Here is a 70,354-nt window from a genome sequence, read left to right as displayed (position 1 = left end):
GTCTGTTTCCATTTCAGATCCTGAGTAGTTCTTTCTAAAAACATTTTTATTTATTTATGGCTAGTCTTGGTCTTCACTGCTGCATGGGCTTTTCTCTAGTTGCGGTGCACTGGTTTCTCATTGCGGTGGCTTCTCTTTTTGTGGAGCACAGACTTTAGGGCAAGTGGGCTTCAGGAGTTGCAGCGCGTGGGCTCAGTAGTTGTAGTTCTTGGGCTCCAGAGCACCGGCTCAGTAGTTGTGGCGTATGGGCTTAGCTGCTCTGCAGCATGTGGGATCTTGCCAGATCAGGGATCAAACCCATGTCTCCTGAATTGGCAGGCAGATTCTTTACACTGAGCCACCAGGGAAGTCCCTGAGTAGTTCTTTGAATGAAGATCTGTCAGTGATAAAAGTCCTTCTCTGAAATTAACCTGTTACCCTTGAATAACGGTTTACTTGAGTATGATTCTTAGTTGGCCATTCATTTACCTCAGTCCTTTGAAAATATATTGCTGATAAGCCAGCTGAGAGTTTAATAATTTTCATTTGTAGATAATTAGTCTTTTCTCTTTGGCTGGTTTTAAGATACTTTGTCTTTGATATTCTGCAGATTCATTATACTGTGTCTTAATTTTATTTGTTTTAATTTAATTTTAATCCTACTCAAGACTCAGGATGCTTCTTATATATGATGATTCAGATCACAACTTTCTTCAATTTTCAAAATTTCTCAGTCATCATCTTTTGAATATTGCCTGTTCTAAAGTGTTTGTGTTACCTGTGCAGAAATCCTAGTAGGAATATATTGGGTCTTCAAACTCTGTTCTTCATGCCTCTTAATATTTATTTATTTTTATTTTATTTATTTTGGCTGCTCTGGGTCTTGGTTGCTGCACGCAGCCTTGCTCTAGGTGCAGAGACTAGGGACTACTCTCTCGTGGTGGTGTGTGGGCTTCTCACTGTAGTGGCTTCTCTTGCTATAAAGCATGGGCTCCAGGGTATGCAGGCTTCAGTTGTTGCGATTCATGGGCTCCAAGAGCACAGGCTCAGTAGTTGTGGCATATGGACTTAGTTGCCCCACGGCATGTGGGATCTCTCTGGATCAGGGATCGAACCCGTATCCCCTGCATTGCAAAATGGATTCTTATCCACTGTACCGCCAAGGAAGTCCAAGAACAAGGTACCTTTTCATCTTTATAAATATACATTATTTTTTTTTAACTCTACATCCAGGTTATGTTGTCAATTATTGGACTGGAGGGAAAAAAAAAAAAAAACAGATGGCTAACTCTTTTCCAAAAGTGCAGATGTCTGTGAAACCCAGCTAGCCCTGGTGGCTCAGACAGTAAAGAATCTGCCTGCAATATGGGAGGCCTGGGTTCAGTCCCTGGGTTGGGAGGATCCCCTGGAGAAGGGAATGGCAACCCACTCTGGTATCTTGCCTGGAGAATTCCATGGACAGAGGAGCCTGGCAGGGTGCAGTTCATGGGATCACAAAGAGTCAGACACAACGGAGTGACTAAGCACACACACGCTATGCAACAGGAAAACAGTGAAGACAAGGAAACAAACAAGTTTTGTGGAAATAATCTGGTTTAAGACACTTCATAGTGTTATCTGACTCTCCTTGTTGTATTATCAAAATATCTGCTTGTCCCACTATTTGATGATGTTAAATATGATCACTTGTTTAAGATAACCCACCAGATTTCTCCCCACTACAAAAGTAAAGTTTAGTGATTGATACATAATCTGTGGGGAAGGCATGTATGTATTCCTTTCCTCAATAATGTTTCATTTAATGGTTTTAGCATTTATTGATGAACCTTGCCTGAATCAAATATTCCCTGAGGGTTGCAAAATAGCAATTTAGAAAAATTACAGTATTCCATTCACATATAGTAGCTGTTTTCTTCTATAAGTAAGAACTTTTAGGGTATTGGGTTTTGAATCCAAAGACCTGAACAAAAATGTTTAACCTGAATCTAATGATGAGGAAGTTAGTTAAATTCATATCATCTTCTCTGGACTCTTCAAAAGAAGTCCGTGTCTGGGCTGGTGAATACTGTTCTTAATGTAAAGAGAATGACAGAGACATAACAACCTGAGGAAGTGTGTCGGATCCTGAATTTTAAAAAAAGACAGAGAGAGAGAAAACAGCTATAAAAGCCATTTGGAGAGAACTGGGAAAACTTGGAATATGTGGTGTACATGAGATGATATTGAAGAATTATGTTAACCTTCATAGTGTGATAGTGGTATTCTGTTTATGTCCAGTGTGCTTATTCTTAGGAGATGTATGTTGAAGTATTTAGTGTGAAGTGTCACTCCGTATACAATTATTTAAAATGGCTCCTAGGGACTTCCCTAGTGGTCCACTGGTTAAGATTTTATGTTTCAATGCAAGGGATGTTGGTTCAATCCCTGGTCAGGGAACTAAAATCCCACATGCCTTGCAGGCAAAAAAATCAAAATATAAAACAGAAGCAATATTGTATCACATTCAATAAAGACTTTAAAAGTGGTTTATATATTTTAAAAAACTTAAAAAATATTGAAATGGGAGGCAGCGGGAGCTTTTCCACCATGGCCACTAGGCCAATCTCTGTCTAAGTGGAACCAAGGATGCCACAAGGAGGGCCTTGATGAGAAGGTTAGTAAACCACTGCTGTGAGAACTCTCTCTCCAGGCAAGGCCAGTAGTCAACATCCACATGCCAAAGGATAGAGTCACTGGTCAGCACCAAGGCTATGGCTTTGTGGAATTCTTAGGTGAGGAAGATGCTGACTCAGCCATAAACATCATGAACATGATCAAACTCTATGGGAAGCCAATACAAGTGAAGAAGGCATCAGCTCACAGCAAAAACTTGGATGTGGGGGCCAACATTTTCATTGGGAACCTGGACCCAGAGATCCATGACAAGTTGCTTTATGATACTTTAAGTGCCTATGGGTTCATCTTGCAAACTCCCAAGGTTATGTGGGACCCTGACACAGGCAACTCCGAAGGTCATGCCTTTATTAGTTCAGTTTCATTCAACGCTTTGGATCCAGCGACTGAGCCATGAATGGGCAGTACCTCTATAACCTCCCCATCACTGTGGGAGGACACAGAAGGACTCCAAGGGCGAGTGCCATGGCTCAGCAGCTGAACGACTTGTGGCAGCACAGAACCACTCTCCCAGGCTGACGACCCTCATCAGCTGTTTGCCGATGCACCACCTCCACCCTCTGCGTCCAATCCTGTGGTATCATCTTTGAGGTCTGGGCTTCCTCCTCCATGCATGCCTCCTTCTGGCTCTGTCCCACCCCCAGTACCGCCTCCTGGAGCCCTTCCACTCAGGATATCCCCAGTCATGCCCCCCCACCTATGCCTCCTGGGGCTGGAGGACATGGTCCCCCATCAGCGGGAACCCCAGGGGCTGGACATCCTGGACATGGACACTCACATCCTCACCCATTCCCACTGGGTGGGATGCTCCATCTAGAGATGTCTCAGATGCAGCTGGTCCACCACAGCCCTCACGGCTTGGGACAGCCCCATGCTGGGCCCCCTGGCTCTGGAGGGCAGCCATCACCCCAACCACCACCTGGGATGCGTCACCCTTGACATCTTCTCATGAGCATGCCCCACCCCCGCCAGGGGCCTCTGTTTGGCTCTACTGTGGGTCTCCCAGTCCTATGCCTCCGCATGGTATGCATGGACCTCCTCTACTGATGCCCCCTAACGGATGGATACACTGGCCCTCCATGACCTCCACCCTATGGCTACCAGTGGGGGCCGTTCCCTCCACCCAGACCCACTTCCTGGTCTCCAGTTCCCCCTCGAGGCCCACTTCGAGGCCTTCTCCCTCGGTGATTTCTCATTGTCTTTCCTCCTATTATAGCCTCCCAATGTCTGTTTACTTCCTTGGACCAATCAGAGTTGCTATAACACTGAGGAGCTAAGGCACTAATCCCTTGCAGGCCTTTCTTTTTTAAGTGTAATTTTTTTCACAAGAGGTTTTATTTATTTACTTTTTTCTATGTTGGCCCTATGTGTTTTGCAAATACACAGAGAAAATAAAATGGTTCCACACACATATGTGTACACCTAACATGTACACATATACAAATACCTGCAACCAAACCAAACATTTTAAAAACTAAAACTATAAAATATCATCAAACAGGGAAGCATGGGTGTGTCTTGCATCTACGTACTGTATTATTCTAGTTTGGCCAGAAAAACAGAAGCCACTCAGTTTTTCAAGTGTGAAAGACTATATTGTAGAAAATTAAAGGTTGATAAAACTGTTGGAAGGGCTGAAGGAGTGACCATCTCAATTAGTTCTAGAAGGAGTGATTCTCAAAAACTCACCTGTAAGTGGCTACAAATGGGAAAGTGAAAGTTGCTCAGTTGTGTCCGACTCTTTGTGATCCCATGGACTATACAGTCCATGGAATTCTTTAGGCCAGAATACTGGAGTGGGTACCTTTTCCCTTATCCAGGGGATCTTCCTAACCCAGGGATCAAACCCAGGTCTCCTGCATTGCAGGTGGATTCATTACCAGCTGAGCCACAAGGGAAGCCCAAGAATACTGGAGAGGGTAGCCTATCCCTTCTCCAGCGGATATTCCCGACCCAGGAATCAAACTGGGGTCTTCTGCATTGCAGGTGGATTCTTTACCAACTGAGCTATCAGGGAAGCCCCTACAAATGGGAAGCTCACCTAACTATCTTAGTTTGCAAAGCCAATGAGAGTGATTCTTAAGAAAGTCACCCAGGGGGCTATCCTGGTGGTCCAGTGGTTAAGAATCTGTCTGCCAATGCAGGAAACACAGGATCGATCCCTGTTCTGGGAACTAAGATGCCTCAAGCCTGTTCGTCACAAATACTGAGCTTGGGCACCTTGGAACCCATAATCTGCAACAAGAGAAGACGCTGCCTTGAGAAACCCGAGCACCGCAACTAGAGAGCAGCCCCTACTCGCTGTTACTAGAGAAAGCCTGTACACAGCAACAAAGGGCCCATGAGCTGCAACAAAGGCTCAGCACAGCTATAAATAAACAAATAAACAAAAAAATTTTTAAAAAGAAGAAAAAGTCATCTGGAAGCTGCTTTAAACTCCAAGTCTGGCTGTGTATCTGCCTGCAACAACCAGTGAAGAATAATGGTCTCTACCCTTGCATCTTACACTGGTGACTCTTATCTAGGCCCACAGAGAGAAGGGAATTCTGGGAAATGTGGTTCCAGGTGTCTCCTCTGCACCACAGAAAAGACCTTGGAAACGGTGGTGATGATGAGGATTCAGACAATCAAGTGTATACTTTATAGCTTCAGTCAGTTCAATCGCTCTGTTGTGTCCAACTCTTTGTCACCCCATAGACTACAGCATGCCAGCCTTCCCTGTCCATCACCAACTCCCAGAGCTTGCTCAGACACATTTCCATTGAGTTGGTCATGCCATCCAACCATCTCATCCTCTGTCATCCGCTTCTCCTCCTGCCTTCAATCTTTCCCAGCATCAGGGTCTTTTTCAATGAGTCCGTTCTTCATATCAGGTGGCCAAAGTACTGGAGCTTCAGCTTCAGCATCAGTCCTTTCAGGGAATATTCAGGACTGATCTCCTTTAGGATGGACTGGTTGGGACTCCTTGCAGTCCAAGGGACTCTCAAGAGTCTTCTCCAACACCATAGTTCAAAAGCATCAATTCTTTGGTGCTCAGCTTTCTTTATGGCCCAACTCTCACATCCATACATGGCTACTGGAAAAACCATAGCTTTGACTAAATGGACCTTTGTCAGCAAAGTAATGTCTCAGCTTTTTAATATGTTATCTAGGTTGGTCATAGCTTTTCTTCCAGGGAGCAAGCATCTTTTGCTTTCTTTCATGGCTGCAGTCACCATCTGTAGTGATTTTGGAGCCCAAGAAAATAGTTTCTTACTGTTTCCTTTGTTTTCCCATCTATTTGCCATGAAGTGATGAGACCGGATGCCATGATCTTCGTTTTCTGAATGTTGAGTTTTAAGCCAACTTTTTCTCTCTCCTCTTTCACTTTCATCAAGAGGCTCATTAGTTCTTTTCTTTCTGCCACAACAGTGGTGTCATCTGCATATCTGATGTTACTGATATTTCTCCTGGCAATCTTGATTCCAGTTTGTGCTTCATCCAGCTAGACATTGTGCATGATGTACTCTGCATAGAAGTGAAATAAGCAGGGTGACAATATACAGCCTTGACAAACTCCTTTTCCTATTTGGAACCAGTCTGTTGTTCCATGTCCAGTTCTAACTGTTGCTTCCGGACCTGCATACAGGTTTCTCAAGGGGCAGGTCAGGTGGTCTGGTATTCCCGTCTCTTTCAGAATGTTCCACAGTTTATTGTGATCCACACAGTCAAAGGCTTTGGCATAGTCAATAAAGCAGAAATAGATGTTTTTCTGGAACTGTCTTGCTTTTTCCATGATCCAGCGGATGTTGACAATTTGGTCTCTGGTTCCTCTGCCTTTTCTAAAACCTGCTTGAACATCAGGAAGTTCATGGTTCACGTATTGCTGAAGCCTGGCTTGGAGAATTTTGAGCGTTACTTTACTAGCATGTGAGATGAGTGCAATTGTGCGGTAGTTTGAACATCCTTTGGCATGGCCTTTCTTTAGGATTGGAATGAAAGCTGACCTTTTCCAGTCCTGTGGCCACTGTTGAGTTTTCCAAATTTGCTGGCATATTGAATGCAGCACTTTCACAGCATCATCTTTCAGGATCTGAAAGAGCTCAACTTTAATTCCAACATGTCCACTTGCTTTGTTCGTAGTGATGCTTTCTAAGGCCCACTTGACTTCACATTCCAGGAGGTCTGGCTCTAGGTGAGTGATCACACCATCATGAGTATCTCAGTCGTGAAGATCTTTTTTGTGCCGTTCTTATGTGTATTCTTGCCACCTCTTCTTAATATCTTCTTCTGTTAGATCCATACCATTTCTTTCCTTTATTGAGCCCATCTTTGCATGAAATGTTCCCTAGGTATCTCTAATTTTCTTAAAGAGATCTCTAGTCTTTCCCATTCTATTGTTTTCCTCTATTTCTTTGCATTAATCGCTGAAGAAGGCTTTCTTATCTCTTCTTGCTATTCTTTGGAACTCTGCATTCAGATGCTTATATCTTTCCTTTTCTCCTTTCTTTTCACTTCTCTTCTTTTCACAGCTATTTGTAAGGCCTCCTCAGACAGCCATTTTACTTTTTTGCATTTCTTCTTCTTGGGGATGGCCTTGATCCCTGTCTCCTACACAATGTCACGAACCTCTGTCCATAGTTCATCAGGCACTCTGTCTATCAGATCTAGTTCCTTAAATCTATTTCTCACTTCTACTGTATAATCATAAGGGATTTGATTTAGGTCATACCTGAATGGTGTAGTGGTTTTCCCTACTTTCTTCAATTTAAGTCTAAATTTGGCAATAAGGACTTCATTATCTGAGTTACAGTCAGTTCTTGGTCTTGTTTTTGCTGACTGTATAGAGCTTCTCCATCTTTGGCTGCAAAAGAATATAATCAATCTGATTTCGGTGTTGACCATCTGGTGATGTCCATGTGTAAAGTCTTCTCTTGTGTTGTTGGAAGAGAGTGTTTGCTATGATCAGTGCGTTCTCTTGGCAAAACTCTATTAGCCTTTGCCCTGCTTCATTGTGTATTCCAAGGCCAAATTTGCCTGTTACTTCAGGTGTTTCTTGACTTCCTACTTTTGCATTCCAGTCCCCTATAATGAAAAGGACATCTTTTTTGGGTGTTAGTTCTAAAAGGTCTTGTAGGTCTTCATAGAACCGTTCAACTTCAGCTTCTTCAGCGTTACTGGTTGGGGCATAGGCTTGGATTACCATAATACTGAATGGTTTGCCTTGGAAATGAACAGAGATCATTCTGTCGTTTTTGAGATTGCATCCAAATACTGCATTTCGGACTCTTTTGTTGATCATGATGGCTACTCCATTTCTTCTAAGGGATTCCTGCCCACAGTAGTAGATATAATGGTCATCTGAGTTAAATTCACGCATTCCAGTCCATTTTAGTTCGCTGATTCCTAGAATGTTGGCGTTCACTCTTGCCATCTCCTGTTTGACCACTTCCAATTTGCCTTGATTCGTGGATGTAACACTCCAGATTCCTATGCAATGTTGCTTTTTACAGCATCAGACCTTGTTTCTATCACAAGTCACATCCACAACTGGGTATTGTTTTTGCTTTGGCTCTATCCCTTCATTCTTTTTGGAGTTATGTCTGCACTGATCTCCAGTAGCATATTGGGCACTTACTGACTTGGGAAGTTCGTCTTTCAGTATCCTATCATTTTGCCTTTTCATACTGTTCATGGGGTTCTCAAGGCAAGAATACTGAAGTGGTTTTCCATTACCTTCTCCAGTGGTCCACATTCAATTTTGAACCAGTCTGTTGTTCTATGTCTGGTTCTAACTGTTGCTTCTTGACCTGCATACAGATTTCTTAGGAGGCAGGAAAGGTGGTCTGGTATTACCATCTCTTTAAGAATTTTCCACAGTTTGTTGTGATCCACAGTCAAAGGCTTTGGCATAGTGAATGAAGCAGATGTTTTTCTGGAATTGTCTTGCTTTTTCTATGCTCCAGTGGATTGTAGCAATTTGATCTCTGGTTCCTCTGCCTTTTCTAAATCCAGTGAAATCTGGAAGTTCACGATTCACATACTGTTGAAGCCTCGCTTGGAGAATTTTCAATATTACTTTGCTAGTGTGTGAGATGAGTGCAATTGTGCGGTAGTTTGAACATTCTTTAGCATTGCCTTTCTATGGGATTGGAATGAAAACTGACCTTTTCCAGTCCTGTGGTCACTGCTGCACTTTCCAAATTTGGTGGCATATTTTTTACAGCATTTTTACAGCATCATATTTTAGGATTTGAAATAGCTCAGCTGGAATTTCATCAGGATCTTTTTTTGTATAGTTCTTTTGTGTATTCTTGCCACCTTTTATAGCATAGCCTCAGCAAAAATCACTCGACTACCAGAAAGGATTTTTAAAAATATTGTGGTAATTGACACATAGACACTGCCATATGTAAAATAGATAACTAATAAAAACCTAGTGTATAGCACAAGGAACTCTACTCGATACTCTGTGATGACCTATATGGGAATAAAATCTAAAGAAGAGTGGTGTATGTGTGTTAATTTCTCCCTCCCCCAGTCCCTGATAACCTCTGATCTACTTTCTGTCTCTGAGTTTGGCTATTCTAGGCACCACGTATAAGTGGGATCACACAAGATTTGTCCTTTTGTCTGGCTTGTTTCACTTAGCATAGTGTTGTCAAGATCCATCCATTTTTGTGGCATGTACCAGAATTCATTCTTTTTTAAGGCTAAATAATATTCCCTTGTATACATGTATATAGCATATTTTGTTTAACTATTCCTGTTCATCTGTTGAATGGACACAAGTTATGCAGTCATCTACCTACTTGCCCAAGAATCTGGGAAACACCTGGATTCCTTCCTCTCCACCTCTTTCATCCAACCAGTCAGCAGGTACTGTCAGTTCACTACTTCAGTTCCTTCAAATATATTATCTCCTACCAATCCTCACTGCCATGCCTGAGTTCAGAGGGTTCATCATCTCTCAGGTTACTCGAAACAGCCTCTAAACAGTCTCCATGCCTTCTGTCCTCCAGGTTTCCAGAGTGATCCTTCCATCACGTAACCTTTAGTGACCGCTTGCACAAGGCCCTTTATAACCAGCTCCTGGTCTCCTTACCCTTTCTGCCCCATCCCGTGCTGTCCTGAGCTATCAGGGATAAACACCTGGGTTTCAATTCTGGCTGCACCTTTTTCTAGGTGATGATGGGCACTCATTTAATATCACTAAACCCTAGCTCCTTAATCAATTGAATAAATGAATTCAATCACCCAGTTTTATGTATTATGTGATGTGCCAAACATAAGAGGAGGACATGGAGATGAATTGGACAAAATCCCTGTACTCAGAGAAATCCCATATATGTTGACAAATCATTGCACTGCAGGATAGTAAGTGCTATGCTGCTGCTACTGCTGCAAAGTCGCTTCAGTCGTGTCCGACTCTGTGTGACCCCATAGATGGCAGCCCACCAGGCTCCCCCGTCCCTGGGATTCTCCAAGCAAGAACACTGGAGTGGGTTGCCGTTTCCTTCTCCAAGTAAGTGCTATACTACAGGAATATACAAAATGTTCCATGGTTAGTATGGAATTGTCCGTCTCCAGAGATGGGTGAGGGCAGAAGAGGGCATTTAGAGTGATATTGGAGCTGTGCAGCAGAACCTACTCTTGTCCTCCTGAAAGCATTTTTCTCTTCTTCCTGAATGATACAACTCTTTCCCAGCTGGAAATACAGCCATCCAGAATAAAGACTACATTTCCCATTCTCCTTTTCAGCTAAGTATAGCCACGTGACTATGTTCTGACCAATGGGATGTCATTAAAAGTGGTAAGAACAATTTCTGGGATGTGTCTTTAAAGGAAGGGAACATGTCCTTCCTGCTGGCTGGGAGGTAGACTTGTTGGCTGGAGCTGAAGCAGCTGAAACTTGGACATGAGCTTTTGTTGAAGACGATAATGCAACAAGACAGAAGGAGGCTTAGTTGGTCTATGTTTCACATGAGAGACAAATAGAAATCCATTTTATTTAAACTATTCATTTTCTCCTTTTTTTTTGGTCATTTGCAGCTGAGCTTAACTAATACAAACTAACTGAAAAAAATGAATATAAGTTCACCAAGGGATATTTCAAACAGAAGGAATGGCAGGTGCAAATGCTTAGTGTCCTAAAAGAGGTGGCATGCTCAGGGAATGCCAAGGGTTTGTGTGGCAGAAGAAAAGGCTGGGTTGGGAACAGCCACAGCAGAGTAGACTGAATCGGTAGGATTGTGGCAGGGAGACCTGCTGGGGACTACGAATGTGGTCCAGGTGAGAGGTGAGTGGGGCAGTGGTAGAAATGGAGGAGAGGAGATCAATTCAAGATACATTTACAGGGCTTCCCCAGTGGCTCAGTGGTAAAGAATCTGCCTGCCAATGCAGTAGACAGGTTTGAACCCTGGTCCGAGAGGATCCCAGATGCTACGGAGCAGCTGAAGTTTGTGCACCTCAGGAAGAGAGTCCACCGCAATGAGAAGCTCATGCGCCACAACCAAAGAGTAGCCCCTGCTCGCTGCAATTAGAGAAAAGCCAGCACACAGCAACAAAGACCCAGCACAACCATAAACAGATGAAAAAAAAAGATACATTTAGAAGCAAAAGTCAGGAGTTTATGAATGTATGTGTTTAAGCACATGGAGGGGGCATTCACCAGAGGAAGTCTGGGCTTTTTGGCTTCTCTTCCTCAGAGGTCCTGTAGGTAGGGTTCAGCCTTTCCCCACAGGGAGAATCCTTTTCTTGCTCCCACTCTTTGGGTCCAATGTCCCCTGGCCCAGATGCCTCTCACTATATCTAACTCCCCCAGCTTGTTTCAGGATTATTTCATAAAGTGGGAGGTGGGTGGGTCTTCAAGCCTACTGATGCTGGCTCTTCCCAGGCTGTCTGAGTAGCTCCTGGTAGGGCTGCTCAGTTTCAGGCTGGCAGCTAGACACTGTCCCTGTCTGTTTGGGGACAGAGTGCTTCTGGGCAGTTGAGTAAGAGCAGTGCCCTCAGCAACAAACAGGCTTGTCTCTATCGGTGGGCCAGCCAGCAGGTCTGCAGGAAGGCTGGAGGTAGTAGGTTTACGGGGATCTTGCGTGAGGAATTCAGGCCCACTCCTTGTAAAACTTTCCAGGAAGCATTTTTCTACTGGGGAAGGATCCAGATACTAGGGCACTTCTTAACCCCCTGCTGCTGCTGCTAAGTCACTTCAGTCATGTCTGACTCTGTGCAGCCCCATAGACGGCAGCCCACCACGCTCCTCTGTCCCTGGGATTCTCCAGGCAAGAACACTGGAGTGGGTTGCCATTTCCTTCTCCAATGCATGAAAGTGAAAAGTGAAAGTGAAGTCACTCAGTCATGTCCAACTCTTTGAGACCCCATGGACTGTAGCCTACCAGGCTCCTCCATCCATGGGACTTTCCAGGCAAGAGTACTGGAGTGGGGTGCCATTGCCTTCTCCTCTTAACCCCCTAGGTGCCAGAAAAGGGAGGTAAGCATGGGGAGGCAGCTGAGGTCATCCCTCTTTGAACCTCCACGTGGTATTTACTCAGAGCGATTGTTGCCAGAGGCCCAGGCCCTGGACTATAAAGCGGAATGTCTGCTCTCTGTGCCCAGAACTGAGCAGGTGAGCAGCCGGAGCAGAGGGATGTGGGTCGGCTTCCTAAGGGAGGAGATTGAGCAGAGCTGGGGGTGGGGACTAAGAACTAAGGACCTCCTCTTGGAGCACTGTGGCAGAATTTCTTCTTCCCTCCACCCCCAATCTCAGTTTTCCCAGCAGTGAAATGGGGGCAGGAATAAGTGAGCAGGGGAATGGGGGCAGAAGTGGCTGACGGAGCTGCTCCTGGGGTCTGGGGGCAGTGGATGGGAGGGAAATTTTATTAAGCAGTTTGAGCTCCACACTCCATATGATCTGATGAGATAAAAAAGGAGCATCCCACCCTATCCCAGGAAGATATCCCTTCCCTTGCAGCCACGTTCAACTAGGTCAGTCCTTTTGAGCCCTGACAGCTTGTGCTCCCTACACCCCAGGGAAGGGTTAACAGATTTGGGGGCAGGCCCCCCTGGGGAAAGTCCCCTGGGAGGTGTCCCTTCTTTGCTTCTTCAATTGCATCAGGCCTCCATTCGCCTTTCTTCTCAGAGAACATCATGGCAAGCGTGGCTGCATTTCTGACCTGGGCTCTGGCCCTCCTCTCACGTGAGTCTCCGACACTGACTTCTCCGTGGAGGTGTGGGTGGACTGTTCTCCCTGGAGGTGTGGGTGGACTGAGGGGTTCCTGACGGAGGAAACCCAGCCCCTGTTCACCTCCTCTTCACAGTGCTTTCACCCACGGAGGCACGGAGAGGCTTCTGGGACTACTTCAGCCAGAGCAGCGGGGACAAAGGCAAGGTGGAGCAGCAGCAGAAGCTGGCAAGGGAGCCCACGTGAGTGGCCAGGGCAAGGGGTGCAGGAGAAGGGAGAAGACACCAGAGGGTGGGATGGCTGCTGCTGCCCGCTTCCTCCACCTCCCAGTACTCCCTGGGAAAAGACCATGCTTGCTGAGTCGCTTCAGTCATCTCTCTTTGCGACCCTATGGACCATAGCCCACCAGGCTCTTCTGTCCATGGGATTCTCCAGGAGAGGGTTACCGTGCCCTCTTCCAGGGGATCTTCCCCATCCAGGGATCGAACCTGCGTCTTTTACATCTACAGTGGCAGGCGGGTTCTTTACCGCTAGCGCCACCTGGGAAGAAACAGAGCAGTGCTAGTTCTGCCGGCTATCCTGGCGGTCCTGGGCTGTTTGGCACCCTCTGCCGGCAGCCGCCTCTGATTTCTCTATATCTGCTGCCTTCATGCCCGCTGGAAAGTGGGACCAAGGAGCAGAGGAGGGGACTCCCGGTTGCAGCTTCCAGAACGAAAAGAATATGTGGGAGTCCAGGTGCCTCTGTGCACAAGGAATTGAGCAGTGTTGATTTGGATGTGTGCTGTTCAGATCATTGTCGATCTTTGCCACATTTGTAATGCCTGCCTTAGGAGTCGCCGTTGGCTTGGGACCACCGCCCTGCATTCCCCAGAGGATCAGTGAGCAATGTCTTTGGAGCAGAGGTGAGTGGGCTAGCAGAATGATGGCTCGATTGTCTCCCCCAGGAGCCTGAAAGAAAGACTTGAGCCAGACCTCAGCGATATGGACAAGTTCCTGGAAAAGCTGGGCCCTCTGAACGGGCAGGGGAGGGAGATTCCCAGGCTCCCACGCGACCCGGTGGGCATGTGGCAGCAGCTGCAGGAGGAGCTGGAGGAGGTGCGGGCCCGTCTGGAGCCCTACATGGCGGAGGTGCACGAGCGCGTGGGCTGGAACCTGGAGGGGCTGCGGCGGCAGCTGCAGCCCTACACGGTGGAGCTGATGGAGCAGGTGGCCCTGCGCGTGCACGAGCTGCAGGAGCAGTTGCGCGTGGTCGGAGAGGGCACCAAGGCCCAGTTTCTGGGGGGCGTGGACGAGGCGCGGGGCCTGCTGCAGGAGCTGCAGAACCGCGTGGCGCACCACACCGGCCGCGTCAAGGCGCTCTTCCACCCCTACGCCGAGCGCCTGGTGTCCGGCATTGGGCACCACGTGCAGGAGCTGCACCGCAGCGTGGCGCCGCACGCCATCGCCAGCCCCGCGCGCCTCAGCCGCTGCGTGCAGATGCTCTCCAGCAAGCTCACGCTCAAGGCCAAGGCCCTGCACGAGCGCATCCAGCAGAACCTAGACCAGCTGCGCGAGGAGCTCAGCGCCTTTGCTGGCGCCCGCGGTGACGATGCGGAGGAAGCAGCTCAACCGGATCCCCAGGTGCTGTCCCAGGAGGTGCGCCAACGACTCCAGGCTTTCCGCCAGGACACCTTCCGGCAGATTGCCGCCTTCACTCACGCCATTGACCGAGAGACTGAGCAAGTCCAGCAGCAGCTGGCGCCGCCTCCGCCAGGCCACAGTGCCTTTGCCCCGGAGTTCCTCCAAGCCGACAGAGGCAAGGCCCGGGGCGAGCTGCAGGCCCGCTTCGACGACCTGTGGGAAGACATCAACTACAGCCTTCGCGACCATAGTCCGGGCTATCGGGGAGAGCCCTGAGTGTCTACTTGTCCACGCGCTCTGGGGAGCCTGCGATCTGAGCCTCTAACAAGATGCTATGTGCGTGTCAGGGGCCATTCGGGCAGAGGGTGGAGGGTTCTGCACAGGATAGCTGAGGCCAACCAAAGGGCTGTCATCCTAGGCCTCAGGGCCTCCTGCAATTCCCCCATCCGGATGCATTACATTCACCAGGCTTTGCAAATCCGGCTTCCCGTGCTCATTTGGGAATCCTCCTGAGTTGCTCCATTCTGCGGTCGCGAGAGAGGGCAGAAAAGAGATACTCTATGTAGGAGCTTATGAACTGTAAGCCTGTTGCCATGGTGCTGAAGGCCTGTGTCCCTTTATCCCAGGGTCTGGTTCTGATCACTTCTGGCCACCTGGTGGCCACGACTACAGCTGGTCCACAGAGAGAACTCTTTTCTCCCCAGCGTTGTCATGACAGCCTCTGCTGGAGGAAGAGAAGGGAGGAAGAGAAGATGATAAGGGGAACCTGTGATGGTGTGTGTGTGTGTGTGTGTATCTCTGCTGGCTGATGCTGGTGGGGCCAAATGGTGTGGGTTGTGATGGGAGGGAGGTGAGCCTAGCCTGGATTTCCTGATATAACACTACATCTAAACAGTCCACTGAGCCCTCCAAATTATGGGGACTTCTTAAACTCTCTGGGGAGCCTACTGTGTGCCCTCCCCATCTCTGGCCCCTCCCTCCTGACTTCCAGGTGGAAGTCTAGACTTCTGACACAAGTGAAATAGATGCTTATTATGATGGAAGCTTATTTGCCTGGTGTGACTCTCATTTGGACTGTGTCTGAAAGCAGTGGCCTCACCATTATCACCAAAGCACCCCATCGCCCCCTCCAGTCCCTCGCTGCACTTTCTCATTGACCCCTCCCAGTCCAGTTCTGTTGGAGGGCTGCCGCTCTGCCTGGGCTGACAGCTATTTGTGCCTGGGCTAGAGACCCTTTGGGCTTCCCAGGTGACGCTAGTGGTAAAGAACCTGCCTGTCAGTGCAGAAGACTCGAGAGACGTGGGTTCGATTCCTGGGTCAGGAAGGTCCCTTGGAGAAGGAAACAGCAACCCGCTCCAGTATTCTTGCCTGGGAAATCCCATGGACAGAGGAACCGAGCGAGTTACAGTCCTTGGTCACACAGAGTCAGACGCAACTGAGCACACTAGAGACCCTTCCTTTGCACCTGCATGGTTCACCCATTATCGCAGGACAGTGTGCATAAAATACAGGCTCCTGAGGTGGCCTGTCTTTGTTGTCCCTGCTGTTCCTGATTTTGAATGGCCTCTTTTTTGACAATGTCTCTTTTTGTGACTGACAATCTTCTCAACTGACAACCCTCAAAATCTTACATCCCCTCACCTCCACCATTCCCTATGTACAGATTCACCACTTGGGAGCAACCCAGCTCCTTATAGCTCCCTGGGAAATCGAGAGAGGGTGAAGTGGAAGGAAGAGGAGAGGGCGAGCACACCCAGTCCTGTACCCTTGGGACGTCCTGGGCAGCATTCTTCCAGCTCAGCCTGCCTGGCACAGGGTTCTCACCACCACACTCCCTCACAGCATGAACCCCACCTCAGTCTGGCCTCATAAGCCTGCAGATTGGACCTCTCCCATGACACCCTCGATTTAGCAACTGAACTGGGGGAAACGTGTCCAGGGAAAGTTTACCCCCCAAAGAAACCAGGCTGTTGGGAAACCAGGAGGGGTGAGTCAGCTGAGGTCCAATGTGGTGGGGATGACCGGGCAGGAGTATTTGAGGCTGGAATTTGGGCAGGGGTTTACCTGGATAGAAATAGGGAGTGAGAAGAACAGATAGGGAGAGAGTGATCAAGGGACTAAGGAAGGGTGATCTAGAGCTGATGCAGCATGTGGCCCAAAGGTGGATCCAAGCAAATCCAGGTCTGAGTGCACCTCCTCGGGGATACCTATGGATGGCCAGGCCCCTGTGGTAAAGGCTCTTGTAGTTAGACTTGTGGACAAATAGTTAGAACCTTGTGCTACGGAGCTATTGCAAAGGATCAATAAAACTGCCCTGGGTCTGAGAGGACGCCCTGGGGGCAGTGACGCCGGAATTGAGGTGGAGGCAAAGCCTGGACCCAGCAGGCTTCGCAAGTCAGGACCGAATAATCCGGCAACTGGAAACCAGGCCAGATACGTCACCGAGAGGAGTCCGAGGCCTCTTTAAGAAGGGGCGGGGGCGGGAGGGTGTGGGCATAGCTGGCGGAAGTGCCGGAGGAAGGGGTGGGGCCAAGAGAGGGAGGCAAAAGCCGGAAGTCGAGGCCTGATCTTCGCGTGGTGATGTCGGCCGGTGGGGCTGTGGAGCCTGGGCTCCCGGCGGCGGCTGCCGCTCCCTCGGCCGCCCCGGCTCGGGATCCCGGGCCGGGGCACTTGTTCCGGCCTATCAGTGCTGAGGACGAGGAGCAGCAGCCCACTGAGATCGAGTCGCTGTGTATGAACTGCTACCGCAATGTGAGACGGGGGTGCGGCCGCGGGCGGCTGGAGGGTTGGGCAGAGGCGGGGAGGAGCGGGGGTCGGCGATCCTGCCAGGCTGGCCCAACTGGGGACCTGGGGGCGAGGCAGAGCTTGGGGCTCAGTAGATGGGGGGTTGGGAGTTTCATTGGTACTCTCCTTAACTGTTTTCTGCTTTCTCAGGGCATGACGCGCCTCCTGCTCACCAAGATCCCCTTCTTCAGAGAAATAATCGTGAGCTCCTTTTCCTGCGAGCACTGTGGCTGGAACAACACGGAGATCCAGTCGGCGGGCAGGATCCAGGACCAGGGAGTGCGCTACACTCTGACTGTCAGGGCTCAGGAGGTGAGAGGGGCCCTGGTGTCCTAGGGAAAGCTTGGGGACTGGAGTCAGAGCTTCGGTCCAGGTGGTCAGACCTCAAATAAATCCACTTAAGTGTCCAAGCCTCAGTTTCCTCCTTTGTAAAATGGCGTTGGTGCCATCATCTGCTCAGGTGCGGTAAGACTTGTGAACATGCTTTGTAAGGTATCAAATGAAGCAGTAGTATCAGAAGGTATCAAATGAGCAGTAGTTTATGAATAGTACTCTAACCAGTTGGGTAGCTAGTTCACATCAAGGTGCTATTCCGCAGGAGCAGTCTGGACTGCCCCTAGTAGGGAGAAGAAAGAAAATAGCTGGGCTGGGGGCTCCTGTATTGTTAACTTCTGTAGACTGAAGGTTTTTCGTTCTGCCCAGGACATGGACAGAGAAGTAGTGAAGACTGACTCTGCCACCACAAGGATTCCAGAGCTGGATTTTGAAATTCCTGCCTTCAGCCAGAAAGGAGGTATATTTAAGAACAGAGTGTTTGTGCTGTTCATGCCTGGCCTGAATCTTACTGTCTTGCAAAAGTCTTGGTGCCAGGTGTAGTGGCTTATGTATGGATTTGGCCACATCCTTGATCTTCATTGGTTTAACCTAAGAGAGCTTAGATAAAGTAGCTTAAGGTAGTATATAGTGATAGTAACACTGTGATGTACTTATTACAAAATTGTCTGTAATAATCACTCTTAACTAGAGGTGAATGGAACTTTGTTCCCTGCCTCCTTGATTTTATAGATGAAGTCAAGGGCCAGACGGTTCAGTGAACTTCCCAGGGTCATACCGGCACTTGATGGCAAAGCGAAGCCTGACCTGTCTTTTGTTCTTACTCACCAGCTCTGACTACTGTTGAAGGATTGATCAGCCGTGCTATCTCTGGCCTGGAGCAGGATCAGCCCACTCGAAGGGTGAGCTGGGGTTTTCTCATTGCAGCAGCTCAGGGAATAATTTTTTCTGTACACTTGTTCACCTTCCCATGTGGCTGAACTGTTTCTGACTGAATGTTGGAGAACTTTGAGGGGAAGTGAATGGTGATGCTATAGCTGCCTGGATGTTACATGTGTTGTACCCCTGTCCTTTCCACTTCCCCTCCTCCACTGTACATTGAGGCCTCTTCTCAGACACTGTACCCTTACCTCTGAAGAGCCTTCCCTAACACCCTTGGGTTTATCTGTGCTTCCTGAGTGCTCCATTGTGTCTTATATTTATTATGACATCATATATATCTATATATATATATATGAAATAATATAATTAAAAATTCAGTCATCTGTCTTCTTAAGTGGACAGATAAGTCTCTAGTTTTCTTAAACAGAGCCCCATGAAAGGGTTCTTGCTTATTTACTGTTGTCGGTTACCTGGCACAAATGCCTGGACTAAATAGCTGAATGAGTGAGAAAAGGAGACTTGTCTGGCACCACCCACAAACTTCAAACTTATTTGCTACTTTATTTATTTTTTAAAATTAATTAATTTTTGGCTGCACTGGGTTTTCACTGCTGCACGTGGGCTCTCTCTAGTTGTGGCAAGTGGGAGCTGCTCTTCGTTGCGGTGCAAGCTTCTCATTGCAATGATTTCTCTTGTTGCGGAGCACAGGCTCTAGGTACGTGGGCTTAGTTGCTCCATAGCATGTGGAATCTTTCCAGGCCAGAGACTGAACCCATGTCCTGTGCATTGGCAGGTGGATTCCTATCCTCTGGACCCCCAGGGACGTCCTTATTTACTACTTCTTGTTGTGAAGCCCAAGTGTGTTCTCAGTTACACTAAGATGAGTTGTGACTTCTTGTTGGACGTGATGGGGGCATAACTTCTATCACCAGGGCTGATCTTCTACTCTCTGTACCTGTCAGGCGAACGAAGAAGCTGTGGCTGAAAGAATTGATGAATTCATTGCCAAACTGAAAGAGCTAAAGCAAGTGGCCTCTCCTTTCACATTAGTGAGTACTGAGGGACTCCAGGTGCCCTAAACTTAGGGGAGGAGAGACCATTAAGACTGTCTGAGATCTTCCCGTGGTGCCTCAGTGTTAGATGGAGGATTGTATGTGATTTCTTGTTGTAACTGCTCGCTCTTTACCCATGTTAGATCATTGATGATCCCTCAGGGAACAGCTTTGTGGAAAACCCACATGCTCCCCGGAAAGATGATGCCCTGGTGATCACACACTATAATCGGACTCTGCAGCAAGAGGAGATGCTGGGGCTCCAGGTGAGTGCATTGAAGAAGCGAAGAATGCTCTGGAATTACCTTGCACTCTGGATTACTTGGCGTCAGCTCTGTACTTCCCTTGACTAGGGCTTTGCTGTCTGACTTCCTTGTTAAAACCCACAAGGTGGTAGGGGACATAAGCAAGCCAGAGCATTTTCTCTCCCCTCCGGGGGAGGCTGAGGTCCGTGTGCCAATATTTGATTTGCTTCTCTTCTGCTTTAGGCAGAGGCACCAGAAGAGAAGCCAGAAGAGGAGGATATCAGAAACGAAGTGAGTCACATTGGCTCTTGTGGAGGAAGCAGTGGTGGGCTGAGACTGATACCATTCAGTATCTCTTCCTGACCAGCAACATGGGTGGCTGCCAGCGTTCCAGTAGAATGCCTGTAGCCTGAGCAGGGTTGCCCTGCCTGGGAGGGCTCACCCTGCATCCCCGTGTTGTGTTCCAGGTGCTCCAGTTCAACACAAATTGCCCAGAATGCAATGCTCCAGCCCAGACTAACATGAAGCTAGTTCGTATCTTTCATCGGGCCGTTGGGTTGCTCTTCATCTGACTCAGGCGTGAACATTATACTCAGTCTGGAAAATATTTCCTTCAAAGAAAGCATATGCTTTATTCTGAGTGATGAGGAGGATGTTGCCTTTGATGAGACTGTGCACTTTGGCTTTTGGGTTCAAAGAGAGAATTAGGCCATGGTCTCTAGGCTCTTGCGTGTGGTCTGAGCCATGTTGTCACACATTGATGAGTGGGGATTGCTGTGGGTGGTGACCTTGGCCTCTTCTGGAGGCTTGTCTGATGTAGGCTTGTGATCTGTTTCCTGCAGTCCTGGGACCAGCATCTGTTTGTGTGGGAGGTTTGGGTTTGTTCTTTCCCAGAGGGTGGTCTTGCTCTCCTGGAAGCAGATTTCCTTAATTCCCTCTTCCAGAAATCCCTCACTTTAAGGAGGTTATCATCATGGCTACCAACTGCGAGAACTGCGGCCATCGGACCAACGAGGTGGGTGGGCTTCGTCATTTGGGAAGAAGCCTAACTTGAGGGTAACCCCTATTGAACTTTCTTCCTTTCTAAAGCTACTTAGGGTGAGGAGCTCTTGAAGCAACTAGAAATTAGCTTAGAGGAGAAAAGTTAGAAATAGCATAACTTGTTGAAGACATTCAAAGTTAGTTATATGGAAGAGAGAGACCTATTTTTTGACTCATCTCTCAGAGGGGTGAAAGTACAGGGAGGCAGATTTTGGCTTAATAATAAAAAGCTTTCTGGGTCTGTCTGAAAATAGAGCGGTCTGCCTTGGAGGGTTGTAAATTCCCTTTTCCTGAGTGTATTCAAGCATACATTTTAAATTCTTAAACCAGAAAAACTATAAAGGGGATCTACCCATTAGATGCAGCTAAAGTCCCTTTCAACCTCGAGTCATTTTTTTCAAGGTGAATTCAGTTTCTTGGCAATCTGGGGTATGTTTTGGCAGGCTGCTGGTGCTAGGCACTCTGCTTCTGGCCAGCTCCCCCTGATTTCATCATGGATGACTGCTGCCCTTGTGGTATAGAAGGCACCGTCCTTGGAAACCAGTAGTGGGCCTGAGTGGAGGTCCAAGCCTTTGTCCCCTCCCCCTCCCCAGACTCCCTGCACTAGGTGAGGATGCGTCTCCTCTGCTGCTGCTGACGCTGCTGACGCTGTTACCATCTGTGCAGGTGAAATCTGGAGGAGCTGTGGAGCCCTTGGGCACCAGGATCACCTTCCACATCACCGATCCCTCAGATATGACCAGAGATCTGCTCAAGGTGACAGCCTGCATGGGGAAGTGACTCTCTTTCACACATGGCTCTGTGTCAAGGGGAAATTTGTCTTCGCCCAATCATGTCCTGGGGTTGTGAGGTACCTCCTTATTCCCTTGGGTCTGAGGATCCCTGAGTAGAGTTAATCGATGGTCGGAAGTGCAGATTCAGAAGGTGACTCAGGAGTGCTTTCTGATGACTTGGCAGCCTTTTGCCTCTAGTGACTGTAAGGGCCCTTGTTTCTGGACTTTTAATGACAGGATGCCTGCCAGCTTGGAGCCATGACTCAGAATGTCCCCTTTTAAAGTTGGCTTCAGGAGTGAGTCTGGCTTTAATCGAAGATTCAGAGAAAACTGGGACAGCTGACTTTGTCCTCAAACTGTTACTGGTAGTATTAATTTGGCAGGAGGACTCTGGTTAGCTTTCTCCAGGGGCTCCTGATTTAAAGCCTAATTTGATCTCTCACCTTGCAGTCTGAGACATGCAGTGTGGAAATCCCAGAGCTGGAATTTGAACTGGGAATGGCTGTCCTCGGGGGCAAGTTCACCACACTGGAGGGGATGCTGAAAGACATCCGGGAACTGGTGAGTGCCCTGAGGACAGCGCATGCAGCTTCACAGTGTGGCTGAGGGGGAACGGGCTCGAAGGCTTCAAAGGTCCTGGGTTTTGGAGCTGATAACCGAGGTTTCTTTTTTTTAAGCTGATTTGAGTTAAACATTATTTTGGATTATGACATTAAGTTTATGGAAAGTTCAGAGTGGAAAATCTCAGGCCTGACTCTGGGCTGATCTAGGTATTTTTTGGTTTTGAGTAAGTCATTTATTTCACTGTAAGATGGGGGGACGAGGGCCCTTTTAGTGCCTGAAACTCCTGAACATACATGTATATGTATGTGTTGACGTAACCCATGTATTTGTTCTCTTAGTGAATCATTTCACTTAATTCTCAGTTGTTAGGTATTTTGTCTTTGTAATTGAGCTTTACTTTGTGCTTCTTCAGACAAGGACTAGAGTTCATATTTAAGAACCTTTCTATAGCTTTTGTTTCATGTTGCCCATTATCACTTTGGCAGATTAATCCACACAGTCTTAGGAGTGGCTGCCTAGGTCAGAAGGTGGTGTAGAATAAACAGACACCAGACCTCCCCAGCGGGCATCCCTGGTCTCTACCCCTCCCCGCCAGCCCCCCGCCTCCATCAGGTTTATGGTTAAACCTAACAAACGGTGAGCCAGTATTCTAGCAATTTGGATGCCATTTCTTACAGGTAACCAAGAACCCTTTCACACTGGGTGACAGCTCCAGTCCTGGCCAGACGGAGAAACTGCAGGAGTTTAGTCAGAAGTTGGACCAGGTGAGAGGACTGGTTGGCCAGTGTTTACGGTCCTGGGGTTCCAGTGAACAAGCAGGAGGCTACACACCCCTTCTTGCCACATATCAACATCTAACATGTTGCGAATTCTCCTGTTTCTGATATCCCGCGCCATCTCCTTTCTTGGTTTTCTCCCTTTTTTTGTTAGAGCATCTTTTCCAGTAGCATCATGAGAAAGTGCATGGGAAGTAGAATTCCTGGGATTTTGCATGTCTGAAACTTTCTTTATTCTACTCTTGTACTAGCTGAATGGCTGGGGATAGAATTCTGGGTGGAAATAATTTTTTATCAGAATTTCTAAAGTCTTCCAATTTCCTGCTAATGTCTTTCAGTTTCTCAGTTTGGCTGTTGAGAGGTTGGAAGGCATTCTGCTTCCTGATCTTTTGTTTGTGACCTATCTTATGATACTTTTCTGTCTCCTGTGATGTGAAATTCCAGAATGTGCTTTGGTGTGGGTCAGTTTTCAACCATTGTTGTTAAGCACTGGGTGGGTTCTTTAAATCTGGAAAGTCATGTGGCTCAGTTCTAGGGAGCTTATAAAAATGCTCTATTGCTTCTTCTCTGTTCTCTCTTTCTGAGATCTCTATCTCAGTGTTTTGGATGTTAGACTGACTTGTCTGGTTGTCTGTAATTTTTTTTTTTTTTGGTCCTATTTTTGTTTTTTTATGTTTGCTTTACTGTCGGAGAATAATTTTCCAGCCCTTTAATTGAGTTTTTCATTTCCACTGACATTTTGATTTTCCAAGTGGCTTTTTTGGGTCTTTTAATACTTTCTGCCGGCTTTTTTTTTTTTTTTTAAATAGCATCCTGTTGTATTAAGGAGGTAGTATTTTTTTCTCTTTGAGAATATTAATATTTTTTTCTTATGTTTAATTTTCCTTGCATTGGTTCCATTTCCTCCCAAGTTTTTTTTTTTTTTTTTTTCCCATTTGATTTCTGTCTTTCAGTGTTAGGGGCTTTGCTCAGATGTCTGGTAATCATTGGTTGTCTGTTTAAAAGTAGAGGACTAAACCACCTGAGTGGGGTGAGTCTTGTTGACATTGGGTCATTGGAGGGGATTCAGCTTAGCCATTTTGTTGAGGTGACTCCAATGCTTGAGTTGTTAAGTGTTTCCTCTTGGGCTGGTCAGATTCCCAGCAGTGCGTGTTCCATTTCCTGGCCTGAGGGTGAAGGCTTGGCTGGCAGTGTTCTGAGAGCCCAGTGTGGGAACAGGACTGGGGTTGTGTATGTTTCCAGTAAGGCTACCTTCACTTAACTTCCTGTTCTTGATGCCTTCCTCTCTACCCTCCACTGGGTCAGTGTCCCCCAGGCCATAGTGCTCTGTGCTCACCTCTCCACAGCATCCTCTATCTGCTCTTGGGATGGAGGAAGGACAATTGTTGATCTGTTTGGGGTAAGAGAGGAGATAGGGATGCTTTTTAAACAACTGTCAAAGACTCTTATTTTAGATCCTCTCTACTCCACCTCTAGAAGTACCTTCATTTCACTAGTTCTTAAAACTCTGCGGGATTCTGTAGTGTAATTAGGTTGCTTGTAAATTAGGCTGGCACACACAGCTCTTTCCTGCAAGGAGCTATGTAAGATTTACACGATCATGCTGAATTCTGTCTCCTTTAGATCCTTGAGGGTATTTTGAAGGCTCACTTTATTATGGATGATCCGGCAGGAAACAGCTACTTGCAGGTACAGTAGACCTTCCCTGGTATTTCATCGAGATGTCTTTTTGATCTTCCTTAAATACATATCACTTCTCCAGAAACTGAGACACTCAATTCTAAATGAGTGCCTTTTATCAGGGAAACTTTTAGCAGAAATTGGACCATAAGGGAGCAAGGGGGAAGGTAGAAGGGACTGTGTGTCAAGAGGGAAAAAAGGAGACTCCCAGGTTCCTTCTTCCTCTAGTCTAGCTGGAGTCCCAGCTCTCAGTACAACATGGAGTTTTCATTTTGTAAATCTGGCTGTAGAGTGAGAAGTGGTGCCTCATCCAGAGGCCAAGGTGGGAAACTTAAAGCTGACAAGGGAGATACTCTGGTGATTGATAGTAACTTTAAGTAGTTTGAGTAGTTATTATGGATCAGGCAAAACTTTTCTAAGATTGCTCCACAATTAAGAGTATGCTACCTTCTTTGTAAGAAGGTGCAGATAGAAAGTTGTTCTCCTTGCAGTCCCACTCCCAGCCCATGTGAGCTCTGTTGCTAGGCCCATGAGTTGAGCCTAGTTGTTGGGTGTTGAAGGCCCTTTGAAACAATGAAGGAAATTTCCTGGTGGTCCAGTGGTTAGCACTCTGTGCTTCCATTGCAGGGGGGCATGGATTCAGTCCCTAGTTGGGGAACTAAGATCCTGCATGCCGCTTGGCAAAAAAAAGAATAAAAACTCATTAAGGTCTCGATAAAGTGGAAATTTGGAAGTTGCCAGGGGGAGGGGGGATGGGAGGATGGCAGAGGCACTGATGGTCTGTCCTTGGCCTTGCAGAATGTGTATGCACCTGAAGATGACCCTGAGATGAAGGTGGAGCATTATAAGCGCACATTTGACCAAAACGAAGAGCTGGGGCTCAACGACATGAAGACAGAGGGCTATGAGACAGGGCTGCCTGCCCAGCGGTAGCAGTGGTGGTTCCCGGCCAGCCTCCAGTGCTACTCAGACGACGGGGTTATTTATTGCTTTCGGAAAAGGCTGGACTTGCCCCCTACGAGGCCTTGCCCGTGCAGGGAGGACACCCGGTCTAAGTTGGAGATCTGGGCACACTTTCTGAACAGTTTGTGATGGAAATACAAACCTCTTGGGTTACTTGACCTTACTTTGAAGGATTTGAATTGGCGTGGAAAGAAACCCAGAAATGAACCATCAGGCATGTCATTGTCACTTGTTTCAAGTCTTTACCCTCTCTCCACACAGTGCTCTCTTATATAGGGCTGGAACTCTGAAGAGTTGGGAGAAAGTGGAAGACATCTACATCTGGAGTTTGGGAGTTGGGTTGGGTATATAAAATACTGACTTTCAACATAGTCTCCTGAGGGGAGGGAGTCTAGGACAGGTGAAGAAGTTCTCATTAAAATGGTGGCACTGGCCTCTGAATTCACTCTGTCCTTGTTTGATGTGCTGGTAGAATTCAACCTCCTGAGGAAATTTTCTCTAGTGGAGCAACTGTAACTTGGGGAGTGGAGCTAGCATTTCATTCACTCCTTCAGTAGATGTTCGAGTGTTTGCTTTGTGCCAGGTACATCATAGAACTGAAGAAAATAAAGCTCTGCTTTCATGGAGCTTCAAGTGTAGTGGGGAGAGTTGACAGAACGGGTCAGGGTCAGGGCATTTGCCTCATTAGATGGAACTTCAGAGAAAGGGCCAACCAGGGATTGAATCCATGCCCCTCTTTGGCCATGCCACTGGTTGTAAATTCATTTGATCCTTGAGCCCTGTGAGGTAAGCTTAAGACCTGAGCTTGGTCTTGTTAGGCTAAGGTTTGGTAGTGAGTAGAATGGTTAGAGGTGAACTGAAGACAGAAATGGGCAGGAGGTGATTGGGTTGAGAGGACTCTAGTGGTAACATGCCTGGAGCAGAACTGTGAGACTTGCCCAGTGCCTACTGACACCAGGGAGGACGCGGGGCTGTGGAGTTCAGCTGGAGATACACTAAAGTGGACTAGATGCAGAGGCGGTGTTGTGAATGGACCTTTGGGGCCTTCCAGCTAGTGAGGCCCTATCAATCCAGTGCCCCCTTCTCACACGCCCTAAGAGACTCAGCCTTGTTTTCCTGGGCCTGTGCTGTGACCACTCAGTATTCCAGTGGTTTAAAGTTCAGGCCTCAGGGCAGTAATCTCAAACCTGTTCTATCATGTATATTTTTTGAACCTGTGTCCCAAGATACGTGTTTTTATTAAGTATAATAATGCCTCATTATATATTGACTAATATATATCTCTTAAAACAGTGACCAAAAAATTGAGCATATGGTGAGATAGATAAACTACACAAACTAACTTATTTTTCAAAAAATTTGGATTACCTCTTGCACCCTACTTTTTTAGTCTCTGATCCCAAGGGTCATATGTTCTAGCTATGTGAAGTTGGGCAACTTAATCTCTCCAAACTTCAGTGTTCTCATCTGTAAGGTAAAGGTAATAAAACCATGTGAGAAATGTGAGGGTTAAATGAGATAATTCAAGTACAGCTCTTAAAACCTCAAGAAGAAAAATCTTTCCAAACTTGTGTGTTAGAATTCATTCTCTCTGCTGCTGCTGCTGCTGCTAAGTCGCTTCAGTTGTGTCTGACTCTGTCTCTAGCTTCTCTCTTGCCATGCTGAAAACATCAATAGATCTAGGTTCTTTTCATTGGGAAGAGTTTGCACAAAATCTGGGGACAACCAGTATCAAATGCGGGTAAGTTACATAGGTTAGAAACTACCATATTTTTCATCATAATTATACTGGGTTTGGAATCCTGAATTCGTCTCTTGAAAGCCCCTTAAAACAGATTCCTCTCCTCCTAAACATATTAATAAAAATTACTTAAAAACAATGTGCCAGTTGTTGTTTGAAGCATTTTGCATAGTAATATTATCTTAGTCCACCTAATCATTGAGTTCCGTGTCATTATTATCCCCATTTTGTTAAGCAACTTGCCCCAGGCCTCTCACAGTTAGCAAGTTATTGAGCCAGAACTCAAACGTAGATGGGCTGCAACTCCAGAGCCCACGTTCGTTAACTACTCTGGTGCTTCTGAAGCTGCTGGGGTCATAAGTCTTGTTGGAGTCATGGATGTATCCTCGCGACCACAACAGCCCTTGCTGCACAGTTGTTTGAGCAGATGGAAGGACGAAGAGAAGAAACACAATTGCCGGGTCAGAGGGGATGTAGAGTGGGCCCCGGAAGCGTGCGTGTTTCTGTTCTTCAGTCCTCCAAGATTCTGAGACTCGCACATGTCTGCCCAGCACTTCCAAACACACCGTCACTTCCGGTCCTGGCCCCGCCCCCCCGCAGCTCGCTGCTGTTCCGTTTCGCGTTCAACAATTTTGTCCCCAGCCCTGACCCGTTTCCCTCCGCTGCCATGGCGGCAGCTCCACCGCTCTCCAAGGCCGAGTACCTGAAGCGATACTTGTCTGGGGCAGATGGCGGCGTCGACGGGGGCCCTGAGTCCGGCCGCAAGCGTCGCAAAAAGCGGCCGAAGCCTAGCGGGGCCGGCGGCAAGGGGTGAGTTGGCCCTGGCAGGGTGGGGTCCGCGCGGCCCGCCGCCCCTCACCTTCCCGCGCCGCCCTCGGCCCGGCTCTTGCTGGGCTCCTCGCCGGCGGCCCCGCGCCCCTGACCCTGACCCTGCCTGCGCTCAGAGCCCTCTTAGGCCGCTGCTCGCGCCCCTGGGCAGTATCTCCAGTGTGTTCAGGCCGAGTTGTAACTTGTTTTAGTCTTTTCCCGCCTTTGTGGCATCCCGTTCTCCCGCAGAGAGTGAATATTGTATCCTGAGAATAAACGTGAAACGAATTCAAAGGCTCTGTGCTGGTATATTAGCGGCCCAGAACCTGCCCGTGCGGGTTCTCCTAAGCCAAGGACTCGGGTCGCGACCTATGCTCACTTCCTGTTACTCTTGCTACTACCAGTAACAACTAACGTTTATACCGTTCTTGTCAGTGCCTGATAACATTGTAAGTACTTTAGACATGATTTTATTTAAGAGTCATAACAGTGTTAAGAAGTAGATATTTTTGCTATCTCCACTTTTCAAACGAGAAAACTTACGTGGCCTAGTGTACTGGGTTGAGTACTGTCCCTCCCCTCCAAACCAGAACCTTAGCATGTGACACTATTTAGAAGTAGTCTTTGCAGATATAATTAGTTAAGCTGTCCAGTATAAACTGGTGTCCTTTTAAGAAAGGAAAAATTTGGATACAGAAACAGGCTTAGAGGGAAAACTTCCCAGGTGAAGATGGGAGGCTGAGGCTGGACTGGATTTATGCAGCTGACAGAGGCTACCAGAAGTTGGAAGAGTCAAGGCAAGATCTTACCCTGGAGCCTTTCTTGGTGGACATTGCCTTGCACACACCTTGATTTCAGACTTGAAGTCTCCAGGACTGTGAGGGAATACGTTTCTGTTGTTTGAAGCCACTCGGTTTGTGGTCCTTTGTTAGGCAGCTCTAAGAAACTAATATGCCCTGTAAAGTCAAATAGTTCCAAAGAACTAACCGGTTTAGTTAGTTAACTCTTTGGTGGTTGTGTTATTCTTGCTGTCTTCTGACCCCTCTGACTTGTGTGGATTTCCTGGAGGCAGTGCCTTGCAGTGACATTGTCTTGAGCTTTGAAGTAACATTGATCAGTCTTTCAGTCCTAGCTGTGCCACTTCATGAGTTGTGTGGCCTTGGACAAGGTATTTCATCTCTCTCAGCCTCAGTTTTTTCATCTTTAAAGTCAGAGTAATATTGAATTATATCACTTACATTAAATGGTTGTTGTGATTAGTCATCTGGCTTTTCAAATGATAACTGTTAATAATAACGGTTTACATCATGGCAGTCATTATTCTTTGGACTCATCCATAGTTGATCCATGTAACAAATATTTATTGGGTACTTCGTCTATCACAGTGAGGATATCACTGTGAATGAGGTATCACTGTCCCTACTCTGATGGAGCTTATAGTTTAATGGGGATACAGTCTTTAAACAACTAATTATGCAACTAGTTGATTTATTTCCAAGAATGTGTAACGGATTCTTAGTTGGGAGAGGTAAGGGGAGTAGTGTTGTAAGGTCTGCTCAAGGAATTTATATATATGCTCGGCTTTTAAGAATGACAAAGAGTTTCCCACTAAAGAATAAGAAGAGTAGGTTAGGCAGAGGGAAGGAACTAAATATGTGAAACTGATATGGAAAGGAATTTGGCTCATTCTAGGCATCAGAAGATGACTAGTGAGTAGTGAATTGAGGAGACAGTGGTGCGAGATGAAATTGGCCGTATTGGCAAAGAATGGACCATAGGATCTTATAGGATTTTGAACTTTAGCCTAAAACCAGAGATGAATGTTTGTAGGCTGTTATCCAAGAATGATTCTTCTTTTTTTGGTCTTTTGTTTTTCATCTTTAGAATGCGAATTGTGGATGATGACGTGAGCTGGACATCTATCTCAACCACTAAAGCAGAAAAGGAGGAAGAGGAAGATGATGGAGATTTGCCTGTGGTGTGTATCTTTTTGCGGCTCTGAGGACTTTGAAATGCAAGCCTCTTAATCTCGACTCCCAATGCAGCGTAGATAGTAAGGAGGAAAGTTAAGGTCAGAGAAGAGGTGACATTTTCCAGGAGCTATTTTAAAATAGTTTTCTTTGATGATGCCTATATACAGTCTTTGTATATGGAGGGCTCCATCTGCCTAGAAGTGGGAACTGATCACAGAGAGACAGGATTCCTCAGTGTCAGTGATAAAGAGTCATGATTAGAATTAGCCATGGTTCAATTTGTTGCAACTTACCTTAAAAACACTGTTCAGTTTCAATGAAAGGAAATGTTATTTACTTCTTTTATTTACTGATTCAACTAAGCTTTAAAATTGTATACGTTTGCCTAGGTATAGCAGATATGTAGATTAATAGAGTATAGTATTTATACTTTAGAGGTCATACCCTTAGAATGGGAGACTGAATTCGAATAATTTCAGCAATATGGTGAATGTTGGAGATATAGTTCACATACGTTATTGTTGTTTAGTCGCTAAGTTGTGTCTGACTCTTGTGACCTCATGGATTGTAGCCTGCCAGGCTTCTCTGTCCCTGGATTTCCCAGGCAAGAATACTGGAGTGGGTTTCCATTTCCTTCTCCAGGGATCCTCCTGGAGATTGAACTGTGTCTCCTGCATCCCTTGCATTGCAGGTGGATTCTTTACCAGCTGTGCCAATGGGGAAGCCCCTCACATGCATGCCAAATGCTCTTGGAACCCAATGGGCACATTTTTTAGCCCATGAAAATGGGAGATTGCTTGAAGGATGGAGATATCTGAATTGAGTTTTGAAGGATAAGTAAGAGCTAGGTGGTCAAAAGCATGGGTAAATAAGTTAGCATTGGTATGGCCATGGGACTTTTGCTCAGAATTGCTGAGAAACAAAGTGGGAAGGAGATAGTTACGTCTCTGAGCCATAATTTGCTCTTAGTAATGTGGAGCCTTTCTTTGCAGGGCTTTTGTGAAGATGGAGTGAGATAATATAAGTAAAGCACAAAGCAGTGCTTTGCTCATAGTTGCAGGTCTGTCATGTGGAAAGAGGATCATTTGCATCAGAGGTCAGAACTTGGGTCGACAGAAAGAAGTTACAGGAAGGTAGATGCGGGTCCAATACAACTAAGAACTTTCTAACCCCCAAATGCAGCGGACCGCCTTGTAACATGAGTTCCCTGTCAGTGAATTGGTTCTGTCAGGAGGGACTACATGAGTGATCATTTATCAAGGATACTGTAGGGAAGATTCGAGATTTATTTGGGAATTTGGGTGATAGGAAATATGGTCTTATCCCTTAAAGATTCTATGAGTCTTTGTACATTTTAATGACTTCTTTTGGTGGGATCCTAGAAAAACTATCATTGTGATCTACAGTAAAGCTTTCATAAGGAGTCCAAATTCTTTAATGAATGGTAAGTGTGACAGGAACCCTGCCTGTGTTTTTACCCTGAATGGAGTGGTAAACGGGTAAAAGGAGTTTAGCTTTTAGCTTTGAGTGGCAGCTGTTATACCAGGTGGGTTAATAAAAAGGTTTGTAATAAAAGAAATGAACATCTGGAGGGAAATTGATGAGTCAGAGAAAGATCTATAATTAAACCATTCAGTGACATTCACATGTTTATGGAGCACATGTAACTGAGGACCACTATCTGTTTCTTCAGGGCTGTTTTGGGTCTTTGTGAGCCATGTATCGTTAGGAGTGGAATAGTCATAGCTTCAGGTTCTTCAGATAGCACTGCTACTTGGCTGGATCCTGTGGATTTCCTTAAAATGTTGTTCTCACTTCCACAGGTGGCTGAGTTTGTGGATGAGCGGCCAGAAGAGGTAAAGCAGATGGAAGCCTTTCGTTCCAGTGCTAAATGGAAGCTTCTGGGGAGTGAGTTCCAGTAACAGATAAATCTGAATTTCTCATTAATAGGGGAAGACTTTTATCTTTTTTTTCTTTTTTCTAAAATTGAAGTATCATTGATTTACAGTATTGTGTTCTAGGTATGTGGCAAAGTCAGTTATGTGTATATATGTATTTTTAGACAATTTTTCATTTAGGTTATTCTGGGATATTGAATATAGTTCCCTGGCCTGTACAGTAATTCCTCATGGCTTATCTATTTTATGTATAGTGGTTTGTATATGTTAATCCCATACTCCTAAGTTATTCCTTCCCCCTTCCCCTTTGGTAATCATAAGTGTGTTTTCTGTGTCTGTGTTTCTGTTCTGTATATGTGTTATTTCTGTTCCGTATATGTGTTATAATTTGTGTTATTTTTTAGTTTCTACATGTAAGTTCTGTCATATAACATTTATCTTTCTGTCTGACTTCACTTAGTATAATATTCTCTAGGTCCATCCATGTTGCTACAAATGGCAATATCTCACTCTTTTTCACGGCTGAATAATATTTGTGTGTGTGTGTGTGTGTATCCCACAACTTCTTAAACCAAAAATTGTGTCTTGCTGGGCACTTAAGTTGTTTCCATGTCTTGGCTATAGAAATAGTGCTGCCGTAAACATTGGGATGCATATATCTTTTTAAATTAGTGTTTTTATTTTTCCTGGATATATACCCAGGAGTGGAATTGCTGCATCCCATGGTAGTTCTGTTCTGGTTTTTCAAGGAACCTCCATACTGTTTTCCATAGTGACTACACCAGTTTACACTTGGGTTCCCTTTTTTCCATATCCTCTCCAATATTTATTAGTATACTTTTTTGTTTTAAATAATATGTTGTATTCCTTTTTTTGGTCATGCTGCATGACTTGCAGAATCTTAGTTCCCTGACCAGGGACCAACCCCATGCCCTCCTGCAGTGAAAGTGCAGAGTCCTAACCATTGGACCACCAGCAAATTCCCTTGTTAGACTTTTTGATGATAACCATTCTGACAGGTGTGAGGTGATACCTCATTGTGGTTTTGATTTATATTTCTTTAATAATTAGCAATGTTGAGCATCTTTTCATGTGCCTGTTAGCCATATGTATGTCTTCTTTGGAATTATGTCTATTTAAGTCTTCTGCCCATTTTTTGATTGGGTTGGGTTTTATTTTTTGTTGGTTGCTTCATTTGCAGATATTTCCTCCCATTCCATAAGCTTGTCTTTTATTTTGTTGATAGTTTCCTTTGCTGTGCAAAAGCTTTTAGTGTAATTAGGTCCCATTTGTTTATTTGTGTTTTTATTTCTTTTGCCTAAGGAAACTGAGCCAAGAAAATACTGTTATGATTTATGTCAAAGAATGTTCCACCTATATTTAACCTTACTAGTTTTGTAGTTTTTAGGGCTTATATTTAGGTTTTTGAACCATTTGAGTTTATTTTTATATATGGTGTGAGGGAATGTTTTAATTTTATTGTTCTGCGTGCATGTCCAGTTTTTTCAGCACCACCTATTGAAGAGGCTGTCTTTTCTCCATTATATATTCTTGCCTCTTTTGTCATAGATTAATGGAGCATAGGTATATGGGTTTATCTCTGGCTCTCTATTCTGTCCCATTGATCTATATTCCTCTTTTTGTGCCAGGACCATGCTGTTTTGATTATTATAGCTTTGTAGTATAGTCTGAAGTCTGGGAGGGTTATACCTCCAGCTTTTTATAAATATTATGGGATTTATCAACCATGTGGATTAGATTTACTGTCAGGTACTTCGCAGGTGATGCAAGTGGTAAAGAACCCTCGTGCCATGCAGGAAACAGAAGAGATGCAGGTTCGATCCCTGGGTCAGGAAGAAAGATCCCCTGGAGGAGGGCATGGCAATCCACTCCAGTATTCTTGCCTGGAGAATCCCATGGACAGAGGAGCCTGGTGGGCTGCTGTCCATAAGGTTGCAAAGAGTCGGACATGACTGAAACAACTTAACTCGCATGTATACACCCTACATATATCATTACTTTTCTTTGAGGGGTGGATTCTGGTCAGAGGAGCCTATTCTCCAAAGTAAAGGAGGTGACTTGTTTAATTCACCCATTAACAAATATTCATTGACTCCCACCCAACTTTTAGTTGTTTATATTTGCTTAGGGAGCTCAGTGATAAGAGATAGAAGGAGAAGAGAAACTGGATTTTGTTACTTTCTGGATTTGCTATAAATGTTTCATTCTGTTATGTCTTTGAATATCAAAAGTCTCAAACTGTTTCCATTTTAAAGATTGTTTGTGGACTCTGGAGTCAGACAGATCTGGGTTTGGATATTCATTTCACCACTTACTAACAGTATTATTTTGGCAAATTACTTAGATTTTCTGAGTATCAGCTTCTTTATAATAAGAGGAGAACAATATTTATCTCCTAAGCTGCTTGTGTGAATTAAATGAAATAATCTGTATAGACATGGGCATGTAGCAGGTGATCAGTAAAGTGCTGATCCTTCTTTCTTTCTGGTGCTTTTGCTGCTTTTAATAAGGAGCACAATGGCATGGATTAAATAGCTCACAGGATTTCATTTTGATGTGGCATGGAATTATTCAGTTTGCCTTTTGAGAGAAGAGTGAGTGCAAACTGAATTGCCTAAGTTAGATATCAGTGGGAGCTTCTCGTGGAGAATTCCATACAAATAAGGTTTGGGGAAGAGCTTTGGATTGGGATTAGAAGGTTGGGGTTCTAGCCTGTCTTTTCATTTTAGTAGCAGTGACCCCTAGGTAGGAAACCACTTAGCTTCTTAGGGTCTCTGTTTTCATGTCTGTAAAACAAGGATACCTGTCCTGCTTACCTAACAAGATACAACATGAAAACTACATTTAAAGTGCCTTGCAGATTTATGACCTGTTAGGCAAATATGAGCGGTTTTTCTTAGGATATTCATGAGTGCTACTTTACTGCCCTGAAGTAGCTGTGCATACCTTTTGGGCTTTCTTAGTAGTTTTGAGATGTATCCTGTTGGGGTGTTTTTTGAAACTTTGGTTAAAGGGATGACAGAGCATTTGTGGGAATCTGATTCTTTGCTATTTGTGTTCAGGCCACAGTGAAGATACACCCTCACACAGACAGTTCTGTCATGACACCCCAGATTCATCTCCTCCTAGGAAGGTTCGTCACGACACCCCGGATCCGTCTTCTCCTAGAAGGGTTCGTCATGACACTCCAGATCCATCTCCTCCTCGAAGGGTTCGTCATGATACTCCAGATCCGTCTCCTCCTAGGAAGGTTCGTCATGACACCCCTGATTCATCTCCTCCTAGGAAGGCCCGTCATGACACCCCGGATTCATCTCCTCCTAGGAAGATTCGTCATGACACTCTGGATTCTGCTCCTCCTAGGAAGGTTCGTCATGATACCCCAGATCCATCTCCTCCTAGGAGGACCCGTCATGACACCCCAGATTCATCTCCTCCTAGGAGGACCTACCACAGTTCCTCAGATCTCTCTCCTGCCAGAAGGGCCCGTAACTGCTCCCCTGACACAGCTCAACCTAGAAGGACTCTTGACTCTGTGGATAGATCACAGCTCAGGAAAGCCCATCATAATTCCAGTGACTTGGCTGCTAATGTTCCTCACTCACTGCCCAGAACCAAAAGCAGTGAAGCCCCAGAAAGCTCTAGCAAAACTTCTCCACATTGCAAGGGGCCAGGACCTTCTCATCCATCACTCCCAAAGAATAGCAAATATGAGTATGACTCAGACCTCTCTCCTTCACGAAAAAAACAAGCAACATCCCATGTTGGAAATAAGCAGCATGATTCTAAAGGTGAGCATTTGTCCATGAGAGGGACCTGTTCCCAAGTGCTTTCTTTTGATTCTTTTAGTTGCTTTGCTAGGTATTTATGGTCTTTAGAAATGAGAATGGAGCTTTGGAGTTTTAAAAACTGGAGGGAAATAGTGAGAGGTTGGGCTGAGGAGAGTTAAAAATTAACAGTAGTAGGGTAGAAGTTTTTATATGTATTTTTTGTTCATTCTCCCCACCTCATGAAAATACTACATGTTTGTTGCAGAAACTTTGGAATGTATAGAAATGTAGAAAAAGATCACACAAAATTCTGTCCAGTCAGAGGCAGTCTCTTTCTTGTAGCCAGTATTCTTTTAGTCTTTTTTTCTAATCATTTTTGATGTAGTTGAGACGTGTCTAGGCAGTAAGTAAATATTGCATGTGTAATCTTGCTTGCTTTTTTCACTTAGCATTATCTTTCCTGAGTCATAAAATATCTTTTTGTTAATATAATTTTTGTTGGTGTTCCATTAACCATTCCCCTAATATTGCATATTTTAGGTTATTTCTAAACCTTTTCCTCTGTAATTCTATAATGAACATCCTTATACATAAACAGTTGCTCTGTTCTGGATTATTTTTGTATCTATTTCTAGATAGACTTCCTGGGAGTTGAAGTGCTTCTAGATACGTTTCCTAGGGAACAAAGTAGAAATTTATTTACTGGCTCAGGGGGGTTCTTTGCTTATAGGACTGTTGATACATATTGCGGATTGCCTTTGGGGGAGGTGATTTGTGATGCCTATGTCTACAGCTCACCTGTGTGATGAAATTTGTTTGCTCCATCTTTTGTCCCTAGGTACTGCTTTAATTTTTAATTCAAATACATTGTTATGTTTTAGTCAAAAGACATCAGAATATATTCTCTGTGTGTGTGTTAGTCACTCACTTGTGTTTGACTCTTTCTGACTAGTCCACCAGGCTCCTCTGTCCATGAATTCTCCAGAAGAATACTGGAGTGAGTTGCCATTTCCTCCTCCAGGGGATCTTCCTGACCCAGGGATCAAACCTGGGTCTCTTGCATTTGGGCAGATTCTTTACCATCTGAGCCACCAGGGAAACCCAGAATATATTCTAGGTCATCTTAACTTGCTAGGGCTTCCTGGGTGGCTCAGATAGTGAAAGAATCTGCCTGCAATGTGGAATACCTGGGTTCAATCCCTGGATCAGGACGATCCCTTGGAAAAGAGAATGGCAACCCACTCCAGTATTCTTGCCTGGAAAATTCCATGGAAGAGGAGCCTGGAGGACCACAGTCCATAGGGTTGCAAAGAGTCAGATACGATTGCGCGACTAACAATGCCACTGAGCCCCGAGTTCAGTTTGTTTTGGCCACTCTATGTGTGGATAAATATGGCACAGATGAGGATGGTGAGATGTCTTGTGCTAGTCACAGTAACTAGTAACTTGGGAATAGAACCCCACCCATTGGTTTTAAAAGTTATCTCTGACTTTGCTCTTCTCCCTTGTCATTTATACTTATGTTTAGGTTAGTGATAGTTCCTCACAAGAGGACTAAGTGAATGTTGAACATTTGCCTGGTACATTCTTTTTTAGATTTTGCCAAGGGGATTAAAATCTTTACTCTTCAATTTCTAGGCTCTTCCCCCACCCATAGGAAACATCACACAGGCTCTCCACCCAGGAAACATCACACATTGGACTCTTCTTCCTACCCAGGTGACAGTAGGAAAACCTCTGATTCAGATCTTTCTCCTCCACGGCACAAACAGAGTTCAGGGCCCCAGGATTCCGATTCCGATCTGTCACCTCCGCGGAATAGACCTAGGCATCGGAGCTCTGATTCTGACCTCTCTCCACCAAGGAGAAAGCAGAGGGCCAAATCTTCTGATTCTGATCTGTCTCCACCTCGAAGGAGTCAGCCTCTGGGAAAGAAGGTAAGAACTTTCAGGAGCCATGTCTTAGTTTAGAGTAACTCATCTTCTAGCTCTGTACAGGTCTCAGAGATCCAAGCCAGAGAAATGTAGCTCACAGGACCTCTAGAGCTCTTTTCTTCTCTCTGAAGGCAAGACTATCTAACTCAACCCAGGGGAACTTGGAAGTAACAGATTTCCTAAATAGCATCTGCCTTTATGTTCTCTCAGTTCCACAAATCTCATTTTAATAGTTTAAACAAAACTTCCTATTTCTTATGAACAGACTGAGAATGTAGTTCACAGAATGGAGTTAGGAGCACGAACTTTGTGTCAAACAGATCACACATGGAATTCTACTTCTTATGTGAGATTTGAGCAAGATACATAATATCTCTAAGCCTCAGTTTCTTCATCTTTAAAATGTAGATGATAGTAGTACATACTTCAAGTTCTTTTGAGAATTAAATGCGGTAGTGTAAGTAAAACTCTTAGCCCAGGGCCTGGGACAAAGTAAGCATTTAGTGTAAGCCATTTGGACTGTAGATCTCTGTATCCAGAGCTTAAAGAGAGGCATTTAAAATATAAAGCGACTTTAAAAATCATATCGCCTGGGAAAAATGTTTTGTATTATTTTAAATCTGCGGTGAAGGCTGAATTAACAAAATCCACATGAACCCCAAGTAATTGTGTTGTAAAGAATACCTCTACTAGTACAGAAATGTTATTCCAAAAACAGAAAAAGAGAAAAAAAAGAAATGTTATTCCAGTGAGTTGGTTAAGAAAGAGCCTGTGATGTGCATGTTACCTCCAACACAGATTTTTCAGGTAAGTCTCCTCTGTAGTCCGTGTGGTCCTGGTAGGGTGGAACAGGCAGTCCCTAACCCCAGGATGTGGGGAGCGCAGTGAGGTCAGTGTTTCAGCTGGACCCAGTGACATTTTTATGTATCTGCTTAGTCCATGGACAATTTAATATTAATCAGATTTAGCACATTGCTTTTTTTTTGACCATGTCACATGGTATGCAGGATCTTTATTCAGTTCCCGAACCAAGGATTGAAAACCACTGGACTTCCAGGGAAGTACCTAGCACATTGCTTAAGGATATTAGGATATAAAAATTTATATACATTGATTGCGGGGTGGTTTGTTATTTTGATACAGGGTGGGTTTTAGTAAAAAGTTTGGATTTGGTCATATCTTGTCATTATCCTGAAATATAGCCACAATTTCAGGTTTGAAATTGATAGATTTGCTTGACTTTGTGATTTAAATGGAATATTTTATCAGTGTTGATTCAGCTGAAATATTCAGCTCTACTGAAGGGCTCAGAGCTTGATAGAGGTTTCTGATCAGGTGACCTGAGAGTCTTCATGGATGCAGTTTATATGCTAAAAAGTCAGAAATACAGATGCTTAGCCTGCCCTTTGGTTCAGATGGTAAAGAATCTGCCTGCAGTGTAGGAGATCTGGGTTTGATCCCTGAGTGGGGAAGATTCCCTGGAGAAGGGAATGGCTACCCACACCAGTATTCTTGCCTGGAGAATTCCATGGACAGAGGAACCAGGCAGGCTACAGTCCATGGGGTCACAAAGAGTTGGACACGACTGAAGGACTAAAACTTTCACTTTTTTCAGCCTTCCCTTTAGTAAATTGTTGGTTTGTGTTTCTGTTTGCTCTTAAACTTAACAGTACTATTAATTTCCATGAAATTCAGTTTTATTTCTTCTATTTTGCCAATCCTGTGGTTGATAATGAGAATATAAGGTAGCGTTTTTGGTTTGGTAATTGCTGATCCTCAGACATAACTGTACACCCACGGAGCCCGTTGCCACATTGTCTCATTAATGTTGGATGCTCCCTTTTCCATTGCATAGGCTGCACACATGTATTCTGGGGCTAAAACTGGGTTGGTGTTAACTGACATACAGCGAGAGCAGCAGGAGCTCAAGAAACGGGACCAAGAGACCATGGCATTTGAAGGTAAAAATGTGAAAGTGCAGAGACCAGTTGAGGCTTATGTCGCTTTTACTTTTTTAAAAAAAAATATAGCTAATTTACCTGATATTTAAAATTTTTAATTGCTATCAAGTTTCAAATCCGGTTTTCTGCTTTGTTTTAACTTCTCATTGGCTACATGTGGATCTTTTCCTTCTTAAAAAATGTTAATTTTCAGAGTCATCACCAATATGCACTTAGATGTTGGTAAGGACTACTTGTTGTCTGGCTGTGAAAGTTCTTATCCTGCATCAGAGCACTAACTGGTTGACTTCAGCTGTTAGAATGTTGTTTCTGATTTTGACACCTTTTCGTTTATCTTTAAAAGTGTACTTTTCCTTTGCAGCTGAATTCCAACATGCCGAAACTGTATTTCGGGATAAGTCTGGTCGTAAGAGGAATTTGAAACTGGAACGTCTAGAGCAGAGGCGAAAAGCAGAGAAGGACTCAAAGAGAGAGGAGCTGTATGCTCAGTGGGGCAAAGGGTAAGAGAGCCACTGAAAGGAACACAAGACTGCAGTTACTGGAGGAAGCAATTTCTCTACTCTCCTGACCAATTAGTTCATTGTTCTGCCTTTAAAGCTATTTTCAGGAATGGGAACTTCATTGTGCTCAGTTTGCTTCCTACAATACTGACGTATTTCACACTTCTGGTTGGTATTCTGGGAATTTCACGTTTTTTAGTATTTGCCCTGGACTGCTAGGAAGAGGAGGCTCTCCACGTGTAGCAGTATGGTCCATCTCAGTGTAAGAGTGGAGGTGTTACACAGGATAGCAGACTCTCCTGGTTCTTCTTGTGCAGGCTTGCCCAAACCCGGCAGCAGCAACAAAATGTGGAGGATGCAATGAAGGAAATGCAGAAGCCTCTGGCCCGCTATATTGATGATGAAGATTTGGATCGGATGCTGAGAGAACAGGAAAGAGAGGGGGACCCCATGGCCAACTTTATCAAGAAGAATAAGGCCAAGGAGAACAAGAATAAGAAAGGTGAGCCTTCTGGGAATCATCAGAGATAGAGGTGATGTATGTGAAGAGAGAGGATCATTAGAATGATGATTCATAAATATGTGCAAAGAAGGCGTTCCTGTATAATTTCAGATTCTTTGTATTTGGGAATTTAAGTTGAACTTGATCAGAGATTTCTGTATAAAATTTTTTTTTCCTCACTGCCATTCAGCTCTGAATTAAATTACATAGGTAACTAACTTTTCTCTCTCTCCTGTCTTTAGTGAGACCTCGCTACAGTGGCCCTGCACCCCCTCCCAACAGATTCAATATCTGGCCAGGGTATCGCTGGGATGGAGTGGACAGGTAAGCCTGAGTATTTCCTACAGTTTTGTTTTCTCTTCCTTGTAACCCTAACCTTCCCTGACTGTTCTCAAACCATTACACTCTGCCTCATTCTCTGCTCTAATCACAAGGTTAGTAATGTGCAGTGTACTTGCTTTTGTTTCTCAAATCCCATTTCCCATGCTCATAACACTCCTCTTTCTCCTCTTTTCCTTTTCAAAGCTTTTTAAAACTCTGGGTAGATAACCGAGGTGGTCCAGATAGATACCTTTTTTTTGATGTTGGCCACTTCTGGTGATATTCTCTTAAGGTTTAGAGGGGATTGAATGATGGGTGCTAGTCTGTAGCCTTCTGTATATTGTGTCTTTAAAATGTAGCCTTTGAACCTTTTCTTCACTGCCTTAGGAGTGAGTCACTTGTAATGTCACACTGACCCCTACCACCTTACCTGTTCACCTACCCACGTCTGTACCCACACACACTTAACTTTCTGTATGCTATCATGGGTGAATTGTACAGGCCCCTGTCTGCAGTCAGTGCCTCTGCTTCCTGTTAGATTCCATCTCTTGCCTGCTGAAGGACATTGTTCTATCACGTAGCACAGTGACTCTCAAACTTTGTAATCTCAAGACCCCATTATACTCTTAAAGATTATTTAGGACTCCAGGAAGTTTTATGTGGGTTATGTCTATTAATATTTACCATATTAGAAATTAAGTAGTTTTAAAAGTATTTAGTCTTTTTAAAAAGCCATTACAATAGCATAGTTACCCTGCTTTAAAAAAAACTATATTTTCTGAATGAAAATGTGAGACGAATAGCTTTGATTTGCATTTTTGCAGCTCTCAGCTCTCATTCATGTCTGGGCTAATAGGATACATTGGGATTCAGTCTGCTGCACTATGTTTAGTTGAAATATAGGAAGAAAATTCAACTTTATACACAGGTAGTTAGGAAAGGAAGGTGTATTAGAGTTTTTTTAAATACTCCACAAAAACTCGATAAGTTTCTTAAAGATTACTTATAATATGGAATCAGAAACCATATCAAAAATCTTTTCATTCTGTTAGATTAAAATTTATTGGTCTTTTTTCTACTTTCTGCTTTTACTCATATGTGACTTTATAGCATCATCTGCTGTTCATTGTTTTTTTTTTTTTTTTTTTCAGGCCTTTCAAATGTTGATATATTTCATGTACAATATCAGATAATGATTATATACTAACATTAACTTTGATCTCATCACAGAAAATCTTTAAATAAATTGAAGCTAAAGGAGTCTGTGGTAGTTTGTTACCATATTACCAAAGCTAAAGTTTTAAAAAATTCTAATTTATGCTCGAAAGCTCCAATTTGGTCATTAGCAACAACCCAATATTATATCAGCCACTTTCCTTGAAGCAAAGGTCACTTCATACAATGGCTTTTTGTAGCTTCTACCAGATTTTGAACCTTGAGGATCGTGTCTTCTGTGAATATAGACAGTGTTACTTCTTCCTTTCCAATCCAGATGCCTTTTGTTTCTTTTTCTTGCTGGATTACACTAGCTAGAACTTCCAGTGCATATGTTGAGTAGAAGTAGTCAGAGCAGACATCTTTTACCGTATTGCTAACCTTAGGAGGAAAAAATTCAGTCTTTTCACCATTAAATTGTGTAAACTATAGTTTTTGTGGGGGGATACATTTCCTTTATTGAGTTGAGAAATTTCTATTCCCAGTTGGCTAAGGAAGGTCTTTTTTCAGGAATGTATGTTGGATTTTGTTCAAAATATATACTGATTTTCTTTTTGGTTTACTCTTTGACCCATGAATTACTTAGAAGTATATTTTAGAATTCCAAACATTTAGACTAGTCTAGATATTTTATTTGGCACCCCACTCCAGTACTCTTGCCTGGAAAATCCCATGGACAGAGGAGCCTGGTGGGCTGCTGTCTATGGGGTCGCACAGAGTTGGACATGACTGAGTGACTTCACTTTCACTTTTCTCTTTTCCCTTTCATGCATTGGAGAAGGAAATGGCAACCCACTCCAGTGTTCTTGCCTGGAGAATCCCAGGGACGGGGGAGCCTGGTGGGCTACCGTCTATGGGGTCGCACAGAGTCGGACACGACTGAAGCGACTTATTGAATTGAATTGAGATATCTTATTGATTTCCAATGTAATTCCATCGAGGTTAGAGAATATACTCTAATATTTTGAAGTTAATGCTATAATATTTTGATCTTTTTAAATTTGTTAAGACATGTTTAATGGCCCAGTATATGGTTTACCTCGGTGAATACCCCATTTGCACTTGAAGATAATGTGTATTTTGCAGTTGTTTGGGGGTAGTGTTTTGAAAAAGTATTTTATTCTATCTGTTTTGGAATAGTTTTATATATATAGAAAATTTGCAAACAGTTCTTGTACATACCTTATCTAATTTTGTTACCATATTACCATGATATAGTAGTCAAATCTAGGAAACCAACATTAGCATATTATTAGTGCACCAGATTTTATTTGGATTTCGTCAGTCTTCTGTTTTCTGTTTCTGTTCAGGGCTGCATTTCAGTATACTGTGTTGTACTTAGTTGCCCTGTCTCCTCAGTCTCTTCTGCTCTGGACCAGTTGCTCAGTCTTTTTGCTTTTTGTAACCTTAACAGTTTTGTGGGGGTATTGTCAGGTATTTTTGTGAAACGTTCCTCAAATTGAGTTTGTTTGATGTTTTTCTAATGGTTAGCCTGGACGTTACGTGTTTTTGCAAAGAATTCCACAGTAGTGAAATGTCCTTCTCATCATGTCATTTTAGGGGTTACGTGATATCCGCATGATATCACTAGTAAAGTTAGCCGGGATCACTGGGTTAAGGTAGTGAGTGAGTGCCAGGTTTCCCAACTTTAAAATTACTCTTCTTTTTCTTTTATACTCTCTTCTCTGGAAGCGAGTTGCTGAGTTCACCTTATACTCAGAAGAACTATGGAAGGGTATCTCCATGTATTATTTAGATTTTCTCTGTAAGGAATATCTGTTTCACCTCCCCATTTATTTGTTCAGTCATTTATTTATATTAGTATGGACTCATGTATATTTTATATTATACTTTGTACTGTAATCTAGTGGTATGTTATTTATTCTGTTGCTTATGTTATCTTTTTTGTTCCATTCCTTGAATACTGGAAATTCTGTCGGGTGTCCCTTTCTTTGTCCCTTTCACTGTTTCCTTTTTGAGTGTTCTTTTACTTCTTTGTATTTTCTCTGCCCCAGCCCTAAAGAATTGCCTTTTCTCTAAGAAACCCTGGCAGCTTTTAATGGAGAATGGTATTTGCAAACCAAGATATAATTGCTAGAATGCTTATTATTACTGGAATGTCACTGCTTCTAGATCCTCTCAGCAAACAGAGCTTGGTAATGCATGTATAGTAGTCTGTATGTGTGTATACACACATATCTATAATTGTTTCTGTGTCCCTCTGGAGGTATGTTACATATATGCATGTATAAATATGAGTTCATACTGATGTAACTGACTCTAATCAAGTATTACCTTTCTTTTTTCCTTACCTATAAATTCCCTCCCCAACATTAAGAAAGGGCCACCATCCACTATTCATTTTGCTCATACCAAGATGCACATAAAACAGTTTCAAAGTTGGGAAATTTGGAAATGAGAAACTCATTTACCGTCTAAGCATGGATATATGTGTAGCTCTTTCATGTATAGACATAAGGAATCAGTCCCCTCACCCCCAGACATCCTGGGTAATTTTTTTTCTTTTATAATTTACTTATATTAGTGTTTACTCTTTTTGGTGTAAGTTCTATTGGATTTGACAAGCGAGTAGAGTCATTTATTCACCACCCTAGTACTATATGGGATAGTTTCATCATTTTAAAATTTCCTGTGTAAGTCACCTTTTAGTTACTTATTCCTCCTCCACCAACCCCTTGTAATTTCTGCTCTTGTTTTCCATCCCTATAGTTTTATCTCTTCCAGAATGTTACATGAATGGAATCATACAGTATGTAACCTTTTGAGTCAGACTTTTTGAAAGGCAGCTGTGCTAACCACTATACCACCAACACTTGAGTCAGACTTTTTGCACTTAGCAAAATGCATATACGATTCATCTACTCCGGGAGTTGGTGATGGACAGGGGGGCCTGGCGTTCTGCAATTCATGGGGTCGCAAAGGGCCGGACATGACTGAGTGACTGAATGGAACTGCACTGTTCTTGAGTGAATCAGTACTTCACTCCTTGGTCATCACTGAGTAGTATTGCATTGTATAGCATACCACAGTCTGCTTATTCCCCAGCTGAAGGACATCTTGGTTGCTCCCAGTTTTTAACGTTGTGGATAAAGCTGCAGTAAACATTTGTGTATGGCTTTTAATGTGGGTATAGTTTTCAGTTTACTTGGGTAAATATCCAACAGTTGCTATTTTGTTGAGATCATGTTCACTTTTATAAGACACTGCCAGTTGTCTTCTAAAGTGGCTGTACCATTTTACATTACTGCAAAGGGTGGGGATTTCTGTTGCTCCATATCCTATCCAGAATTTGATATTGTCAGTGTTTTAGATTTTAGGTGTGTGGATTTAGTTTTGAACCTTAATTGCTTTGTTTTCCTTATAGTTATACCTCTGCAGTTTTTTTTTTTTTTTAGTTTTTGCTGTAAAGATCACAATATGTATCTTTAACTTATCATAGCCTACTGATAGTTATAATTGTTATATTTCACATGAAATGTAAGAATCTTGCAACACTATATTTCCACTTAATCTGTTTTTGTTGCTATTATTTTCATGTTATTCAGTCACTCAGTCGTGTCCGACTCCTTGCTACCCCATGGACTGCAGCACACCAGGCTTCCCTGTCTTTCACCCTCTCCCAGAGCTTGTTGAAACTTGTGTCCGTTGAGTCAGTGATGCCATCCAACCATCTCATTCTGTCGTCCCCTTCTCCTCCTGCCTTCAGTCTTTCCCAGCATCAGGGTGTTTTCTAATGAGTCGGCTCTTCTCATCAGGTGGCCAAAGTATTGGAGCTTCGACTTCAACTTCAGTCCTTCTAATGAATTTTCAGGATTGATTTCCTTTAGGATTGACTGGTTTGATCTCCTTGCAGTCCAAGGGACTCTCAAATGTCTTCTCCAGCACCACAGCTCAAAAGCATCAATTCTTCGGCATTCAGCCTTCTTTATGGTCCAACTCTCATATCCATACATGACTGCTGGAAAAACCACAGTTTTGACTAGATGGACCTTTGTCGACAAAGTAATGTTTCTGCTTTTTAATATGCTGTCTAGGTTGGTCATAGCTTTTCTTCCAAGGAGTAAGCGTCTTTTAATTTCATGGCTGCAGTCACCATCTGCAGTGATTTTTGAGCCCAAGAAAATAAAGTCTCATTGTTTCCATTGTTTCCCTGTCTGTTTGCTATGAAGTGATGGGACCAGATACCATGATCTTAAGTTTTTTGAATGTTGAGTTTTAAGCCAGCTTTTTCACTCTCCTCTTTTACCTTCATCAAGAGGCTCTTTAGTTCCTCTTTACTTTCTGCCATTATAGTGGTGTCATCTGCATATCTGAGATATTGATATTTCTCCCAGCAGTCTTGATTCTAGCTTGTGCTTCATCCAGCCCAGCATTTCGCATGATGTACTCTGCATAGAAGTGAAATAAGCAGGGTGACAGTATACAGCCTTGGTGTACTCCTTTCCCTATTTGAAACCAGTCTGTTGTTCCAATTCTGGTTCTAACTGTTGCTTCTTGCCCTTCATACAGATTCTTAGGAGGCAGGTAAGGTGGTCTGGTATTCCTGTCTCTTGAAGAATTTTCCACAGTTTGTTGAGATCCACACAGTCAAAGGCTTTGGCGTAGTCAATAAAGCAGAAATAGATGTTTTTCTGGAACTCTCTTGGTTTTTCTATGGTACAGTGGATGTTGGTGATTTGATCTCTGGTTCCTCTGCATTTTATAAATCCAGCTTGAACATCTGGAAGTTCTCGGTTCATGTACTGTTAAAGCCTTGCTTGGAGAATTTTCAACATTACTTTGCTAGTGTGTGAGGTGAGTGCAATTGTATGGTAGTTTGAACATTCTTTGGCATTGCCTTTCTATGGGATTGGAATGAAAATTGACCTTTTCCAGTCCTGTGGCCACTGCTGAGTTTTCCATTTTTGCTGGCATATTGAGTGCAGCATTTTTACGGCATCATCTTTTAGAATTTTAAGTAACTCAACTGGAATTCCATCACCTCCACTAGCTTTGTTCGTAGTGATGCTTCCTAAGGCCCACTTGACTTCACATTGCAGGATGTCTGGCTCTAGGTCAGTGATCACACCATCATGGTTATCTGGGTCATGAAGATCTTTTTTGTACAGTTCTTCTGTGTATTCTTTCCACCTCTTCTTAATATCTTGTGCTTCTGTTAGGTCCATACCATTTCTGTCGTTTATTGTGCCCATCTTTGCATGAAATGTTCCCTTGGTATCTCTAATTTTTCTTGAAGAGATCTCTGGGCTTTCCCATTCTGTTGTTTTCCTCTATTTCTTTGCTTTGTTCACTGAGGAAGGCTTTCTTATCTCTCCTTGCTGTTCTTTGAAACTGTGCATAAAAATACATATTTTCATACATACTACTTAAAAAATATAATAGATCCCATAATAACAGTGGTAAAATTTTTACTTTGTAATTGTGTATTTTTAAAGAAACTAAGAAAACCAAAGAAAAAAATTGTAGTTGTTAGTATTTACTCATATAATTACCGTTTCTGGTGTTCTTCTTTTTTTGTTAAAGAAATTAGGAAATTTTAATATTCCTTCAGTGCAGATCCATTGGCAACACATACAGTTTTGTTGAAATGAAAATGTCTTTACTTCACCCTTTATCTTTTAAAAGCTTTAATTTTGGAATAGTCTTGGACTCAGAAAAACCTGAAAAAAATATTATTAGTGTACCCTTCAGCCAGTTTCTCCCAATGATAACATCTTGTATATAACCATAGTACATTATCAAAGCCAGGAGTTGGCATTGGCATAGTTCTGTTAATTAAATCAGAGAACTTTTTCTCACCTTCGTTTCTGAAGGATTGTTTCACTAGCAGTATTGGAGGAGATTATTGAGAGGATGTGACCATTGGTTGACCCTTAAACTGGACCCAGGCAGTTGAAGGCCCTTGTCTCTCACCGTCCTTGGAACGTGCATCATGTCTATTCTTCCCATCTGCAGCTTTTTCAAGGACGCAGCCTTGAGAGAGTAGGGTGTTGAGATCGTCTGGACTGAATGTGTGACTGAACCCATAAGGGCTCTATATAAACATTTAACGTTCTGAGAGGCAGGTGCAGAGATCTGTTTTTTTGTGGGGTTGCCCAAGACAAAAAACCTTTCATGTAAATTCCCTTGCTTATTAAACCTGTCACCTGCCGTCTGGACTGGTGTGCCTCTTTCTTTGGTCTTTCCTTGTCCTCTGTGTATGGGAGCCAATTTCAGATTACACCCAGGCAACTTCTGAGGTTTCAGACCAACACATGGAGCTCTGGATTGACAGTTCCAGACTTCAGTGACAGCTCTTTAAAGATCTTTCATCACTTTCTGGCCACCATTGTTTCCAACTGGAAGTCAGTTTGTTTCATTGTCCCACTCCCCCCAACCTCAACATACACACATTATAATATATTGGTTTTCTCTGACAGCTTTCAAAATTTTCTTCGGGTCTTTGGTTTTCAGCAGTTTGATTGTGATGTACCTACGTATGGTTTTTCTTTGTGTTGATCCTTTTTTGAGTTTGTTGAGCTTTTTGGATTTATGAGTCCATATTTTTTACATTTGGCTATTTTTTTGCCCAGTTATTATTTTTTTAAAACCACTTTGCCTTCTCCAATTTTACTATTTCTACTATTTGATATTATACTACAGTTGTCTGAAGTCCTGCTCATTTTTTTATCATGATTTTCCTCTCTGTTCTTAAGATGAAATAATTTCTGTTGATCTCATTTCAAGTTGATTGACTCATCTGCCATCTTCAGCTTATTAGACTGATACACTGAAGTTTTTGTTTCAGCTAGTTTATTATATTTTTCAACTCTAGAATTCCCATTTGACATATTTCTCTGCTGAGATTTCCTACCTATTCATTCATTGTGAATCAATTTATTTTCCCTTGAGAATATTTATAATTGGTGCTTTGAAGTCCTATCTGCTAATTGCAACATTTGGGTTATCTCGGCATTGGTTTCTATTCATAGTTTTTCTTGAGTTTGATCACATTTTACTGTTTCTTTACATATCTGGTCATTTAAAAATGCTATACTGGACATTATACATTGTGGAGACTTTGAATTCTAATTTTGAGGTGTGTTGATTTTTATTGCAGTAGACAGTTAACTTGATTGTATTTGAACTCCAAACACTTATCTACTTTATAGTGGGCAGCAACTGAATTCCTGCTCAGTTCTTTTAGTTTCTAGCTGCTGCTTTTTCAGTGGGCCCATTGGATTTCCCCTGAACAAGCACAGGTTAGCAGTTAGCCAAAAATTTGGGTGCAGTTTGTATATAGATTTGGGGGTTCTTCCCTTCTGAAGCTTCTTCCCGTTCAGTGTTTTGTCCCTGATTTTTTGGCTGCTCTGCCCACTTTGCACTCATACCTAAAGCCAGTAAGCCTGTGGCCTTCTGCCTCCATGAGCTGTGCAGTTTGGGAAGTGCCCTCTAGCAAAAAGCTTCACACATCTCCTCCCACAGTAAACTCCCACTCAAGTTCTGCCTGCTTTTGGTCACTCATGCCTTGAAATATTTCACATACTGTATTTTGTCCAGATTTTATAATTGTTCCCTGAGAGTAGGTTAGTTTGCTTGAGTTCTCTGCCATGATTGGAATCTACTGCGCTGCTATATGTGGGCCTAAGGCATTATCTTCTGTCCCTCAAGCTGCCATCTAAGCCCAGAGCTCTAGTTCCTGATATTGGCAGGTATTGTCAGGTTGGCTGTGGCTTCAGGTTTATTTCCTGCTTTGGTTTGCAGGATATGGTATGTCAGCTCTTTGGTAGCAGGATTTTTCAGAATACTCATTTGCTGTATAGCCAGAAGTAGATCTTTTTATAGCCACAACCCTAAAGATATTCCCTGCTATATCGAGTTCTTTCTTTTCTCTATTTTTTTCAAATTTCTGGACCCCAAACTTAGAACTCTCCTTGACCTGGTTTTTTACTGGTATAATTTGTCTCCATCTCTCACTGTAGTTTTCCTACATTTTTCATATTTTCTCCTAGAGTTTTCCTTTTTAGTTTTCTTTCTCATCCTTGCTTTATTTCTGATTATTAATTCTTTCCTTGCCTTTTCTACTCTTGTCTATTTTTGGCAAGTGAATATTTCTAGAATAAATCTATAGTATGTTATAGTTAGAAAAACCCATAAGGTCAGTTAATCTAACTTAACATTATTTAAAGAGAAACTGAGCCTCTGATAAATTTCACAACTTACTTAGAGTTTTCAGCTCACCTGAAAAAGCTTGAACAAGACCTGGGACATCTGATTCTTTAGTCTAAAGCTCTTTCCACTGTAAGTTCTTTTGCAGTTTGCTTTTCTGATTCTATTTAGGGTTTGGTTTGTTATTCATAGGACCTTTGTATGATCATAGTAGTGTTGATTCTCTTAAGCACTTATTCCTCAGGCAAGAAGCAGTGGTTTCCTTGGGCTCTAGAACACCACTCATGCTTCTAAGGTTGGAGATGATGCCATTCTTAAGAAGCTTCGCTTCTTACTGAGCCTTTCATTACTCACCCAACTCATCCCTTAGGTAAGGCCTGAAGAAAGGGGGAAACTTGTCATCCCTATCAGTTCAGTAATACTTAGCACACGTTATAACATAAGCAGCTGTGTATTAGGCGCCAGGGTCTCACAATTAGTAAAAGATGGTCCTGGAGCACGCCAACTCACTTTCTATCTACAGAAGAAGACAGACGAGTAAATACTTTCAGTGCTACTTGCTAAGTATTACTATAATACTTAGCTACTTGCTAAGCTAAGCTATAATACTTAGCTACTTGCTAAGTATTACTTGAACACACTAGAGTGTGTTCAAGGTGCCTTGGGAGCACAAAGGAAGAGTAGATTCAGCCCTGGGAGATTGTGATCAGGGAATGAATGCTACCTCGAGGAGGTGATACATGATACATAAGTGGGAGACCTGGGTTTGATCCCTGGTTTGGGAAGATCCCTTGGAGAAGGTAAAGGCTACCTACTCCAGTATTCTGGTCTGGAGAACTCCATGGACTGTATAGTCCATGGAGTCACAAAGAGTTGGACACGACTGAGTGACTTTGATTTCATTTTTCATTTCGTATGTATATGTATAACTGATTCACTTTGTTATATACCTGAAACTAACACAACATTGTAAATCAGCTATACGCCAGTGAAAAGTTTTTAAAAGAATTAATGCTTACTGTGTGAAATCTGAGCTTCGTATTCTGGCCTGTAGTGCTTATTATGTTGTGGCCTCTGCCTGCCTCTCTGACTGTGGCTTGTGCTACTCTATTTGTACTTTAGCTCCAGCCATATAATTTGACTTTGGTTCCTTGCGTGTACCATCCCATTTCTTATTTTTGTGCATTTGCTCTTGTTGCTTCTGCTGTGCTGTATGCTGAAATGCCCTCCTAACCCTTCTGACTCTTTGCTTCACTCTGTCTTTTTAGACTTAGCATAAGGACCCCCTCCATGAAACCTTTCCTGATCATTCTTGTCCACCCCACTTCCAAGCTGAGCAAGGTCCCCTTTCTGCTTCTTTGATACCCATTGCATATTTCTACCATAACCTATGCCTTTTGTTTTAATTATTTGTTTAAATGTCAGTCTCCTCCACTAGTCTATGAGTGTATCAGGACAGGTGCTATGTTATACTTGTTTTCATGACACAGTACCTAGTATAGTAAGAATTCACTAAATGTGTGTGTAATGCATGGTTAAAGTATAATATGTAGACATCAGTTGAGAGTGAGTTGGACCTTTAGAGAGTGGTAAATATTTGAAACAGTTGTCAAAATGAGAGGGGAAAGGCTCTGAACAAGGACTAATAAAAGGTGGAGTGTGTATTTTGTCTTTCTGATTCTGTTGCTTATGTCTTAAATATTTTCACTTTCCTTTTTCATTAGATTGTGATTTCATTAGATTGTTCATTAGATTGTGAGTTCTTTATTTCAAATGTACATGTTCAATTCAGGATTCTGGCTGATCAGTATCTCTTGATTGCAGATCCAATGGATTTGAACAGAAGCGCTTTGCCAGGCTTGCCAGCAAGAAGGCGGTGGAGGAACTTGCCTACAAGTGGAGTGTTGAGGATATGTAACTTTTTTGAGGCTGTGGGAGTGACCGTGGGTTGTGGTAGTGGACATAGGGCAGCTGTTACAGACATTCAGCTGTAACGGTCGTCTATGCTAATAATCAGGGCCACCCAGACCGGCAACTTGTTGAATACCAATTTTGACTACAGAAGAATATTTGAGACGTAATATCCGGACGAAGGATCCATACATCTCAGGTGTGCTGACACTGCCGGATGCTGGCTTTCAGAGGAAGTGTTGATTTCTCTGTGTCCCAGGGCTTGTTCTTGGTTAGGGTATTTCTTTTTTAATAAACACACATTTATTTTTTTAAAATAATTTTCTTAATTGGATATTCTGTTTTGGGGAAGAATACAAGCTAGTATTGATCCCCCAGGGGTTTTGGGGATTGGTAGTTGGATTTTTCATTCATGTAGGAGGCAGGATGAGTAATAACTTTCACAGTGATAGATCATTCCATTTAGAAAATAAGAATTATTGCTAAACTAGACTTTGGAATGGACATGGATATTTGGAGACATGGTGGTATCTGATAAGAGTTATTGTCACAAATTAGTGGGGAAGAGGTGGATAATGGTGCTCAGAAAATTGGCTTATTATATGGACAAAAATAAAGTTGGATATCTCCCTTAACCACATAAAGCAAAGACAGAGTCCAAAGTGAATTTACCTAAGTGAAAGGTAAAATACTAAGGCCAATAAGAAAAAAAATGGAGAATGTATTTGTGACTTTGGGATAAGGATAAATCTGTTAAGTTAGATCTCCAAATCACAATCCATAAGGTTTGATAACTTTGCCTAATTCATATTTAAATATTTCTAGTCACCAAATCACCCCATAGTCAAAGCTAAAGATAGGTATAGATTAGGAGAAAATATACCAATGTCTAAAACTGACAAAGGATTACATTTATTAGAGATTGAATATGGAAGGAACTACTGCAAATCAGAAAGAAAACACACAAAACAAGAATAGGCAAAGGATGTGAATATGTGAAATCTAAAGGGAAAACCAGAATGGCTAATAAGTATCTTACCACTTATAATTAGAGAAATAGAAATCAAAACATTAATGAGTTTCTACTTTGTATCTATTAGTAAAAGTAAGCAAGAGACTGGATTCTCATGGGAAATCAAAACTCATGGGAGGTTTTAACTAGGGCCTCCATTCTGGACAACAAATGGGCAGCACTTAACTGAAAATAAGTAATATCTGGGATGCAGTGTTGCAGAATTTTTGATCGAATGCTGTCTTGAGTTTGAATCCCAGGTATGTCTTTTACTAAAACTGTGCAACCTTAGTAAGCTGCTTTTCTGTGTTTTAGTCTCTTCATCTTTGAAATGGAGATGTTACCTACCTTACAGGTTTATTGTGCGCCTAGAACAGTGCCTGGAACATAGTATGTGTCACAAAATTGCTAGCTGTTGTCATTGTCTTCCTAGCCATCATGTGTTGATAGCCAGCTTCCAACATGGCCCTCCAGTGATCCCTGACTCCTGGTAGTCAAGCCCTGTGTAATCCCCTCCCTACGGTGAATAGGGCTGACCTAGGTACACGATAGGATGTCCTGGAAACATGCGACTGAGTCAGGAAAAGACACTGAAGGCTTCTGCCTTGTGGAAGAAGCTGGCTACTATGTCCTGAGGACACTTATGTGGCCCTTGGGAGAGACCCATGCAGAGAATAACTGAGGCCTAGACCCACTAGGTTATCAACCATGTGAGTGAGCTGCTGTGGAAGTGGGTCCTTCAACTCTGTTTAGGCCTTTAGCTGTGCATATCTCTGATCAACAACATGGCCACCATGTCATGAGAGATCCTGAGTCAGAATCACCCAGCTCCAAATTCTTGACCCAGAGAAACTGAGGTAGTAGTTGTTTATTATTTTTTAATAGCTTGAGATATAATTCACATAACTATAGTGTTTACTCGTTTGATGTGTACAGCAATTCAGTGGTTTTTAGTAGATTGTGGAGTTGAACTATAACTTCATCATAGTTAATTTTGAAACATTTTGGATTCAGGGAACTTTATATCCATTAGCAGTCACTCTTTACGTGTCCCCATCTCCAGCTCTAGGCAACCGCCAGTTTTTCTGTTCTAGATTCATTTCATATAATGTGTGCATGGACTGTCATACAACATGTAGCCTTTTGTGTGTAGCTCTTTTCACTTAGCATAATGTTTTCAAGGTTCTTCTGTGTTGTAGTATGTATCAACATTACATTCCTTTTTATGGCTGAATAGTATTCCCTTGTGTGGGTATAACACATCTTTAATTATCCATGCGTTGATACATGCGTAGCCACTTTTTGGCTCTTGTGAATAATACTGCTATGAATACTCAAACAAGTTTTTGTATGGACTTATGTTTTCACTTTTCTTGGAGTAGAATTTTTGGTTCAATATGGTAACTTCAGGGCTTCCTTGGTGGCTCAGCAGTAAAGAATCTACTTGCAGTGAGAAGCTGCAGCTTCAATCCCTGAGTCAGGAGGAGGAAATGGCAACCCACTCCAGTATTCTTGCCAGGATAATCCCACAGACAGAGGAGCCTGGTGGGGTTCAGTCCGTAGGATCACAAAGATTCAGATGTGACTGAAGCAGCTGAGCGCACATGCACGCGTGATAACTTCAGTTTTACTTTCTGAGGAACTACCAAACATCCAAAGCAGCGTAAGAAAGCCCCAGTTTCTCCACGTCCTTGCCAGTTCTTGTTTCTGGTTTTGACCATACTGCATGACTTTCAGGATCTTAGTTCCCAACCAGGGATTGAACCCAGGCCATGGCAGTGAAAGCGCCACGTCCCCACCTCTGGACCATCAGGGAATTCCTGCCAGTACTTACTTTCCGTCTTTTTGATTATAGCTATCCTAATGGTATAAAGCTAGCTGTAACCAAAAAGACAGTAAGTATTGATAAAAGTGGTATGTTGTTGTATTTTTGATTTGCATTTCCCTAATGCCTAATGTTGTTGAATATCTTTATATATATTTTTTGGAAAATGTTTATTTAAATCCTTTGCTCATTTTTTCAGCTGAGTTGTTTATCACACACACAGACACATACATGCACACACACTCTTAGGTAGAATTCTTTATTTATTCTGGTAAAAATTCTCTTATCAGATAATTTGCAAATATTCTCATTCTGTGGCTGTTATTAGTTTTAAGCTGCTAAATTCTGAAGTAATAGTACACAGCAATAGATAACTGATTCATTAAGTTTGTGCATACCCTTCATCAAAGCAGTTCCACTCCTTGCTTTATCCTTCAGAGAAACTTGCACAGATCTGCAAGGAGTTAGGTATAAGGATGTTTATCTATATGTAGTTTGGGTAGCAAGAAGCTGAAAACAACTTAGATGCCTGTCACTAAAGGAATTGATTAGTAAAAATGTGGTATATATGCATATGATGAAATATTATAAAAAGCAGTCAGATGCAGCTACTAGGACCTGATAGACTCCAGGTGAGGAGGGAATAATGGAATTTACAGCAAAAATTATTTAAGTAAATTGAACACAGAAAACAACAGAAACACAGAAGGCAGTTTTAAAGGAGAATTTATACCTTAACTCACTAGAATGGGGTCTGTGGGAGGGAACAGAATGGGACTAGAGTGGGGAATGAAGGAGGGAAAGAGAAACAGAGGAGGATGAGATAATGTGTGCTGAACTCCGGCATGCGATCCACTCTGTTCTGTGTGCCTGCGGCTCTAAGCACACATCCAGAAGCAAGATTGTGCTCTAATGGAATTGACGTTTAGTACCTGTATCAGTTGGGATAGGCTAAACTGCTGTGACAGCCAAATGGACTGGCCTATACAATGAAAGTTTGTTCTCCCTCCTCACTCATGTCCAGGGAAGTTTCAGATTGGGGCAGACGGAGGGGGCATCCCTACTCCATGCAGTCATTTAGGTACCAGGCTGATGTCAACATTAACATGGCTTCCGAGGTTGCTTGGGGCATTGCCATTTTGGCGAGTTGAGCAGAGCTTGGAGGGTTGCTTGGTCGATATTATGGGCAAGCTCTAGAAGTGGCATACTGCCCCTCACATACGGTTAGCTGCAGCTCAGTTGCATGGCTGCCCGTTAATGCAAAGGAGCTTGAGAAATGTACACCCAGCAAGAAGGGGAAAATGAAGGTTGTTGGGACAGCCATTCTCTCTGCTGCAGTCCTGCAGAAAGGCTGTCTGCCCCCCAGGCATTTGAGAGATGCATGGATTTTATTAAAAGAATTTTAAGATCTGAAAATCCCAGGGGGACTCCATTCTCTTAACTGGGGAGTCTCAGCTGAAGTCACTACCAAGTGAGGAATATCTCTTCTCTAGTTGGTTGGTGGCTGTCAGACAAGAGGTTAGGCAGGGAGATGAAGGCTAAACTTGTGACTAGCATCAGCATTTGTGAGAAAAGGTACTTTAGAGAGGAAACAGCTCAGAAAATAAATGTGAAGGTTCTGTAGTTAGCATGGGGCAGAGTTGGAGCTAGGATCCAGTGTTACACTAGGCTCTCAGCTGCCTATCTGGTCCTCTGGCTCCTTGCCGTAAACCTGTTTTTAAAAGGCCCAAGGGTAGAACATTGTGGTGAAACTGGTAAAATCCAAATAAAGTCTGCAGTTTACTTCATAGAATTATGCCACTGTTAATCTTAGTTTTGAAAAATGCACGTAAGTTTACCATCAAGAAGTCTTTGTGAAGAGTAACGAGTAACTTTGTATTGTCTTTACAACTTTCGGTAAGTCTAAAATTTTTCCAGAATAAAAAGTTTATTTTTAAAAAAGACCCCAGGGAATATAGGTTGTGGACACTGGATCCCACTCAAATTACTGCCTTTTGAGTTTATCCTTTAGTAAGCTGTGTTGAAGCCAGCCCCTTTCCTCTGAGTGGCAGCAAGTACATTCAGTTTCCAGCCTGTTGTTACATCTCTTGTCTGCAGCTGGCTTTTATTTCCATATGGGTTCAGGTTTTAACTTCAGTTTTGTGGGGCCCTACACTATTTCTTGGGAAGAACTCACTTTAAGAGGCTGTTACAGACTGAATGTTGTATTCCCCCTCCCCCGCAAATTCATTTGTTGAAACCCTAGCTCCCAAGTTGGTGGTATTAGGCAGTGGGGCCTTTAGCGGGTGATTAGGTCATGAGGGTGGAACCCTTGAGAATGGAATTAGTCCTTATGAAAGATACTGAAGAATGATCTCTTGCCTTTTTTGGCTTTTTTTGGTCATGTGAAGGCACAGCAAGAAGCTAGGTGTCTGTGAGCCAGGAAACTGGCCCCACTAGTTACCAAGTCTGCTGGTGCCTTGATCTTGGACTTCCTAGCTTCCAGAACTGTAAGAAATATTTGTTATTAAAGCCATGCTATGGTATTTTTGTTACAGCAGCATGAATGGACTAAGAGGTTCAGATACTTTGAAAATCTTAAACAATCAAATTTTTTCCTCTTAACAAAAGAATTTATCACCTGTTTTCAAGCAGAGACTGAGGTGGGAAGGGAAGCAGAGTCTATCCCAGATAAGCTTTATGTTTAGTGGACATTAGTGAAAATGTGTGAATTCCTCCTCCCCCCAGTTTCTCTGCCTTTACATGTATGAGCACAGTACATCCTTAGGGCAGAGATCCTGTTTGGCTGAAAGCTGGATGTGATTCCCTAGGCTGGCTGCTAGAGGGCAGTGTGATACATGTTTTCTGGACTAGGGAAGCAGGGCCCTGGGTCCATGCAGGTTTTTTCAAAATAATAAGCCGTAGAATCTTTCAGGGGCTTCCCTGGTGGCTCAGATGGTAAAGAATCTGCTTCCAATGCAGGAGACCTGGGTTTGGTCCCTGGGTCAGAAAGGTCCTCTGGAGAAGGGAATAGCAACCCACTCCAGTATTCTTGCCTGGAGAATCCCATGGACAGAGGAGCCTGGTGGGCTGTAGTCCGTAGGAGCCCAAAGAATCGGACATAACTGAGCGACTAAGCACACACACAGAATCTTTCAAGGATATAGATGGCTAAATTCAGTTGCAGATTCCTCTACTTCTTATCCCTACCTTAGATCCAGAAATATAATCCTGACTTCAATTTGGTAACGATTTTCAAGAGACAAACCTACTATTTAGATTTTGAACAGAATCTACCTTACTTGAGCTTTGGAAACCTTTCTTTACATAGAAGACTTATTATTTTTTAAGTTTTTAATCATATTCAGATCTTCTTGCTCTCTTTCTTTTCCTAGTCTTTCAGTTTGAAGTTTAGATTTAAGGAGCAGTGAGCAATGCTAAAAACTAGAGTTGTACACTTTACAAGAGTACATTTTATGGTATGTGAAATATATCTCAAAAAATATGAAGGGAAATAAACAGTAGTGAGCAGAGGCTGTGTCTCAAATAGAGTATAATTAATTGATGATACTGATTTGAAAAGCCTTAATGCTTTGCCATTGGTTCATTAGCAAGAGGGAAAAACTCTGATCTCTTTTTCCCTCAAGTTTCTTGGAATGCACTGACCTTCTAAGACACAGAGGGCATTATTCCTGTCTAAAGAGGTTACTCACACTAGTCAAAGAGCGGGACTGGGGTTAGGGTTTGAATGGGAAATGCCAGTGAGAAGGCCGAGTCTAGGCTGTGTGGTATCTATCTTGAAGCCTGAGATTTATGTTTGAGTTTGTTAAGACGTGTGTGTTCTGAACTGTGCATTTCTGCATAGATTATTTGGGTAGTTTCTTTCTTCCAATTTCTCTCTCTCTCTCCCTCTTTTTTTTAGTGTTGAGTCCTGTTTTTGGCATAAATATGTCTGGAACTGGCTCACGGGCAGCTGGACTGACCTGCGAAAACACGTAGAGAGATCATGGGGCCAGGCTGGAGCCGAGTCACGTCTCCCCCATGGCGCTGGCCTTTTTGCCACATGCCAGTGACATTACTTACCTGGGAATGACTCAGTGTCTCCTTTGTACCTGAATATTTTCCTCTGCTCAGTAGAGGAAGTGTGTGTGTCTCACATTTGATGCTGTTGACCTTGGGCTTACACAGGTTCACCCTTTCAGAAAATAAGGGCAGGTAGGAGGTCCTGGTGGTCGTTTGATCCTCAGCTGGTGCTTGTGAAGCCGTACCCTTGGGAGGGGACAGAGAGCAGTGAGCCAAAAAAGGAGTCAGTCTTCTTCCTGCATATTATGTTCAGCAGCCTCTGTCAGCTGAGAACTGAAAGGAGTCACAGGTCAAAATGCAATGTCTAATGCTTAGTAAGCAGGGCCTGTTTTCTTCCTCTTTCTTTTGGCAAGGGAGTCTCGCTCAGAATCTCTCTGAACTGCAAAGGACCCTGGACTTAAACATCAGACTCCTCTCTCAGCAGCTCTTCCCCCATCCCTCCTCACCCTAGTGACCAGGTAAGAGGTCAAGGGAGAGTCCTGGGACAGTCCTCTGCCGACGGAGCGCTTACCAGGGCATTCTCATCGCCTCTGCGACGAGGGTCTCCATGGTGTACTCTGGGCTGAGTTCCACAGTCCTGGAAGCATTGCTTGCTGCAAGTTTCGGCTTGGAGCTTGGCTTTGAAGAGCCTGAATGTACTAGAGGGGCAGTTAACCTTGACTCTTTTTTCCAGGGATTGGAGAGGAGGTGGATAAGACATCTGGGAAGAGAGGAGTGTATGTCTGGGGAAATAATAACAGCAGCAACAATGATTTTAATTGCTATCTTTTGTTAAGTACTTACCATATGTCAGGCATATGTTAAGTGCATACATACCTCACCTCCGTGGTCAGGAAGAATTCAGAGTCTGTAAGTGGCTGTGGATTTGGGAAGGCCAAGTTTCTGGATTTCCCAAGAAAAGTGGCATGGGGGTATCTTGGCAGGGTAAATTCTTTTTTTTGTTCCCTGCACACCATCTTGGGATGAGGGAGTTGCTAGGATCTTTATGTGATTCCCTTTGACAGAGAGCTTGGGCACTTTACCCTGGTCACTGTGTCTCCATCAGACTTGGCAGCCCTCTTCCCACCCAGGATGGGCGTCTCCTGCTTCGGCCAGCTCAGCTTCTCATGCCTCTGCGTAGTGGGCTGCCAGACAGGAGCCAGGAGCCTCTGCACAGTCTGGATGTATTTGCTACATGGGGTGAAAAATATTTCTGTCGGTCTGAGTCTGTAACTCTGAGCCAGTCCCGTGATGCCAGATACAAAGGCAGTGGGGCCTTTGCAAGCTTGCTTTGCTGGTCATTTGTGTGCCTGCCTAAATGATGCAGTGTATTTTCAGGTCATTTCAAATGAGAATTTATTTCTTCTCTGAAAACAAAAATTTAATTTATTTTATCTCCGTTTGTTTTCACACTCCCAGGTTATCAGGCTGAGACCTGGCAGAGAGGATGTGAGACCTGCAGCTGAAGGATAGGGCAAGAGAGGGAATTTCTGAATCACTCTGTTAGGTAGCTTGAGGCTACAGCTTAGAGAATGTGGTCTTGGGAAACAGGAGCTTGGAAGTATGTTTGCTGGAGGGGGCAGGGCAGTGGGGGTTCTGTTGCTAGGCTGGTGTCCCTGATCACTTTGGGGTGAAGATTATATTTTCATCTACCATCTTAGAAGGACGTCCCCAATGGCTCAGCAAGTAAATAATCCACCTTCAGTGCAGGAGACGTGGGTTTGATCCCTGGGTTGGGAAGATTGCCTGGAGAAGGCAGTGGCAACCCACTCCAGTATTTTTGCCTGGGAAATCCCATGAACAGCAGAGCCTGTGGGCTACAGTCCATGGGGTCTCAAAGAGTCGGACAAGACTGAAGTGACTACCACCTTAGAATACGATGGCTGTTTCTATAACGTTTGTATAACATTGTGTGCATGTTACTGGCTTCGGGTTGGAGCTGGGCCTTCTAACTTTCAGGAGTGAGTCAGAGGTATGTAGAGGGCCATTCCAAGCACCCGGAGAATCAGGCTTTGATAGCAGAGAAGCTAAGACAAGATTGGACAAGTGGAATGTCCGATTCTCAGTAATTTCGCAGGCACTGGATAAGCCTGGCTGCCCTGCCTCCTGGCTTGCAATTAGAGTTCACATCTCCCAAGATGCCTAAGAGAAGAGCTGACCACCCCTGGGTATGAACAGCATGCAGTTTGTCCTTGCTCAACACTTACTTGAGGTTAGAGGTCGAACTAGACGGAGCTGCAAGATTATCAGTTAGTCCTTTGCACTATTGCCTTCTCCAGTTATGTCTCTCAACTGGCAGAAGAAGTTCCCAAGTTACTACCTATGGAAAACAGAGCCCTCCTCTGGGCCCTCCCCCATAGCAAAATTACTAGTTTGCTCATAGTTCAGGTCACTCACTTGATCCCCTGGTTGCTCTTGTCTGGGTCAGGTTTGAGGACTTGATTGCACTCTGGAGCTTGGAAGTCTCTCTGATACTGGTTGATACAGTCCCTGTAGTCTGGATGCGTTACTGATGCAATTTTTCTCCCCCGGATGTAAACTGGGAATATCAACTGACCAAGGGGAGAGTTCTGGAAAGGCAATCTGATGAGGAGTGGTCAGGTAGCGGTCACCTAAGGGGAGTGAGAGAGTGTGCAGAGCACCTCCTGTCTGTGGGAAGGGCATGAGATGAAAGGCGGGGATGTGGACGCCAGCTGGGCAACTGAGCCAAGCCTTTTATATGGAACTTGCAGATGCCAGAGGGCTTCCCAGGTGGCTCAGGGGTTAAGAATCTGCCTGCCAATGCAGAAGACCCAGGAGACGTGGGTTCCATTCCTGGGTTGAGAAGATCTCCTGGAGGATGATATGGCAACCCCACTCCAGTAGTCTTGCTTGGAGAATCCCATGGAGAGAGGAGCCTTGCGGGCTATAGTCCATGGGATCGCAAAGAGTCAGACACGACTGCGTGACTGAGCACAAGCACCAGGAGATCCCAGATATACCCACATTGCTCCCTCTACCCCTCTGACCTTTAGAGTCATCTCCCCGAGACCAGAAATAGAGTTCTTAGTGTTCCAGAGTGGCCTTGCAGCCCCTTTTAGGTAATTTGAGCTTTGACAGCCTGGACTACAGAGCTGCTGCTGGTCCAGCCCAAACTGGAATGAGGAGGGTCGGCTGGGATAGGGTAGTGGGTGCCCTTCCAGAGGGGTCCTGGCTAACAGTGTAGCTAGGTATGGCCTGCAAGCCTCTTGCAGGGTCACTTGCCGCTTATTGCGTTCTGCTGGGTTGGTATTTCCCACGCCTGGGATCTACCTGGGGGACAGGAGTGCCCTGGTTAGGCTGGGGACGCAGGGATCAGTTTCTGCTTTATGCAGAGTGCCACTCTGCCCCTATTACCTTGCACCCCGCCATGCTAAGTCTCACCTGAATGGGAGGGCTCCTCTCCATGGTAAGTCCAGGGCTTGTGGCTTTCTCCATAGGTTGTACTGAGGGGAATCCATGGAGGCTTGGGCTCACTGAAGTAGCTTAGGTGTTGTAGCTGGAGTGGAGCCTTGGGAAGGGTCTCCAGGCGGTATTTAACATCTTCTGGGGCTATTTCATTCTGGGCTTCTGACTCCTGCAAAGCAACCCCCTCTTGCTGCTTCCCCATCGCAGGAAGTTCACTTCCGCCTCTGTTCAGAAGGGTCCTTCTTATATCTTCCCCTCATTAATAGTGAAAGCTGGTGGGAATGTGTCTCCTAGAGTGAGAGGTTGGCAGAAACTAGGTGGGTGCTCCCATCTAGCAAGTTCCTTAAATTCTCTGAGCCACAATGTCCTTATTTGAGAGGATCTGAAATAAAGTACCTAGCATAGTGCCTGGCGTGTAGTAGGTGCTTCATAGATAGTATTTTCTCTTAAAATGTTACTGTTAAGATATTTCCAGAGGTGCCTGCTGCATCAGTGGCACGTGCCCCTGTTGACTCCGCTGTCACCTCACTCCTGGCCTTACCTGAGCAGCAGGATGGCTTTTCCTCGGCAGGGCTTGGTGAGTCAGCATCTCTTGCTGGGTGGGGTTGAGGGCTAGGCCATTTGAAGCAGGGTACTGAAATGGGTCAGGTCTTCTGTCCCCAGGAGAGGGAGTGTCTAGAGCAAGGGGAGGAATCGTGATTGACTTGTTCCCATGATTCTTCCCCATCCACCTGGCAGCCTTCCCTCACCCATTACTGCATTAAGGGAAGGAGCGGGCTGCTGCTGGTAGTATGTCCAGGAAGGACCCAGATTTAGTTTATTTGTGGCTGGATCAGTAAGAACTAGGTGGGGGGCTTTCTCTGCATATGAGGACATTGCATTTCAAAAGCAATTCTTTTTAATTAGTATTTCAACTCTCTGTCTGTTTTTTTTTTCGGCCTTGGGAGTAGTGCTGGCTTTGGAGGGATGGACTCACTGAAAGGTGGGTGGAGCCCCAGATAGGCCGCTACCCAGCTCCAGGGCTTGGTGTGTGTGTGGTGGTGTCTGTGATTCCTAAGGGGCAGAGGAAAGAGTGGTCTAGGAGCCCAGGAAGGTGAGAGCCCCAGGGGTTTTGTTCCTTGCCTGCTTCTAAAGCTGTGAGTAAGGATACACCTCCATGGGGCCACTGGAAGACCCTCCAGATCCTCAGAGATGGCAGAAGGTGGCCTCTTTTCCGGCTACACCGACTCAGCATTTGAATTTTGGGGGTGGCAGATGGGGAGAGGGTGGGCTGCTGCTCATTCTAAGCACCTTTTTGACAGGTGAAGAAAGAACATTTTTGACTGGCCAGCGTGAGATGGAGGAGGCAGGGCAGGGTATGTGGTGTCCTTAGGATGGAGAAAGGCTGCTAAAGGGCCATTTTACCTCTGGTAGGTAGTGGGGAGCAGGTAGTAAGAACTCTGAGAGGACTTCCCTCGAACCATCAAGGTCCGGGTGAGTCCTGGGCCAGAACCATACCCAGGACAGGGAGTATCCTGTGTCCTCTTCTGTCAACCTTACATCAGAGTGCAGAAGAGAGGCGGGCGCTTTGGGGACAGGTATGGGAGTTGGATGGCAGTCCTGGGGCAGGTAACTGGACCCTCACCCCCAGGGACATGAGCCCACAGAGAGGATTCAGGTGGGCACTTGGGCCCACTGGCTTTCTGGGCTGTGTTGCCACCAGCTTCTGTGCCTGACCCTGTCCTCTGTCCCTCGCTCTCGACTGAGTGCCCGTGCTTTGGCATATTGTCATGGTTCTGAGCTCTGGTGACTTAGAGTGTTGTGTCTGCCTCCGTGAATGTGAGAGGACTGCACTGGCTTTGCAGGGGAAGCAGGGGCTGCTGTGTTCCTAACACAGAAACAGGCTGCTCTGGCTGTAGCTTGTGGGGGGTTGGGGCGTGGGCCTGCTCAGGCCTGGTGTCTGCTGCCAGCCTCAAGTCCCACTCTGGATTTCTACTCTATGTGTGAAGTGTGTGAGCCCAAGCTCCGGCCCTTCAGATGCCTGTCCTTTCCTGCTTCCTTCTGCACACACACACACACACACACACACACACACTCTGGGTCTCCACTGAGTGTATGAAGTATATGAACCCAAGCTCCGGCCCTTCAGATGCCTGTCCTTTCCTGCCACCTTCTGCACGCGCACACACACACACACACTCTCTGGATCTCCACTGAGTGTATGAAGTGTATGAGCCCAAGCTCTGGCCCTTCAGATGCCTGTCCTTTCCTGCTCTCTTCTCCATCCAGTGTGCACACACACACTCACACACACACACCCACCAGGTGTTGTCTTGAGACAGAAGATTGACTGGCATCTTAGCTGTATAGATTTGCCAGTGGCTGACACTCTTTCAGAACCTGTAATGACAAAACAGTAATCTCAGAGTTGGAAGATACCTTAAAGGACTTCATACACTACCCTCTATCACACCAGTTAACTTAAAAGTATTTTCCATCAGTTCAGTTTATTAGCTCAACTGCTGTCCCAACTTCTGGTCTCATGGAGGGACAGTGCTATTTGTCTTAATCCTAGAATCAGAGTTGGAAAGTGTTATAAAGAGATCTAACCATCACACCCACTCTACTGCCAGAGTTCAAAGGCAAGTCGTGTTTGTGGGAAGGGCCACACCCACCCGTGTTTAAGCACTTTCCTCCCTGTCCCCACCTCCTGGGACAGAATGTATTCCGTTCGTGGGCAGCTCCAGCAACATTCATGTGTGTTTCCTGTGGCTTCACCATTTGTCTGCGTTCTCCGTCTTGGGGCTTACAGAAATAGACTCAAAACCCCTTCTCTGCCTGACAGCACTTTGAATGTGTTGGGACACCCTTTTTCCCATACTCTACCTGCTTCCCTCCCTGGAGCCATAAGCTTAAGGTAATAGGAGGAGAGTTATGTATTGAAATTTGTATAAGAAAGGAAACAAAACAATTTTTATATAATAAGATGGTAGGAAATTACTCTTCATACTTAGAGGGTTTAATTGTGTTTACAGATGCTTTATACAGGGACTCTTCCCTCCCTTCACACCCAATCCAGCAGCAGAACTAAGCATGACCACCCAGCTAGAGGCTGACAGGAGAGGAGGAGGTGGGAGGAAGAGGATGAAGGACCGGAGGAGAGGATCAAGCGGGTTATAGGAGGGGTCTGGAGGCCTGCTCAAGTTAAGCTTGAAGGGTGGTCTCACGCTGGGTCAGAGCCATAAATAAAGAGCAGGGACAATTCAATAGGTTGGAGGAACTATTTACTCAATAAATAGAGAGCAGGGGGAGCACAATAGGTTGGAGGAACTATTCAACAGACTAGCCCGGCCAGCATGGCCTCATGCTGGAGAGAAGTTAACTTGTGAGTCACAATGTGAGGAGCCTTTTTATGGGGACTAAGGAGAAAGTGCTGACGAAGGCAAACTCAAGCAACCTCCTGAGGTGCTGGGAGACCCCAGGTTATGGGGCACAGGCTGGAAGGGCCTGTCTTCCCACTTCTGCTTCAGAACTCAGAATGCAGACTCACGGGATTTCCCTGGGTGTGCAGCGACTGAAACTCCATGCTGCCAAGGCAGGGGGCTGGGTTCAATCCCTGGTCAGGGAATTAGATCCCACATGCCACAGCTAGGAGTTTGCATGCCTCAGCCTAAGATCCCATATGCCGCAACAAGGATCAAAGACCTTGTATGCTGCAACTAAGAGCCGGCACAGCCAAATAAATAAAATATTAAAAATGAAAGAATACAGACTTGCACTCCCGCTCCCAGGCACGCTGCTGCTCGCCTGTTCAGCCTTTCTCTGGGTCTCCATGGCACTTTGGACCCAACATTCATCATGCTGTTTTATGAGTTGTGAGCTCCTATGGCCAGAACTCTTACTCATTTTCTGATTATTATTTATTATTTGCTTATTCAGGTCTCTTACTCACTTTCAAATCTCCAGCTTGTAGCCTGAGGCACTAGCACCTCAGAACTAATAGCTTTCATTAATTTGGGCTACTATGCGCCAGGCCTCTCCATACATTAATCTCATAAAAACTGAACAAATCTGTTGCTAGTATTTTCATTTTGCAGATGAGGAAGCTGAGGCTAAAGACCACAGTGCTACCAAAGCCTATGCTCTCTGTCCAGTTGAATGAATGAGTCTTGAGGGAGTTGCTCTAGGTGAGAACAGGCCAAAGTTGGCTCAGTGCTTTCAGATACCCCCACTCAGCTTAATCTCTGACCAGCTTGCTAACTGATTATCATGTCTGCAACATGAGGTGAATGCCTAATTAACACATGGACCTCCTGTTACGTATTCATGGAGTGGCTCTGCCAGCCATCCCAGGCCCAGGGGCAGGGAGCTTGTAGCTTTTGTGGGAACCAGGGATGGGAAGCATGGTTTTCCCATTGTTGGCAGGGAACATGGAGGATACTGGGATCACATGGGAGGCAGGCTGAGGACGAAGCCTTGGCTGCAGGATGTGTCCAGTCTCCTCAGTCTTCTGTCAGGGCCCTTGGGACCTGACCTGTGAGCCCTTCCCCTGTACGGTCTGGACTTGTCACATCCTTTCGTCCAGTGCCACTGGTTCAGGCCTCTGTGCTTTTCCAAGCTGCCGTCTCTGCCTGTTCTTCCTCCCCAACCAGAACCTCCTCCCTTAATTTCCTTCAGGGCCAAGCTCAGATGTCATTTCCTTTGTGGAGTTTTCCCTGGCCTCCTAGCTATGGGCAGAGAGGCAGAATGAAATGCCTCCTCTTCAGCTTACCCCCCATAACACTTGTTCATATCTGACTCTAGCGTTAACCTCTTTATGTGACAGTGAACGTGGCTTTTCCCCCCAGTCCGACTTAGAGCTTTCTAAAGTCAGATACCACAGTCTGCAGCATCCAACACGAAACCTGGCCTAGGCTTTACTGAATAGGAAACACACTTAATAAATATTTGCTGAATTCAACTAAATGCTTAGTTGAGGTTTTGTAAGACCTGGGCAAATCTGAACTTCCAGAATTCAACAAGTGATGTGCAAGTATAGGTAGAGCATTTTTGGAAATCTTTGTATTTTGTGATTCATATTTTTCCTTTTCATCATAATCCTCTCCTGTGGGAGGCAAAGGGGGATAACAGTCCCAGTTTGGCCAGGGTTTCCTAGGTGGCACTAGTGGTAAAGAACCTGCTTGCCAGTGCAGGAGCTGTAAGAGATGCGGGTTCGACATGTGGGTGGGGCAGATCCCCTGGAGGAGGAAATGGCAACCCACTCAAGTATCTTTGCCTGGAGAATCCCATGGACAGAGGAGCCTAGCAGGCTGCAGTCCTTGGGGTCACAGAGTCGGACACAACTGAAGGGACTTAGCACGCACATACGTGCTGGGAGAGCCTTGGCATTAGGCTGGAGGGGAAGTGGTGGAGGCGTGGGACTGAGCCCAAGGGCCAACCAACCAGACCAGGAGCCCCTTGAGCGCAGGACGTGACTTCAGCTGCCTCAGCAGGGTCAGGCCATGTGCTTCACATGGGGGCAGGCGGCAGGCGCCTGAGCGTGGGAAGGCAGTGCAGGAAGAGCCCTGTGTGCCTGCCGGTTTCTCTCTTCCCACGGATCTCACACTGCTCTGTGGAGTAGTTACTGCTGTCCGAGTGCCCCTCATGCCACCACTCTTGGTTCCTGGTGTAGATAGTGGGCGGTTGTATATTACTTTATACCCAATTTGTATTAACTTCTCTAAATGACAGAAGGTATAGGAATTCCCTGATTTCTATGACTCCATTGTGTTTAGTAGCTCAGTCCTGTCTGACTCTTTGTGACGCTATGCACTACAGTTGGTGATCCTATGGCCACCAGGCTCCTCAGTCCATGGGATTTTCCTGAAAAGAATACTGGACTGGGTAGCCATTTCCTCCTCCAGGGGATCTTTCCGACACAGGGATTGAACCCTGTTTCCTGTGGCTCCTGCATTGCTGGTGGATACTTTACTGTTGAGCCCCTGGGGAAGCCCCTTGACTCCACTCCCATCCCAAAGAAACACAATGGTCTCTATACCTCTGTGCATAGGTATCCTAACCCAGATGGGTAGAGAAGAAGGGTTTCCCTAGGAACCTTGCATCAACCAGGCAGTGGCATGAGAGGAAGGGATCCAGGAGTTCTGTGACCCCCAATTTAGGCTCTGACTCCCCTCCTTCATTTCTTAGGTTGAGGGGTGTGTGTGTGTGTGTGTCGTGTTGTGTCTTCGTTTATTGAGTTTTGCAGTTCAGGCTAGGGAGTCAGCTGGGGAAAAGCGGGTATAAAGTAAAGGGGAGAGAGAGGCTTTGTAGAGGGCAGAGGCCACACCTCAGAACCAGGGAAGGCAACCCGTTGGGTAAGGCTGCCCAGGGCATGGGTGGATGCAGACTGCTCTGTGTTGCCACCTGCTGGGCACATGTGGAAACAACACTTTACTCCCTCGGGCTACCTACCCTTTTGCTGAGTTTTCTACAGTATCTTCTGTAGGTTCCTTTTGTCAAGCATTTCCTCTGATGGAAAGGACCTGCTTTGCCTCTCTCCCCAGGCAGGGCTGTCAAAAGACACCTCTGCTCTGGCCCAGGACAGGGCTCCTGTGTAGCCAAAAAGGGAGTAACTCTGGGAGAGGGTGGAGAGATTGCTTATCTCCATACTTGGAGTTCCTCTATTCTTCCCAGGCTCTCAGGGAACCTGAACTTGGCTGTGATTAGGTAGAGCATTTAGTTTATCATCCCAGCCAGGACCACTGTGAGAGTGAACGGCATGTGAGCTCTTAATAACTGTGCTGAGACAGCGGGTGTAAACCAGGCCTCTCCCAGGTCAGTGACTGGCATTCACGGTGGGCCTGGTTCTGAGGGGCTTTCTTTTCCTGCCAAGGTCGGGTGTGGGGGGTGAGGGTGGCCGGCAGAGGCCGCTGCAGCACTAGATGTATGTGCAGGCCTCGCTGTCTTTGGGGTTCCCTCTTGGCCACTCGGGCTGTGGGGGAGCAGAGAGCTGGATATGGTGGGTGAAGCTGGGTGTGGTAAAGGCTGGGGTCCCCTGAGTGACAGTGTAACAGAGAGCGAAGTCCATCCGGCTCATCTGAGCCAGATTTACAATGTGATGAGAGGGCTGTGTGCACCCTCTCGGGGTTGAAGCCCAAAGTCCCGAGGCCTGGTTTCTCTCTGCAGTTCGTGGGTTGGACTTTACCTCCCCTGAGTCCTGGCAACTCTCATCCTTCCCCTTCAGGCAAAGACTGGGCAAGTGGTTTCTGGAGCTGCCAGTCCTGGAGACTGGTGCCCTCCTAGGTGGATGAACACTTGACTGGAGGGTCCATGGATACCCTGGGCTGCTTGGGGGGGGCCCTGGGATGTCTGGAATTCTCTGCCAGGTCGGCCTGACTGACCTGCAGTTGGAGAACACAGAGTAGCGTGGGATCCCGAGAAGGAGAAGGGCTCCCCTGGAAACATGCAGCCCTCCCTCCTCTCACCCAGCTTGAAATCTGGCAGCAAGACCCTACTTCCCTCTTTTCCGTCTGGGGGACTTCCCTCCCTTGCACCCCAAGGGCAGGGTTGGGAGACCCTGTTCCTTGGGAGGAAGGAATTTCTGTGGTGGGACAGGGTCCTTCCCCCTACTCTGGCCTGGGGAAGGCCTCCCAGCCCCACCTGACTCCATCTTCCCTTCCCACCCACCTGAAGGCAGAGGCCAGTGTCTGACTTTGCAGACCGCGTGTGGGTGATCATGCCCCTGCTCCTCGCCCTTTTGTGCTCAGTGACGGCAAAGGGGAGGCGTTCTCAGCAGGCTGTGGGGTGCGCTGCCAGCCTAAGCAGAGAATTCTGGAGCAGCAATGG

General features: G+C 44.7%; 3 protein-coding genes and 1 pseudogene across 5 annotated transcripts; all 4 read left to right on the top strand.

The window, feature by feature from the left end:
* Nucleotides 1-6,463, top strand: part of LOC786851 (splicing factor 3B subunit 4-like) — a 10,699-nt pseudogene extending 4,236 nt beyond the window's left edge.
* Nucleotides 6,464-12,244: 5,781 nt separating this feature from the next.
* On the top strand, nt 12,245-15,474 carry APOA5 (apolipoprotein A5). 2 transcript variants are annotated; one of them, NM_001083492.2, is made up of 4 exons: nt 12,245-12,256; nt 12,770-12,826; nt 12,948-13,053; nt 13,756-14,909. In NM_001083492.2, exons 2-4 carry the CDS (start codon nt 12,778-12,780, stop codon nt 14,705-14,707), a joined length of 1,107 nt encoding a protein of 368 aa, NP_001076961.1. In that variant the 5' UTR covers nt 12,245-12,256; nt 12,770-12,777; the 3' UTR covers nt 14,708-14,909. The 2 variants fall into 2 exon arrangements, with proteins under 2 accessions (NP_001076961.1, XP_059730890.1); XM_059874907.1 differs by having other exon boundaries at nt 12,245-12,826; nt 13,756-15,474.
* A 1,508-nt stretch (nt 15,475-16,982) lies between these two features.
* ZPR1 (ZPR1 zinc finger) lies at nt 16,983-25,731 on the top strand. Its single transcript, NM_001038504.1, is given in 14 exon segments — nt 16,983-17,182; nt 17,366-17,527; nt 17,918-18,008; nt 18,380-18,450; nt 19,393-19,479; nt 19,626-19,748; nt 19,971-20,018; nt 20,195-20,261; nt 20,672-20,742; nt 21,435-21,524; nt 21,992-22,102; nt 22,783-22,869; nt 24,505-24,570; nt 25,360-25,731. Coding segments are annotated over 14 exon segments (1,380 nt in total). The 5' UTR covers nt 16,983-17,011; the 3' UTR covers nt 25,495-25,731.
* A 2,174-nt stretch (nt 25,732-27,905) lies between these two features.
* BUD13 (BUD13 homolog) lies at nt 27,906-52,567 on the top strand. Of its 2 annotated transcripts, none has more exons than XM_024975140.2 (10): nt 27,906-28,075; nt 29,957-30,050; nt 31,869-31,953; nt 35,027-35,755; nt 37,454-37,671; nt 39,524-39,629; nt 39,991-40,129; nt 40,447-40,631; nt 40,874-40,955; nt 52,161-52,567. In XM_024975140.2, the coding sequence occupies exons 1-10, from the start codon at nt 27,933-27,935 to the stop codon at nt 52,252-52,254; spliced, it is 1,875 nt and encodes a 624-aa protein (XP_024830908.1). In that variant the 5' UTR covers nt 27,906-27,932; the 3' UTR covers nt 52,255-52,567.
* The last annotated feature ends 17,787 nt before the right edge of the window (nt 52,568-70,354 follow it).

The sequence above is a fragment of the Bos taurus genome, chromosome 15, assembly GCF_002263795.3.
Source record: "Bos taurus isolate L1 Dominette 01449 registration number 42190680 breed Hereford chromosome 15, ARS-UCD2.0, whole genome shotgun sequence".
NCBI lineage: Eukaryota > Metazoa > Chordata > Mammalia > Artiodactyla > Bovidae > Bos > Bos taurus.
This window is presented reverse-complemented; position numbering and strand designations above follow the sequence as displayed.

Excerpts from the sequence above, each read along its gene's own strand:
- APOA5 (XM_059874907.1), top strand. The coding sequence starts at position 12,778 with ATGGCAAGCGTGGCTGCATTTCTGACCTGGGCTCTGGCCCTCCTCTCA. Across the intron at positions 12,827-12,947 it reads GGCTCTGGCCCTCCTCTCAC|TGCTTTCACCCACGGAGGCA; the intron begins GTGAGTCTCCGA and ends TCCTCTTCACAG. Across the intron at positions 13,054-13,755 it reads AAGCTGGCAAGGGAGCCCAC|GAGCCTGAAAGAAAGACTTG; the intron begins GTGAGTGGCCAG and ends TGTCTCCCCCAG.
- BUD13 (XM_024975140.2), top strand. The coding sequence starts at position 27,933 with ATGGCGGCAGCTCCACCGCTCTCCAAGGCCGAGTACCTGAAGCGATAC. Across the intron at positions 39,630-39,990 it reads AGAGACCATGGCATTTGAAG|CTGAATTCCAACATGCCGAA; the intron begins GTAAAAATGTGA and ends TTTCCTTTGCAG. Across the intron at positions 40,130-40,446 it reads TATGCTCAGTGGGGCAAAGG|GCTTGCCCAAACCCGGCAGC; the intron begins GTAAGAGAGCCA and ends CTTCTTGTGCAG.